We start from the raw sequence: 72,089 nt of genomic DNA on the forward strand, positions 1-72,089 counted from the left end.
TGATAGCCACTATATATTGTTTCGCTCTTGAAGAAGTGCGATGACACGCAAAACATGTCAAGCATCGAATATCTACATGACATGAATTAATCGATTGCGGACTTGCTATCTAGCCATCTTCTCGGACCCGATTGTTACTTGGGGTGGTTATCCAGATGTCTGAAGAACTATGTACTTAGATGGTGTTGTATAGCTATCGCTTTAATACATATATACATGAATTGTGGTTTTTAATCAATATTTTTTCTGTTATGTATTTTACTAATTAAATAAAATAACTTTTATAGACGATCTTTGTAGTTGTGCCTAAAAAGTCTAAAAGTCCCTCCTGCTTGCTTTTATGCCTGCCTGTAGCATGCTTCACCAATGTGACTGGCATGAATGTGTGTCAACATCTCCCATCTTAGAGATTTAGGAATGATAACTTTTACCCCTTGTAAAGTATGCCATCCTGAATGCCGATTTAATCTCTGAAAGTCCAATATTCTCTCACAAGTAATGGCACTTCCGCCTTTGAATCTGGCCAACCATTCAGAAGAACAGATTTAAGTGCTTGTAAACAATTTTTGTGTTCTGTTTTATCTGAAGCAAATGCTGGTCTGTGATGTTTAGATCTCTGAATGATTGATCTGTGACAGGACATCCAAGTCCCGTTGAACATTGCAGACTGTGTGTTGTGCACATTCAGGTGTCTACCTGCTGCTGTAGCTCTGCTAAGAGAGTCACTAAATGTACATTTCAGGTCCAGGTTTATAGACAACATTTAGGCAATAGTTTTGTAACATGAGCAAAATGCTCTGTAGGCGTTTGGGTGCACGCAAAAGTGGTTTCTTGAAAATAGATATCAGAGGCCTATGGTACATTTCTGCCATGATCTTGTCATGACCATAGAGATAATGATGAAAAAATTATTTAATTTTAAAGTGGCAAACTTTCTTTCCTCTGGATTGCACAGCGCCAATCAATTCATTGCTGTATATCACTTTAGCGTAGGGTTGCCACATCATCCCTTTAATCCAGGACACATATTACACAGGTTCTGAGGCTGATTTAATGCAGATAGGGTACCAAGTGAGTTTAATTACAACCTTAATCAGCCACAAAACCTGTGTAATTTAATGTGTGTCCTGGATTAATGGGATGATGTGGCAACCCAACCCTACCAGCGGTGTGTGGCACTTCCTCACATGTAGATGTGTCCTCCATGGTGTGTCATTTTCCCATTCACGGCTGTTTCTTACTTGACAAATGTTAGCAAAATGATTTGCTCTTCTACAAAACTTCCAATAAGCTGGGCACTGCTCTTTAGTTCTTTGTTGCACAGTCCCACAATATTTGCATGCTGTAGGTTTGGCAGCATTTGTGCTGGATGGGCAGTTTTGTTGGTGCCTTCTGCTCATGCGGTGTCGCTGCATTGCAAAGTTTATGCAGTCAGTCTGCTGTCTGTCCTGTTCCAAAACTTTCAGACGTCTGTCAGTGAGCTCTGCTGTATGGCACATTTCAATGGCTGTGTTTAAGGTTAAGTTTTGCTCTCTTAGAAGATGCCTGCATGTGCTCACAAGCTATACTGAGAACAATTTTGTTCCTTATTAATTCAGCTTTTAGAGTACCATATTCACAAGTTGCCACCTTTTCTCTCAAGCATATAACACAGTTATCAAGAGCTTCTCCCTCTTCTTGTTTGCAGCATCCAAACACATATGTTTAATAAATTACATTTTTAGTAGGCTTGAAATAAACTTCTAGTGCAAAATGGCTGTAACTTTCTCTTGCTGCTCTGCCGCGAGGTTCGCATTGTGCTTATACACAAGCCTGCATTCACTGCCCATGAGTTATCTCAAAGTTGCTGCCTGCACTGCTGCGGGTTTCTCATTCAACCCTGTAGCCAGGGAATAATCCTCAAATTCAGCCCTGAATGTTTCCCAGTTGCTGCTCCAATCCCCACTGATTCTCATCTCCTCCAGGGGAGGAATATAATTTACGGCAGCCATATTGTTGTTAATTTTTTGAGTTCTCAAATATCAGAAAATGCACGAAGAGCCGCCTTAAGCTTTGACTCACAAAACAGAGCTGTATCGCAATCATTTCTGACACCATGCTTCAAGCATAGAAATTAAGACACTGCAAGCTGTTATGCCCCGTACACACGGTCGGACATTGATCGGACATTCCGACAACAAAATCCTAGGATTTTTTCCGACGGATGTTGGCTCAAACTTGTTTTGCGTACACACGGTCGCACAAAGTTGTCGGAATTTCCGATCGCCAACCACGCGGTCACGTACACCACGTACGACAAGACTAGAAAAGGCCAGTTCAGAACCAAGCGCGGTACCCTTTGGGCTCCTTTTGCTAATCTTGTGTTAGTAAAAGTTTGGTGAGAGACGATTCGCGCTTTTTCAGACTCGTGGCTTTCAGATCGTTTTCTGTAGTTCAGTTTGTGTTTGTGGGTTTGTATCTGCTCTTCAGTGCGTGCAAGCAAGCTACGCGTGACTTGGATTAGTCATTGTGTTCTTGTTCGTTCGTTACTGTTTTTCAGGTCGCTCTTCACAGGCCTTGCTGTTCTTCAGTGCGTTCTGTTACTTCATTCTGAGCAGCCGACCGTTTTCTAGCCATGTTGCGTAAACGTACTCCTCGTAGAGTTCGTGCTGTGCGGGGGCTTGGTGTTGGGGTCCTGACCTTGACACAAGTCCAGTCCATGAACAGGGTGGGAAGGAGTTCATGGACCAAGAATTGGTTGCTTCAGCATGACCAGTTCTGTCATATGCCTTTGCTCCGTGAGAATAATCCTGATGATTTTAGGAACTTTCTCCGGATGACGGACCCCGTATTTCACCGTCTGCTGGCTTTGCTGACCCCCTATATCAGCAGGCAGGATACCTGCATGAGGCAAGCCATCACTCCGGAGCAGAGGCTCGTCGCTACCCTGCGGTACTTAGCGACGGGGAGAATCTGCATGACTTGAAGTTCTCGACAGGCATCTCCCCCCAGGCTCTGCGTATCATTATCCCAGAGACCTGTTCTGCCATCATCCAGGTCCTGCAGAAGGAGTATATGAAGGTAAGGTTTTTATCCTTTATTATCACATTTTATTGTATATAATGTTTGCTAATGTATTTTATTTCTTTCCTCATTCCCTAATTACCATGATTGGAATATGCTGTGAATGTCCCCTTTGTCCTCATGCATGCTGGAATTTTATGTAATTATTCTTTTGCTCCTTCATACATATTTGCCTTCACTAACCTCCCCAGCATGCTCTCCTGCCCCTATATTCACCTCATGTAGTCACTTAACAATGTATTTTATCAGCTCCATAGTAGTGCTTTACCCCAAACACCCCCTAAAATGTTTAGAAATGTGATTTGTGCTTTAAATTCAGGCAGAGTGCCAGAGGTTTTTTTTTGTGGTGGCGCCAAATCATTTTTATTAACTCTCCCTCCCCCCAACTGCTAAGTCAGCTGATCCCAATTCTCTATCTATCCTCAATCATCTATCTGCTGACTTTGCCAAACACGGACACACTATACCCATCTCTTTTGTGGTCAGATGTATGGATGAATTCCCCAAAGCATGTAGTGCAAGGGCCTGCCTGTATACTTTCAAATGGTACTGTTTCAAGTTTTTTTATCCTATTATTATCTTGATAGGTAATAGCAGAATGTCCAAATGTGCTCAAATGTGTACAGTGTGTATTTATATCTTTGTATTAGGACACTTCTTACCTGTCCAGTGGTCTGCCAATAGTGTAACTAAGGAGGGGCTGTTCCAAGTAATACCCTGTATTTAGGCATTCATCTCTCAATGAAGTGGAGAGGGTTACCTGTCCAAGATTCCCCCCCCCCCCCATAATGTTAGAAATGGCCCATGAGAGGGGGGGGAGGGGGAATATGATAGGTGTACCTTATACTTTGGTGTTGTAAAATTCCCCTTAATAAATGTTATCTGGAGGTTGGCCAAGAATTTTTGTGTCTAATCTGCTTGCCATGTTTATGTGCAAAAATAGTAATTTTTTTATGTTTTCCTCAACAGTTTCCTTCAACGCCACAGGAATGGCAGACTGTGGCCTCCCACTTTGCCCAGCGGTGGGACTTTCCTAACTGCGAAGGGGCAATTGATGGGAAACACGTCCACATCGTCCCACCATCCAACTCGGGGTCGTACTATTATAATTACAAGGGGTTCAATAGTATTGTGATGTTGGCGATGGTGTCGGCTAATTACGAGTTCCTGTATGTGGACGTGGGGAAGAATGGCCGGATATCCGATGGTGGAGTCATCACCCAGACAGAGTTTTACAGGCGTCTCCAGAATGGCAGCTTGGACTTGCCACCTCCAGAACACAATGTGGAAGGACACCCATTCGTCTTCATTGCAGATGAAGCCTTTGCGCTGGGGGACCATCTTATGCGGCCATTCCCGATGAGGACCCTCACCCCGGACCAGAGGGTTTTTAATTACCGGCTGGCCAGAGCCAGAAGAGTGGTTGAGAACACATTTGGAATCATGGCCAGCCGGTTCCGCCTATTTTTGACACCCATCCATATGGCGGAGTATAAACTTAATCATATAATCCTGGCATGCTGTGTTCTACATAACTTTTTACGCCAACATTCTGCCAACTATGCTGGCTCAGTTGGGCCTGAGGCCGGAATTCTAAATGAAACAACCCTGACGGCGCTTGAAAGTGTCCGTCCTGGCTTGCCCTCCCTGAGTGCCCGTGATGTCCGGTTAAGATACCTTGAGTTCTTTGCGGGTAGGGGGGCCATCAATATACCAGACATTTTGTGATGCCTTTATCAAATAAAACCAAAAAAAAGCTAATCTTTGGTGACATTTACTGCTTGTGTTTGTTTTAGCTGACCCTGACTGAAATGTGGGTAGTCCTGAAAATGGCGTGATTGTGTAACCTTATCCAAAGCACTGTTGGCTGTTATTTATTAAAGGCAAAGACACTTTGCACTACAAGTGCACTTGAAACTGCACTGAAACTGCACTTGTAGTGCAAAGAGGATTTGCCCTTAGGAAATAACCCCCATTTTCACAGAAAGCAGCAATTACATCACCACAAAAGTGTTGTAGCGTTGAGACAATAATCCACACATTCTTGATTCACAATCTTTTTAATACCTGCACAATCACATGTGCATTTAGAAAAGGTTTTTAAAACAAACCAACATGTTTGCTGTATAACCTTTTTTGGGGTGGCATTATCAAAAATAGAAATATCCATTTAAGATAAAACAGGCATGTGTAAAACCAACAAGTAAGACACAAATATTGAACTTAGAAAGTTCACATTTGGTAGAACTTGAAGGCAATATCATACATGAGTATTTAGGAACTGTGTTTGATATTGCGTTCAGATGGGGTGAAGTCACCCCAGGAAAAGCCAAATTTGCAAGATGCACACAATTTTGCCAATGTCAACATGTGCTAGCTGCCATCATGGGGGATCAAGGGACGTGTTTTGGGGGAGAAACCCCTTCCTCTCAGCTACTTTATTATTGAGGAAGGGGTTGCACCCCCAAAACGCGTCCATTGATCTCCCGTGATGGCAGATAGCACATGTTGACACACTGTGTGCATCCTCCAAATTTGGCTTTTCTAAAAATCGCTCAAACATTTTTAAGATTGTAGCACACAAAAAAACAAAGGGTTTTGGAGGGGTTTTAAACTCGCCCCAAAACATCAATGATGTTTTTAGTTTTTTGAATAACATCATTGATGTTTTTCTTGAGGTTTTCCAATTCTAAATTATACCCCATGATCTCCCCAATCAGGATCTGGGCACTTTCTGATGTGAAAGGATCTGGATCCACAACATCACGATCACCTAAAAAGAGAGAAACCAAACAAAAACAGGTATCAAAAATATGCCGGCATCCATCTCTTACCTGAGCGTGTGGTCGCAGACACTCACCTGTTGTGGTGACAATTTCAACCACATCTTCTTCCTCCTCCTGCTCTGCTTGGGTTGGGGGTATTTCCCCTTCTTCCTGGGGTGGGGGGTCTCTGTTCTCCTCGGATGAGGGGTGTCCTCCGAGTCTTTTTCTATGTAAAATAAAAATGGTATACTTAGCACACAGATATTTGATGGCAGAACTATAAATAGGAAACATTGCTTGGAAGTGGGGTACAATTGTCTATTTTGGCCGAGTTCCAAAATGTAGCATTTTCAGTGTCCTTTGTCAAGCTTCAATACTTTTTACCTGTTTTAAACAAGCTTCACAGATGGAGACACCCCTATAGTATACACTGGAGCACCTGTGTGGGCCCCCTAATAAAAAGGGTGTTCATGTGTCCCACACTAGTGCTCCAGTGTCCAGATGTGAAAACAGCTGCTGAGTTGAGTGTCCTCTCCTTACACAGAATCTAGTTTGCATTTCATTCTAGTAACAAACCCATCTACACAACCAAATTAGTTTCATACAAGTAGGGCTTCAAAAATGTTGCCAAATGCATATGGCCAAAACAATGGTGTTTTATAGTCCGAAATAAAAATGTTTGATACGAACAAATAATGTGCCCATGAACATGAAAGTTGCCATTTTAAAATGTACACTTTTAAGAAAAGCACATGGAGCAGCACGAACGTAATATACAGAAAAAGATTAGGAACACAGGACAACTACTTACTTTTTTGCAGCACTCTCCGGATCTTTCTGTACTGCTCGTGTTCTAGTAATTTCAGGTCCGACCACCGCTTCCTGAGCTGATCTTTCGATCGTCGTACCCCGAAATTCCGGTGCAGACTCTTGACCACTTTTGCCATGATCTTGGCCTTTCTGACATTGGGGTTGGGGTAAGGTCCATATTTCCCATCATAGTCGGACTTCTTCAGGATGTCGACCATCTCCAACATCTCCCAAAAGGACATATTTGAGGCCTTAAATCTCCTTCTGGATCGGGACGTTTCAGGCTCCGGGCTTTCCTTCTCCTCGTTGCTGTAATTAGCACGTACCTGCTGTGTATCCGCCATGTGCTCTTCCCCCACTGTGCAGAACGAAAAGGGGCGGGGAATAGACTAGAAAGAACGCCAGGGGCGGGCGGAGTTAGACGCATGCGCAGTGTGTATAAAGCGTAACACGCGTGCGTATTACGTACAATCTGTGAGCGGAGGAAGGAGCATTGGAGGCGCCGATCGTGATAACGAAGGTAAGATCTAAACTTGGGCCTATACTGCTTCGAAATTGAAGCCTATATTGTAACAAGATTAGGAGAGTTTGCCCTGACCTTAGGGTTTGTCTCGTGTTGTGTCTTGCAGAGAAAATGGATGGCTTCAATGACCACAACTTCCTCCCCCTGTTCATAGACAAATACAGGGAGCTGCCCTGTCTGTGGCAGGTGAGACATCCCCATTATAATCATAAACAAAAGAGGCAGGCAGCGCTGGAGAAACTGCTGGAGTTGGTGAAGCCGGTGGTCCCCACAGCAACCATCCCCTATTTAAAAACCAAAATTGGTGGCCTGAGGAGCACTTATCTTAGGGAGCGCAAGAAGGTCACGGATTCCCAGAGATCCGGAGCTGCAGCAGATGACATTTAGGTCCCCAGGCTCTGGTACTATGAGGGACTGCGATTTCTGTCAGACCAGACTGAAGTCAGGGAATCCCTCTCCACTCTTCCTTCCACCCCAGCTTAGGCTTCCGATGTCCAACCTGGACCTTCCAGCCAGGAAGAAATGGAGGAGCCCAGCTTGAGTCAGGTATAGCATTGTTCTACAGATTTCGGGTCAATAAATAAATGATGTTTAGTAGATGTTATTATTGATCACTAATTGATGATTGAAAAAAGTGTTTTACATATCAATAGACAGTAGTGGGCACCCAAAATTGGGACAAGAATGAAAAATGCTGGGCTCAGAAGGATAGTCTGTTATATTTGTTAACATTCAATTTGCAACAGTCAGGAGGTGAAAATTGTGTGTGATGAAAAAAATACTAAAACAATGTCCCTTTTTCATATACAGGAAGACCTCAGCCAGGAGGAGGCTGTGGAATGTGGCAGCCAGGAGGAGGCGGGGATTAGTGGCAGCCAGGAGGAGGCGGGGCTAAGTGTCAGCCAAGAGAAGCCTGGGACAAGTCGCAGCCTGACTGAATCGCAGGTTCCTCCCCTCCGCCTTCCATACAAAAGGGCGAGGAAGGTGACTCACATGCAGGATTCTGCACTCAGGCTGATTCAGGAGGCTTCTGCATCCCTCCAAGCCTTACCCACTCCTGAAGAGGCCTTTGCCTGCATGGCTGCCACAAAACTGCAGGGCATGCAGGAGGGTCAACGCAAGCTATGTGAGGACCTTCTTTATAAAGTCCTAAGTAAGGGGGTGAGTGGGGAACTAACACCCAAGACCGACGTGATTGAGTTGGACCATCCTCCTCCTCCTCCTCCTGCTACAACAACTCCACCACCAGAGCCACAGCGTGGAAGGAGGCGTGGAAAGAAGACCAGAGAGTAATGGCCCTGGGTTCAGTCTGGTCTGACAAAAGATGCAGTCTCTCGTATGACCACAGCCTGGGGACACAGATGTCATCTGCTGCTTTCTGGATCTCTGGGACTTCTGGACCAGACTGCACTCCCTTAGATAAGGACTCCTCAGGCCACCAATTTTGCTTCAAAATAGTTGATGTCTGCCCTGGGGGTCCAAGGCTTCACCCATATCAGCTGTTTCTCCAGTGTTGCCTCCCTCTTTGTTTAGTTGTGAGCCCTTAATAAATGTTTTTTTAAGGACAATTATACTTGCCTATGTGTGTTTTCATTCAAAAAGGACAGTTTGTTGGTGAGGATTCAGGTACATTTCTAAAGTACAATGTGAAATTAACAAGAGACAACAACACCAAACAATCTCCTACAGATTAAATAATATAAGATATCAATGGTGTTGTGGTAACTTGACACACAAAACACACACAAAAATATTCTGGAGTCCAAATAAAAATTGAATAAAACAAAGATCAGCCTTGAAAAAAATACAAACCAAAAATAACTAATCTGCCTTAAAACCAAAACAAAAAAAAATCCAACAACAAAATAATGTTGTCAGATGTGACAAATCAAAATATATTAAGGGAATCCCGCTAAATAATAAAGAAAGAAGTTTGTGAAGAAGTAGCAAAACTACTTAATTCTTCTCACATTATAAAGAAGAAGAGAGTGCGCTGTATTACACCATTTTTTACATTGCACCGTGACGAAAGTGCTGTATCCATTGCGAACGCTAAGTTTACCAGACCGAGCTGTTCCGTGTCGGAATTTCTTCTGAGCATGCGTGGCACTTTGTGCGTCGGAACAGGCCACACACGGCCGGAATTGACGCGATCGGATTTTGTTGTCGGAAAATTTTATAGCCTGCTCTCAAACTTTGTGTGTCGGAAAATCCGATGGAAAATGTCCGATGGAGCCCACACACAGTCGGAATTTCCGACAATACGCTCCGATCGGACATTTTCCATCGGAAAATCCGACCGTGTGTACGGGGCATTAGTCTGAGGCGTCATGTTGAACTATATAACTACAACCAGGTCAAAGGCAAGAACAGGAAGTACAAACAATGCAATATTACCATAAACAAACAGAGTCACTGTTTTTGTATAATAACTCCATGACACTAGCCTCCTTAAAGTGATTGTAAAGCTTTGTTTTTTTAAAATAACAAACATGTCATACTTACCTCCACTGTGCAAGGGTTTTGCACAGAGCGACCCTCCTTTTCTGGGGTCCCCCCGCGGTGCTCCTGGCTCCTGCTTTTCTCGAGTGCCCCCGCGGAGAGCCACTTTCCATAGGGGCACTCGTGCATCCATTGACACAGACAGCAGGACTTGGCCCCACCCCCCTTGTCACTGGATTTGATTGACAGCAGCGGAAGCCAATGGCTCCTGCTGCTATCAATCTATCCAATGAGGACCGAGACAGCGTCTGGAGCTGCTGGCTCCTGCTGCTATCAATCTATTCAATGAGAACCAAGACAGCGTCTGGAGCTGCTGTGCTCGTCCCCGTCGCTGGATCGATCAGGTTCAGGTAAGAAAAGGGGGGGGGGGTGCTGCAGCATGGAAGGTTTTTCATAGAATTCACAGAATGCATGAAGGTGAAAAACCGTGAGGGTTTACAATCCCTTTCCCCCAGGTGTTAGGGAGAGACTGGTCTCCTCAACAGAAGTAGCTGCTATGACGATATTAAACGTTTATTGATGAATTCAAACTTAATCTAAACCCAAGACATAAATGGAATATATTACAGCTCACCAGTCCCTATATCTGGGGTCTTCTGTTTTTTTTGTTTTTTTTTTTCAAACGTCTCTCGGTACCTGAAATAATGTTAGACAGTCAGGACTATGACATATTTCAGATACTTACACTAGCAGTATAAAAAAATAATATATATACACACACACACACACACACACATATGTATATTTGTCAAACTATAACTGCATTAGAGTGTGAGGCTTTCCTGGTAGTGCCAATGGAATTACATGTTCCCTAGCTTTAACTGGATTCTGAGCTGTATATCAAAAGAAAGCTTTTAACTCATGATAAAAACCACTAGGGAGTTTGTCATAACTGTCTGAGTATAGTTCATCTTTTTTCTCTTTTTTAAGATCAGATTTTATTTCAAGTTCTGTTGACCAGCCATGGCCTCACAAATCTCGGTCTAAAAGAGGAAGTTTTATCACATGACTGTACAAATGAAAACTACTTCTCTAAACTTCAGACTTGTGGGTATTAGTTTACCCACTAAAATCAAGTGCAGAAAAAAAAAAGTGACAGTGATGACACTACTTCTTCTTGTGGCTTTTTCCTATCAACTGGCAAAATTTGCACCCAGTGAAATAGTTTAAGAAAAAGCCATCTCCTTGTTATCTCCATAGTGTAAAAGTTCAGAAGTGTTGCTAAGACTATACAAGTTTGGGACACCTCTGGGCACATTTTCACTGTGTCAAATAGTGGATATGACCACCTTAAAGTGGAACTTTACCAACAACTTGATAAAAAGTAATGTTCTTTAGCAAGGAACATACATTCCACATTAATAATTATGCTACCAAAATTAGTGTGTGCTGTAAATTGCCTCCATCAGTGCTTCTGTTTCTTCTTAACGGAGGCTTCCATTTTGCTGAAGCCCAGAGCCCCTGAACAGCAGTAAATCATAAAGCAGAACTATATATTAACATATTATCATTTCTCATTCCCTCATCACTCACTCCCCCGCCCCCCATGCCAGAAACTTCCCACCTCCCTCTCATCTTCCCGAGCTCCTACATCCCCACGTAATTCTCCAAAGATTTATGCCGCGTACACACGGTCGGACTTTTTCGGCTACAAAAGTCCGACAGCCTGTCCGACAGACTTTCAACAGACTTTTGGCGGACTTGCGGCAGACTTTCTAACGAATGGACTTGCCTACATACGATCACACAAAAGTCCGACGGATTCATACGTGATGAGGTACACCGGACTAAAATAAGGAAGTTTATAGCCAGTAGCCAATAGCTGTCCTAGCGTGGGTTTTTGTCCGTCGGACTAGCATACAGACGAGCGGATTTCTGGGTCCGGCGTAGTTACGACGTAGAGATTTGAAGCATGTTTCAAATCTAAATTCCTTCAGATTTGCGGTTGATAAAGTCTGCTGAAAGTCCGGGGATGCCCACACACGATCGGATTGTCAGCCAGCTTTGGTCCGTCGGTGTCTGTCAGACTTTTGTAGACGAAAAGTTCGACCGTGTGTACGCGGCATTATTGTTTTTTTTTAAAGTCCAACCACTTTTCCCAGATTCCAAGAAACATTTCTATTCGATCTTCTTCTCTACTACTCAGATACTCCATATTATATATACAATCAATTCTTTTAAACCATTCTCTTATTGTAGGTCTTTCTGGGTCGAACCATTTTTTTGGAATCACTTCTTTAGCTGCGTTTAATAAGAATGGCACCAGTGTACTCTTATACTGTTTTTTTTGTTATATTTGTACTGTGGAATAGACAGCTCCACGAATCATATGGTAGCTCCATTGCCGTGATCTCTTCTATATATATATTGCCGTACCTCCCACCAGTATTCCCGTATCTTTGGGCATTCGTTTTACTGGAATTTAACCAGTTGCCGACTGCCCTATAGCACTTTTACTGCTACAGGGCGGCCGCACTGCGCAGGATCATGTGTATATATACGTGATCCTACACTACCGGATATCGGGTGCAAGTGCGCATCGCCGGCGGCTTGCTCCTGTTGTGATTTGACACAGCGGGAGCTCATAAGCAGGTCCAGCACTCGTTGATCATTCTGTACACAGGCAGATTGCCATTCTGTCAGTAAGGAAGGCATTGATCCTGCGTTCCTGCAAAGCAGGGACAGGAATCCATGCCTTCCTCTAGTCAAAGCACCTCCCCCACAGTAGTAAAACACCTGCTATGCGCACATTTAACCCTTTTATCGCCCCTGATCTTAACCCCTTCCCAGCCAGTGTCATTAGTACAGTGACAGTGCATATTTTTAGCACTGATCACTGTAATAATGTCACTGGTCGCCAAAAAAAGTGTCAGTTAGTGTCCAATATGACCGCCGCAATATTGCAGTCCCGCTATAAGTCACTGATCGCTGCCATTACTAGTAGAAGAAAAAAATAGTTTGTAGATGCTAGAACTTTTGTGCAAACCAATCAATATACGCTTATTGAGATTTTTTTTTTGCCTAAAATATGTAACAGAATACATATTGGCCTAAATTGATGAAGAAATTTGATTTTTAACATGTTTTCATTGGATGTTTTCAGTGTACTGGTGCTTTTCCTTCCCCTAGGTCGTATGCAGCTGAGAACAGAGGGGTTTTTTTTAAGATCTATACACAAATGTTTTGTCTTTCATCTCAATTTTAAACTGAATGGGTTGTTTTACAAGGTGGTCGTTTATAATCACTTTAATGCATCCTCTTTCCTGTTCTGCTCCCTCAGGGGCCCCCACTTATACTCAACAGAGTCCAATCTTGATCCAGCACTATGCCAGAGAGCAGAAGAGTTGCTCTCTCTCTCTCCTCCCAGGACCCAGAGGCAGCAGCAGGAGTCGCTGGCTCCTGCAGTTCTCATTCAAATCCTATGAGGAGAGAGGGGGTGGGGCCCAGCTGCCCTTTGTGTGTTAATAGACAGTACTCGGGATCGAGCCTGCAGGTTTGCCCAGATAGCAAGCCACACAACAAAGAAGAGGATGAGCCTAGATCACCGGCCCAGAAGAGGAGGCTCAGGGCTGCACTGTGCAAAACCATTGCACACAGTAGAGGAGTAGAACATGTTTGTTATTTAAAAAAAAAAATAACACGAGCCTTTACAATCACTTTAATGTAACTTAAAGAGAGCTCCAACCTCCCCACCAAAAAATTAAAAGTCAGCAGCTACAAATACTGTAACTGCTTACTTTTTCTATTAGGGCACTTACCTGTCCTGGAATCCCACAGTGTCGGTGCCCAAGCCAATTCTTGAATCGACTCTCGGGTGCTGGCACTGCCATCTTGGGTAAGGAAGATCGACAGTGAAGTCTTGTGGATTCACTTCCGGGTGAGTTCTCCAGGTACCTGCTCCACCTCACAAGGTGCCAAATGTGGCAGCGGAGGGGGGAAGGAGGCAGATAAGAGGAGCTTGTCCACCGACATCTGCCGATATCCGATCCATGAAATCCAGACGGATGGTGACCCTATTTTCTATCCGTCTGGAGGATCGGATCTGATGAAAACGGACAGGTGGTCCATTTTCATCCAATCTCTCCATAGAGGAGAGCAAGGCTCTGACAGGTCCGTCTCAGCACAGTGAGCGGAGATGGACCTGTCATCCACCTGCTCATCAGGGATCAGTGGATGTTTTTTTGTTTTCGCCAATGGAAAGCTAGTTACTAAAAGAAGAGGCAAGAAATCACCAGTGTTAATTTCGTCAAAACTTTTTCGTCAAAGATTTTGTCAGCAGCATTTTCACAGTGATGAAAACAAAACGAAAAGTAAAGCACATTTTCGTCCACTGACGAAAACTATGACGAAAATCACATCCGTTTTTGTTAACGAACGAATAGGGGACAAAAATGTGAGGCAGGAACGTTTACCCTCGTGAACTAATTTCCGTTTTTTCATGGAGCTCCACCTACTTCCACAATTTGTTCCGAGCAAGCAAGTGTACTGTGACGAGACGACTGCCAGTGCCAGAGACCTGAGAGTGAAAGCAGCACAGCACTATGCATTACAGGCCAAGCCAGGCTTCCCGAGTACTGACTCCTGAAAAGATGACCGAGCCGCCAGGGATTAGAGCAGAGCAGACTGAGTGTACAGTAATTGTGGTTACAATTACAGCAGGCCTGAGGCCTCCCATCCCCTCAGACCACTCTCCGTCCAGAGCACACTGAGCAACTGTGCATTACAGACCTCCGCTGACCACTGTCAGTTGCATCCAGAGCACCGGGCATTACAGGCCATCCTCTTCAGAGCCCGGTCCAGAGCACTGTGCAGCATTACTGGCCTCCTCCTCAGACCACCATCCAGAGCACTGGGCAGCATTACAGGCCTCCTCCACAGACAACCATCCAGAGCACTGTGCACCATTACAGGCCTCCTCCTCAAACCAACGTCCAGAGGACTGTGCAGCTTTACTGGCCTCATCCTCAGACCACCGTCCAGAGCATTGTTCAGCACTACTAGCCACCTCCTCAGACCACCGTGCAGCATTACTGGCCTCCTCCTCATACCACCATCCAGAGCACTGTGCAGCATTACTGGCCTCCTCAGATCATCATCCAGAGCACTGGGCAGCATTACTGGCCTCCTCAGACCATCGTCAAGAGCACTGGGCAGCATTACTGGCCTCCTCCTCAGACCACCATCCAGAGCACTGTGCAGCATTACAGGAGTCCTCAGACCACCGTCCAGAGCACTGTGCAGCATTACTGGCCTCCTCCTCGGACCACCGTCCAGAGCACTGGGCAGCATTACAGGAGTCCTCAGACCACCATCCAGAGCACTGGGCAGCATTACAGGCCTCCTCCTCAGACCAATGTCCAGAGCACTGTGCAGCATTACTGGTGGCCTCCTCAGACCATCGCCCAGAACACTGTGCAACACTACTGTACTGGCCCCCTCCTCAGACTACCGTCCAAAGCACTGTGCAGTATTACAGGCCTCCTCCTCAGATCACCATCCAGAGCACTGGGTAGCATTACAGGCCTCCTCCTCAGACCACCGTCCAGAGCACTGGGCAGCATTACTGGCCTCCTCCTCAGACCACCGTTCAGATCACTGGGCAGCATCACAGGAGTCCTCAGACCACCATCCAGAGCACTGGGCAGCATTACTGGCCTCCTCCTCAGACCACCATCCAGAGCACTGGGCAGCATTACAGGCCTCCTCCACAGGCAACCATCCAGAGCACTGTGCACCATTACAGGCCTCCTCCTCAGACCAACGTCCAGAGGACTGTGCAGCTTTACTGGCCTCATCCTCAGACCACCGTCCAGAGCATTGTTCAGCACTACTAGCCACCTCCTCAGACCACCGTGCAGCATTACTGGCCTCCTCCTCAGACCACCATCCAGAGCACTGTGCAGCATTACTGGCCTCCTCAGATCATCCAGAGCACTGGGCAGCATTACTGGCCTCCTCAGACCATCGTCAAGAGCACTGGGCAGCATTACTGGCCTCCTCCTCAGACCACCATCCAGAGCACTGTGCAGCACTACTGGCCTACCCCTCAGACCACCATCCAGAGCACTGGGCAGCATTACAGGCCTCCTCCACAGACAACCATCCAGAGCACTGTGCACCATTACAGGCCTCCTCCTCAAACCAACGTCCAGAGGACTGTGCAGCTTTACTGGCCTCATCCTCAGACCACCGTCCAGAGCATTGTTCAGCACTACTAGCCACCTCCTCAGACCACCGTGCAGCATTACTGGCCTCCTCCTCATACCACCATCCAGAGCACTGTGCAGCATTACTGGCCTCCTCAGATCATCATCCAGAGCACTGGGCAGCATTACTGGCCTCCTCAGACCATCGTCAAGAGCACTGGGCAGCATTACTGGCCTCCTCCTCAGACCACCATCCAGAGCACTGTGCAGCATTACAGGAGTCCTCAGACCACCGTCCAGAGCACTGTGCAGCATTACTGGCCTCCTCCTCGGACCACCGTCCAGAGCACTGGGCAGCATTACAGGAGTCCTCAGACCACCATCCAGAGCACTGGGCAGCATTACAGGCCTCCTCCTCAGACCAATGTCCAGAGCACTGTGCAGCATTACTGGTGGCCTCCTCAGACCATCGCCCAGAACACTGTGCAACACTACTGTACTGGCCCCCTCCTCAGACTACCGTCCAAAGCACTGTGCAGTATTACAGGCCTCCTCCTCAGATCACCATCCAGAGCACTGGGTAGCATTACAGGCCTCCTCCTCAGACCACCGTCCAGAGCACTGGGCAGCATTACTGGCCTCCTCCTCAGACCACCGTTCAGATCACTGGGCAGCATCACAGGAGTCCTCAGACCACCATCCAGAGCACTGGGCAGCATTACTGGCCTCCTCCTCAGACCACCATCCAGAGCACTGGGCAGCATTACAGGCCTCCTCCACAGGCAACCATCCAGAGCACTGTGCACCATTACAGGCCTCCTCCTCAGACCAACGTCCAGAGGACTGTGCAGCTTTACTGGCCTCATCCTCAGACCACCGTCCAGAGCATTGTTCAGCACTACTAGCCACCTCCTCAGACCACCGTGCAGCATTACTGGCCTCCTCCTCAGACCACCATCCAGAGCACTGTGCAGCATTACTGGCCTCCTCAGATCATCCAGAGCACTGGGCAGCATTACTGGCCTCCTCAGACCATCGTCAAGAGCACTGGGCAGCATTACTGGCCTCCTCCTCAGACCACCATCCAGAGCACTGTGCAGCACTACTGGCCTACCCCTCAGACCACCGTCCAGAGCACTGGGCAGCATTACAGGAGTCCTCAGACCATCGCCCAGAACACTGTGCAGCATTACTGGCCTCCTCCTCAGACCACCGTCCAGAGCACTGTGCAGCATTACAGGTCTCCTCCTCAGATCACCATCCAGAGCACTGGGTAGCATTACAGGCTTCCTCCTCAGACCACCGTCCAGGGAACTGTGCAGCATTACAGGCCTCCTCCTCAGACCACCATCCACAGCACTGTGCAGTATTACTGGCCTCCTCCTCCTCAGACCCGCATCCACATCCAGAGCACTGTGCAGCATTATTGGCCTCCTCAGACTGTGCAGAGCACTGGGCAGCATTACAGGATTCCTCAGACCGTCTAAAACTGTATCTGTGAGTTTGTTCAAATCTTAATACCATAAATAACATGATATTATATTTTATTTTTACTCCAGGAGTATATAATAAGTTTGGAAATTCTACAGAAATGCTTTAATAATGCATTACAATTTGACTAAACACATTTTAGTTTAGGGCTGCAACTAACAATTATTTTCATAATTTAGTTAATATGTAAAGTTTTAAAAAAGGCAATTTATTCCTAAATATCTCTATGCAGTGGTAAAATATAAATAACCAACTATATGGTTAGAGAGCAAAATATCTAATCCACTCTGAGAATAACAGACAGAAGAGATATACTGTATATACTATTAGAGGAGATATACTGTATAAAGGGTGAATCTGGTAAATATCATCAGACTCAGAGATCAAATGTCTTCCTTCAAAAAAAAAAGTTATTTTAAGAACGTTTGTTCGATTTTCTAATCGTTAGTGGGGTCAAAACGACCTTCATTTTCAACCACAGTGATGGGAAAGTTTGGAAATAATAGAAAACTTCTTGGTCAAAGGAATTTTCAGACAATGTATGAGGTTTTCGTTCAGAAATTACATTCATTTTAAAAAACAATGTTAAAAACAAATTTCAAACAACATTCTTTCATTCAGCGAATGTACAAAGATTTTTCGTCTGAATATTCTTGTCTGAAAATTGATCTGCGTGGCCAGTATAAGGCTCGGTATACACCTATGCAGTTTGCTTTTGATCTGTTTCTGCAGTGCTTTTTGTTGTGCGTTTTGATTTTTGCGCACGTGATTTTGCAGCGATTTGCGTTTTTGCATTTTTTTTTGGCCAATTTGTTGTTGGGCAGATTAAAAAACACATTGCTGCAAAAACGCACTACATGCTTTTCTGCAGCTTCTCCATTGAAGTATACTGAACCAAAAAAGCACCACTTTGCGTTAAAAAATAAAAAAAGTCCCTGACCCTTTCCAAATACGCAGTGGCTGAAAAAAGCATAGATGTGAACGTGTCCCATAGGAAACCATGTAAATGAACTGTAGTGTGTTTCTGCAAAAAGCACCAAAAAACACATAGATGTGAACCAGGTCTAAGACGTTTAGTAACATAATAGGGTTAAAGAAATTAAAATTAGCCCTTTATAGTACAAAAAAAGCCAATAATCTCTCATTTTTTTTACTGTAGGACTGTGAAAAAAAAAACGAACCCCTTACAGTAGTGATTATTTGCTTTTTTTTGTACTATAAAGGGCTCACTTTATTTTTATTTTTTTAAACCCATTATGTTACTGGCCAATTAATCGATTATGAAAATTGTAATCGATTCATTTCATAATCGATTGTTGATTAATCGATTTGTTGTTTCAGCCCTATTTTAGTTGACTAAAATGATTTTATTAGATTAAATTGTACTGGAGATTTTAGTCGACTAAAATTAAAATGGTATTTTAGTCAAAGACTATGACTAAAACTAAAAACACTTGCATTAGACTAAAATGGGGCTAAAACTAAAATGTTTTTTAGTCCTAAGACTACATTGAAATTTGCTGCCAAAATTAACACTGGATATCACGTGAAAAAGAAAAAAAAAAAACACATTTTCAGGCGATCCCATTGAAATCTATAGGGACCAAAAAACGAACAACCATTATTAAGACTGCATTCACACCTGACCGTAGCGTATTCAGGTGATTTTGCTGGCTTTTTTTGTAGGTTTCTCCACGCATTTTATGACAATGCCATAGAGGAGCTTTGGCGCAGAATTGTGCACCGTTGGCCCCATGTACTATCAGAACATGTTTTTCCCAAAATGTTCTATCCAAACTAAAAAAAAAAATAAAAGGTTTTAGCTTTAGTTTTATTTATTTTATGCATCTGTTCAGTTAATAAAAAATCATTAATAATAACAGTAATCTTCATAAATATAATCATTAATACAGTGCAGATAACATGTTAGGCGCTAGATGGCGCTCTTCGCTATCAACGATGACATTACTAACACATGGCTTGCAGCTGTAGTATACCGAGTGGGGCAGCAGGTGGCGCTAAGCTCTGACCGTCCTGCACACAATGGAACATAGTAACACAATGGCGGAGAAGGGAGAGAAGAGGAAGCGGGATGATGAAGCCGACAACAACGGCCCCGGAAAGAAGGAGACCTCAGCGGGGGGAGAACACCCTCTTCCCGGTTTCCGCCTGAGTGCCGTCCTAAGGGAGTCCGCGCGAGACAAAACCATTTTTCTTCACGGAAAGGTACCAGGGCAGGAAAACCTCACCTACGGGGGACCGTACCACTGCTGCGGAAAGCACAGGGGGCGCTGGAACTGTACCATTGCTCCACTTTGCAGGGGGAGGAAGAAAAGATTGATTACTGTTTTTTTTCAGAATTTTAGAGTTAGAACAATAATACACTTTTAGTAGGTAGAGGAAAAGCCCATGAAGGTTGTGTTAGATTTCCTTCATATTAGTGCACTGAAAACCAGTTTAATAGCAGGGAAGTGCATTTAACCACTTCCTGCCCAGTGCACATGTAAAAATCTGCTTTTTTTTTTTTTTTTTGCTATTAAATACTCTCAAACATTATACATTTTCTAAAAGCAATGGCCTTGGAAAATAAATTAGTGGTTGATATAATTTTTTTATGCTGCACGATATTTGTGCAGCCATTAATCAAATGTTCAGGAAAAACACACTTTCATTTTAGTGCACACAAACACAATATAATACCCAATTATTTGGTAAAATGTAAAAGTTGATGTTACACCGAGTAAAAAGATGCTAAACACATCAAGATTTAACCACTTCCGGTCCGGAACGGCGATATACATCCTAACTTTGAAGAGGGGTATCTTTGTTATGGCAGCAGCTAGCTACCATAGCCCCAGTATCCTCTTCTTCAGCGGGCGGTCTGGTTTGCGATAAGAGTGGTCTCTGTGGCGCATTCGCTGCAAGATCACTTTTATCGGCGGTGGGAAAGGGGCCCCTCCCGCCGCGCTCCGGAGCCGTCGGCGGAGGCGATCGGATCCTTCTTCCTGCTAGACATGGAGACGAGTGAGGGGAAGATATGGCCCCCATCCGTCTCCATACCATTGCAGAGCGGAAGCAAAGTCAAAATGTCACTTACGCCCATAGCTCTTTAGGCCTTATGCCCACGGACTCCCAGATTTCGATAAGCCCCCCCGCCCACAGACCCCGACAACCAACGGCCAGGGTTGTCAGAAATAGGCCCTTGTCCTCATCAACATGGGGACAAGGTGCTTTGGGGTGGGGGGTGCAGGGCCCCGCTGCCCCAAAGCACCAACCCCCCCCCCCCCCCATGTTGAGGGAATGTGGCTTGGTATGGTCCAGGAGGGGGGGCGCTCGCCCACCCCCTTTCCTGACCTGACGGCTGCGTGCTCGGATAAGGGTCTGGTATCGTCCGGGGGAGGGGGGGGGCCTCACGCAATTTTTTTTTATTTTTTTTATAATTTTCGTGTCCCCCCCCCTCAAGATTCTCAGCACACAAGTCGCACCGCAAGTTGGATCCTCCGGATCCGATTTCTGGTGCGACCTCCATTAAAATCAATGGGCTCCCATAGGGAACCATTGATTTTGAATAGAGACGAAGAAACGCGGCTGAAAGCCAGCGCGGAGTAACGTGTATTGAATTCAATGCAAAACGCGGATAAAATCGCGTTTTTAACGCCGCTTTTTCCTGGCATCTGTACTGGCCCGTTTTTTAAAACGTCCGTGGGCATGTAGCCTAAAGGGCCATATATTTTTTTTTTTTTTCAAATGACAATTTTTTTTTTTTTTTTAATTGCATTTTAGTGTAAATATGAGATCTGAGGTCTTTTTGACCCCAGATCTCATATTTAAGAGGTACTATCATGCTTTTTTTTCTATTACAGGGGACATTTACATTCCTTGTAATAGGAATAAAAGTGACACTTTTTTTTTTTTTAAAGAACAGTGTAAAAATATAAAATTAAAAGTAAAATAAATAAGGAAAAAAAAAAATTTTTTAAACACGCCCCCGTCCCGCCAAGCTCGTGTTCAGAAGCGAATGCATACGTGAGTAGCGCCCGCATATGGAAACGGTGTTAAAACCACACATGTAAGGGTAAAAATTTGTCACCATTCCATGAGCGGGCGCAATTTTGAAGCGTGACATGTTGGGTATCAATTTACTCGGCTTAACATCATCTTTCACAATATAAAAAAAAAATGGGCTTGCTTTACTGTTGTCTTATTTTTTAATTAAAAAAGTCTATTTTCTCAAAAAAAATGTGCGATTGTAAGACTGCTGCGCAAATACGGTGTGACAGAAAGTAATGCTATGACCGTCCTTTTTATTCTCTAGGGTGTTAGAAAAAAAATGTATAATGTTTGGGGGTTCTAAGTAATTTTCCTGCAAGAAAAACTGTTTTTAACTTGTAAACAACAAATCTCAGAAAGAGGCTCGGTCCTTAAGTGGTTAAAATTGTGCACACCTGTGAAATGGTGACAAACTACAGTACCCAAAAAAAATGTATTTAACCACTTGCTTACTGGGCACTTAAACCCCCCTCCTGCCCAGACCAATTTTTAGCTTTCAGCGCTGTCACACTTTGAATGACAATTGCGCGGTCATGCTACACTGTACGCAAATTAAATTTTTATCGTTTTTTTTTTTTGCACACAAATAGAGCTTTCTTTTGGTGGTATTTAATCACCACTTGGGTTTTTATTTTTTGCTAAACAAACAAATAGAAGACAGAAATTTTTGAAAAAAAAAAACATGTTTCATAGTTTGTTATAAAATTTTGAAAACTGGGAATTTTTCTCCTTCATTGATATAGACTGATGAGGCTGCACAGATAAGGTGACACTGATAGGCGCTGATAAGACGCCACTGATGAGTGGCACTAGTAGGGGGCACTGGCAGGTGGTATTGATAGGCAGCACTGGTGATGAGGCACTGATTGGTGACATTTATAGGTGGCACTGATGGGTGATACTGTGGGCACTGATGGGTGGCACTGGTAGGCGGCGCTGTTGTGCACTGGTAGGTGGCACAGAAGCCTCTGCAGAGGCTCTCCGCGATTAGGACTGATGTCCCTCTCACAGCCGCACGTGATCGTTTTTTTTTTTTTTTCTTCTCAGCGTGAGGAGAAACTATTGTCACATTTTTGGGACCATTGGCATTTATACAGCGATCGGTGCTAAAAAAATTCACTGATTACTGTGTAAATGTCACTGGCAAGGAAGGGGTTAACATTAAGGGGCGATCAAGGGGTTAAATGTGTTACCTTGGAAGTGATTCTAACTGTGGGGGGATGGGACTGCCTGGGTGAGGAGACCAATCGTTGTTCATACTTAGTATAAACAACAGGTCGCTCTCCTCACCCCTGACAGTACGGAGATCTGTCTGTTTACATTGACAGATCTCTGTTCTGTCTCTGTGTGGAGCGATCACTGTGACTGCTGGGCACATGCATTGGTTCTGGCGCGGCGCCGCGGGCGCCCCCTAGTGGTCAAAAGGTGAGCCGACGTATAGCTATGATGGCTCACCCAGGGGAGGCAACCTGCCGCAGTCTAACTGCGGCGGCTGGTCGGGAAGGGGTTAAAGCGGACCGCCCACCGTTTCAGAAAATAGCAGGGTTATGGCAGCTGACGTCAAAGTACCGACGTATAACGACGGCGGTTGGTCCAGAAGTGGTTAAAAACCTTTACAGGTTACCAGTTTAGAGTTAAATGTGCTAGAATTATTGCTTTTCCTTTGACATTCGTGGTGATAAATCACGGTTTGCATATGCATGCTGAACCTACACGCATGTTTGCATTTGCATGTGAGCACGGGGTGCTTTAACTGCTTGCCAACCATATACTGTATATATACGGTGGTAAAGTGGCTCTGCTGCGCAGGATCATGTACATGGTACGTGATCCTGCACTTCTGGGCCTCGCGCCGTCGATGGCCCGCTCCCGCTGTAATTAGACACAGCAGGAGCTGATCTGCGGGTACAGCAGACTCGATGTCCGTCGGCACCCGCCGATGCTCCAGTACAGAGGGAGAACAGCAATCTGCCTATGTAAACAAGGCAGATCGCTGTTCTGTCACTACAGAAGACATGGATCCTATGTCTCTGCTAAGCAGGGTAACCAATCCATGCTTTCCCCTAGTACAAATACCTCCCCCACAGTAGTAAAGCACTGGTCAGGCACACATTTACCCTAGCTTTACATCCATGTGTTTTTTCTAGTGTGTTTGCAGAAACGCACTACAGCCCATTTACCATGGTTTGTCAAGCTACATGTTCACATCTAAGCCTTTTTTTTGGCCAGTGCGTTTTTGGAAAGGGTTGGGGACTTTTTTTCCCGTGTTTTGCATGTAATAGACTTCAATGGAATCATTAGAGCTCCCCGCCTCAAAGTGAGAGAAGAGAAGATCTATGGATGTACTTTACATTTGATGCTAAGGACAGCAAGACCCTTTGCAAACCATGTGGAGCGACACTCGCTGGTAAAAATAAACAAACTTGAAGCGTCATTTGCAGACAATTCATACAAAGGTATGCACAGCACACCTAAAGGAGAAGTATAGCCAAAGCCTGTTTTAAGTGCTTCAAAATACAAAATTGACTCTAAGGAGCGACAGGCCACTGAGGCCAGGGAGGAGGCCATAGCAAAATGGATTGTGTGCAGTGGATTACCGGCCAGACTGATCTGCTGCTCTATGCTCCCTGTGGGGGAGATGCTCTGGCTGCGGATGGTAATTCTTCCACTTCCTGTGATTTTTCAACATTCTTCTCTTACATATCACCTTCAGAGTCGCAGATCCTCATCCTGTAAATGGGGCAATGTAGATTTTCTTATGGCACAGGCATACTCCTCTGCCTTCTTAAGCAGTTCCTGAATATTATCATCCGCCACATCAACACAGACCGCAGGGTTGACAAAACAAACAGCTGCTTGCAAGAAAATTTCATTAGTTACTTGGATCTAAGAATGAATGAAGCAAATTCTCTTTCACTTTCTGTGCAATTTTGGCATGGTCTTGGTAGCTCGTGTTCTGTTAAGTCATCAAAGTAGCTGAGTAGATCAAAGAGGACAGGGACATGGTCATGGTGTCACTCTGGAGGGTTTTAGTATCTTTCACTCCTCAAAAGGCAGCAGTAGGTCATGCAATGATGTGAGCTTTTGCCATTTCACTAGGAAGCAAGCTGTCCTATCCCATGTTGTTTGCGATTTGGCAGACCGACTCTTTCAGTTTGAGAAGTCTTGCGATCATGTTGAATGTACTACTAGTAGTACATGACCAGCGTGTGGGGCAGTCATTTAAAAGAGTAAGGCCACACTGCTCCAATATCTTCAGTGTTGCAATGAAAGACTTGAAGACGTTCACTATTGAACTTGCTTTATCAAAGATTCGCTTAAAGTGGTTGTAAACCCTTTACAACCACTTTTTACTTTAGGTAAGCCTATATTAAGGTTTACCTATAGCTACTCCGGATATCTACTAAACCTGCACGGTTTAGGAGATACCCCCCTGTATCTGCATGTGCCGACTTCATCGGCATCGGCACATGCGCATTGAAGCAACGGCACGTACGTGTCGTTTCAGTTAGTGTGCCGTTACTGGCAGCTCCCGCACACATGCTCGGGAGTAACGTCATTGCGGCTCTGGCCAAACACAGCACCAGAGCCCACGATACCCAGAAGTAGCTCCGGGAGCGATGTCGCCGTCCGGAGCGGTGTACGAGGACCGCTGTGGGGGCTTTGATCTAAGATAAATAATTCATAATGCGCTAGTGTGCTATGCATACTAGCTCATTATGCCTTTGTTTTGCAGGTGTTTTTATTTTATTTTTTTTGGTAAGTGGGTTTACAACCACTTTGACACTTGCCTCCTTCTGCTGCATCATGTTGACCACAAGGTATACACCAGACGAGACCACGCGTTTTGCGGTCCAACATCTTGTAGGAATAGTTTTACATGAGCTACAAATAAAGTGGAAAAATAACAAAGATAAAACAGTAGAGCAGCCCCAATATCAATCATCTCATAGCCATTTGATAATTGACTGTCATCATGTAAAAGAATAATAAAAATGGCTCACCGCAGATCATTCATTTTGGACTCAGTCTCACAGTCACTTTCCGTCATGGGGGAATTTTCCTCACTGGAGCTGGATGGTTCTGCTGCTGCGGTTGGTTTAAATGCTCCATATTACTCCTATTGTCTATTTTAACTCTTAGGATCTTCCTCTTTAGTATGTCCCACTCGTGCAAGCATTTATCCACACAGTGATTTAATTGACTGTGCAGTGTGCGGGTGGGTTTTGGGCCACTTGTTCAAGGGCCAACAATATATATGTATTCAGGTTTATATTGTTCAAACAACAACCGAAAAGTAGCATGCCCTTATACCAAGGAGTGAAGCTGTGACACAAAAAAGCAATATTTCTCCAAGCGTCTTCCAGGACAGCCCATGAGACCTTGGGCTCCTCCTACCAGGACAGGAAACAGGTCCTCCAGGCCCATGTCAGTTATTTGTGTTTCCTCCGGACGGGGGGTAACATGTTCCTGGAACCTGGTCCCTAGGTCTCATGAGCAGGGGCTCTATAGGGCTATTTGGGGCATTTCACTAACCTCTCCTATGCCAGTAGCAGCACTCCGCTGGAGAGGTTGGCTGTGCTGCGGTCTCCTGTGTCTCAGTGCCTGTAGAGGGCCAGGACCGGCATGGTGTCAGCTCCCATAAGCGCTTTTCTTATAAAAGCAGCGGTATCCTCTCCTCACAGGCAGTGTGGCTAGTAAGGATGAGCTCCGGCGTGTTCGCATGGCGCACGTGCCGAGCCTGTAAGGAAGTCGGCAAAGCGCAGCGCTAATCACAGGCAGTGAGACATTTCCTGATCTCTGCAGCCGCACATCGGAAATGTCTCACTGCTTGTGATTAGTGCTGCACCGTGCCGACTTCCTGGCGGGCTTGGCACGTGCGCCATGCGAACACGCCGGAGCTCATCCTTCGTGGCTAGTTGTGTGAGGAGAAGCAGGAAGCTGCGGCGCTCGAGTAGGGGGTGGGGCTTCTGCGCTCCAAGCTGGCCCACAGGAAGTACTGAGAGCAGGTCACTTCCGGGGCATATGACGTCATCGCCGGGCGCTGGAGACGCTGGTTCCAGTCTCCTTAAACGGTGCGAACAGGAGACACTGGCCGCTGGTGTCTTCTGGTAAAAGCAGCCAGGCTGTGGAAAGCCAGAAAGGGGCAAGATGGATCAATCTGCAGTTTCTACACAGGCAGTCGATGCGCCCAACACCAGCACCTCACAGGTAAGCCTGAAGTGTTATGTCACTATCTTGCTCTCCTTGTGAGTGTTCCCTCCCCCTCCCCTCTCTGTAGTAGTGGCTTAAGGGGACACATTTCCTCCCTGCTGCACATGGTGGTTCGGAGTGGAGAGGTGGCTTTGAGTCTCATTATGGGTCACTTATCTTTTTGTCTTACAGACCAAGACAAGACTCAAGCGCAGCCACCTAAAAAGAAATGTGCAGTGTGCGCAAACAAATTGAGCTCCTCGTGGAGCAAAGCCATTGGTCGCAGCTGTATAGATGGCCTTGTAAAGGATGACCCGGTTGCCTCTTGTCAGAAAATTCTAACCTCTGTTAGGGACGAGCTTGCGTCCACCTTTAGTTCTTTTAGAACACTTATTGACAAGCTCCAGACCCCAGCTGAGGGTCCGTCCACACAGAGAGCTTCAGTCAGCACTCCACAGCAGGCAGAGAGTGAAGACTCTGAGGCTGAGGTCAGATCTACCCGTTCTTCCCCTGAAGAATCAGGGTCAGATATAGAGCCCAGGGATAGAGAATCCACTCGAGGCTCGAGATTTAAGTTATCTGTAGAGGATGTGGATGACTTGTTAAAGGCTATCTATACCACCCTTGAATTGAAAGAGGAGGAGGTTCAGTTATCCAAACACGATTATACGATGTATAAGGGATTGCATAAGAAAAAAAAAACCTATAGTTTTTCCAGTCCATAGTTCATTGGTTGATACTGTTAAACTGGAATAGGATAACCCGGAGAGAAAACCATTCTTCTCTAGTAACCTAAAAAGAAGGTTCCCTTTTGATGAGGACACTGCGCAGCCGTGGAATAAAAAACTGAAGCTGGACGCACCTCTTTCAAAGGTTTCAAAAAATTCGGACCTAGCGTTCGATGATATGGGCACGCTTAAGGATCCCATGGACAAGAGGGGGGATATCCTTCTCCACAGAGCCTGGGACTCAGTGGTTGGGAACCTGAAACCAGCTCTAGCCTCCACTAGGGTGGCCAGAAATCTGGAGATTTGGTTGACTCAGATTCAGTCACACCTGTCAGCGGGTATCTCGAGAGAGCAGATTTTGAAGTCCTTTCCTCTCCTCTTTCAGGCTGTAGGTTTTTTGGCAGATTCTTCCACAGAGTCGGTAAGAATGTCGGCCAGGACTTCGGATTTAGTGAACTCGGCCAGGAGAAGCATCTGGCTTAAAACCTGGTCAGGGGACCCAGCCTCCAAATTACGCCTTTGTGGGCTTCCATTAACAGGCGATCATTTATTTGGCCCAGGACTGCAGGAGGCTCTGGAACGCACGGCTGATAAGAAAAAGGCGTTTCCAGAGAAAAAGAGAATCCCAACAGCCAGAAAATTTTTTCGTGGCCAAGGCAAGCAACAGAGTCCTAGAGAAAAGGACAGCAGGCTGAAAAAACACTGGACTGGGCACAAAGGCAGAGGCAAAGGGGGAGTGCTGTTTAACCCTCCTCAACAGCCCGCCAAGCCACAGTGACTTTTGTTCCCCGGTGGGAGGAAGATTGAGGGCCTTCATCCCACAGTGGGCAGCAGTCACTTCGAGCCCCTTTATCCTGGACCTAGTAACCAACGGGTACAGGCTGGAGTTTGTTCACCAACCATCAGAACGATTGTTGGTCACCTTTCCTCCACAAGATCGAGAGAAAGCGAGGGCTCTGGGTCTCCTGATCGGAGACTTATTGGATCAAAAAGTCCTGATTCCTGTTCCACAGTCACAACGGAGCAAGGGATTCTGTTCCCATGTATTTGTGGTCAAAAAGCCATCGGGAAAGTTTCGACCTGAATCTTCGGACCTTAAACAAGTCCATCAGATACAAGCATTTCCGTATGGAGACGGTTTTTACAATCAAAAACCTACTATACCCAAACTGCTTTATGGCCACGTTGGACTTAAGGGATGCCTATCTTCACATCCCTATCCATCCAGCCTTCCAAAAATTTTTGAGATTGGCAGTGAAGACGAGTATGGGTACCCGACATTTTCAATTTCAAGCCCTCCCTTTCGGTCTTTCCTCAGCCCCACGCATCTTTACGAAGGTGTTGGGGGAAGCGCTGGCTCCACTAAGGTTAAAGGCGATAACTGTTATCCCTTACTTGGACGACCTCCTGATAGTGGCAAAATCATACCAGAGGCTGTTGGAGGATCTCCAGGCTGTACAGGACTTCTTACAGTCCCTAGGCTGGCTGATAAACAAAGAAAAATCGTCCTTGATCCCGGCCCAGAAAGTAACTTATCTGGGTTACGATTTTTGCTCAGCGAACCAGAGTTTTTCTTCCTCAGGAGAAGATTACCAAAGTGTTCCAGACTATGTCAGCATTGCAGACCAACCAGTCGGTCTCTCTGAGACAGGTGTCGAGGGCAGTGGGTCTTATGACCTCATGTTTTCCCGCGGTACCATGGGCGAGACTCCGTCAGCGTCCGTTACAAAGGTTTCTATTAAGAAACTGGGACGGGGACGTAAGGTCCCTGGAGTCAAGGATCCGGCTTCCCGCCAGGATAAAAAGAAGCCTGTGGTGGTGGATAGCTGGCCAGCACCTAGCAGGAGGTCTCCCATGGTCCATTCCCATATAGAGAAGAATTACCACGTATACGAGTTCCTGGGGATGGGGGGCCCACCTCAGCAATTCAGTAGCACAGGGAGAGTGGTCCTCGAGGGAGGCAAGGGCCTCATCCAATCAAAGAGAGCTACTTGCAGTCCAGGGAGCCCTGCAGTCTTTTTTCAGATGGATATCAAAGGTCACAACCTCCAAATTCTCAGACAATATCGCGACAGTCGCGTATATCAACAAGCAGGGAGGCACGAGAAGCCGGATGCTTCAGTCCATTGCCCAGGAGATCCTTTCATGGGTAGAGGGGAATCTAGCTTCTATTTCGGCTGTACACCTGAAGGGGACAAACAGTTGCCTGGCAGATTATCTCAGCCGTCACAGGATAGACCAAGACAACTGGTCCCTTCATCCCGAAGTCCTTGCAGACCTCACCAGGAGATGGGGTTACCCCGTAGCGGATTTGTTCGCAAACAGAAACAACTGCAAGACGGAGATATTCTTTTTCCATGAACCCGGCAGACCAAGCCTTGGGGGATCGATGCTCTGGCAAACCCGTGACCTCCATGCCTTCCCGCCAATCAGACTGATTCCAGAAGTCCTCCGGAAGTTTTTGCTAGAAGAGACGGATCTAATTCTAATTGCCTCATTTTGGCCCAAGAGGCCATGGTTTTCCCTGCTACAATCTCTGGTTTCGGAGACTCCGTGGAGTCTTCTGAAAAGAGAAGACTTATTATTGCAGGGTCCAGTATCACACCCGCAGGTGGTTTCCCTAAACTTGACGGCCTGGTGTCTGAAGAAAAGATACTGAGCGCCCAGGAGTTCTCTGACAAGGTAGTCAAGACTCTTGTTAATTGTAGGAAGCCTATTACTAGAGCCATATATTCCAAAGTTTGGAAAAAGTTTAACTCATGGTTATCTGAAAATGAAAGATGAACTCATGATATTCCATCTATTTTGGAATTTTTCCAAGAGGGTGTCAACAAAGGTCTTTCTGTTGGTACCTTAAAGGTACAGGTGGCAGCTATTAGTGTGTTCCTCCAGTTTTCTCTCCAGGAAAACCCACTATAGCTGGATTTTTCAAATCTATCTCTAGGGCCAGACCAGTAGTGGTGAGAAGTTGTCCAACTTGGGATCTGTCCCTAGTACTTCAAACTCTGGTAGAATTTCCATTTGAGCCTCTGGGAAGTATTTCAGTTAAGTTACTTACATTAAAGACTGTGTTCCTTATAGCTGTTACCTCAGCTCGTAGGGTAAGTGAGTTGCAGGCCCTATCAGTAAGGGAGACCTTCCTCACGATTTTTGAGGATCGAGTTTTTTTGCGAACCAGTTTTTTGCCCAAGGTGGCAAGTACATTCCACCGATCTCAGGACATTGTACTGCCAACCTTTTGTAGTTCGCCACAGGGCGACCTAGAAAGAAAATTTAGTTTTCTCTTTCAATGTTTTTATTGAAATCAAGTTTTAACAGATAACAAGGTTCACCTTGATACAAGTTTTTTGTCAACAGTAATGTTACAATAGTGAATCTCAAATTAGCGTAAATTTCTCATTATATAACTGTACTAGAACTAAGGTCCCCACCCTATCTATTCCTATCCATAAACAAACTGATGGTTGATGAGGCGCCTAACACATCTAGAAGATATTACAGTGAAATTCCCTGTAGAGGGACTATCATGTGATGTAATTCAGTTTCCCAACTTGGAGTTATAGAAAACCTAGGTATTAAGTATACTCTAGGTTTAATATACTGTAGAGCCTGCTGTCAGGCGTGTGGGAACCCAACTATGGGGACAAAGTAAAAGTTTGTATGTAGAAAGAAAAGAAAAGGAAAGGGGGGAAGAAAGAAAAGGAAGAAAAGAAAAGGAGAAGTAGAATGTGCAAACGATCTCCACGCTCCAGGCCACTGACCCCCCCCCCTCGCTCCTCACGGTGACTGAAGATATTTAATCCAAGGGTTCCAAACCCTTTCAAATCTTTCTTTGTTTTTTTGCGAAGAATACTAGTTAATTTTTCATTTATCACGATCCAAGAAATTTTGTTTTTAACTAATGCCAAATTTATCAGGGGGGTTTTCCATGATCGCGCTATAGTTATCTTAGCTGCTAGGAGGATAAAAAAGATAAGGGATCTGAGGTGCCTGGGTAGTTCGCTCAAAAGGTCAGAAAATAAGGCTGTCTTAACATTTTTAGGTATGTTCACTCCAGTCACCGAATAAACCAAGTTAAAAATTCTTATCCAAAATCTCTTGACTTTCGGACATGTCCACCAGGTGTGGAGCATTGTGCCCTCTTGACCACACCTCCTGAAACAGAGAGGCGATGCATCTGGGTGGATTTTGGCTATCCGTGTCGGAACTAGGTACCATCGTGACAATACCTTATAGTTCGCCTCTACTAGGGAAGTGTTCAAAATTCCCCTGTGCACCATGGTTGACCACTTGGACCAAACGTCCTCATCAATCGCCTCCCCAGGTCCGCCTCCCAAGCTAATTGGTAGGAAAGTTTAGAGCCCTGGTCTGTTAGTAAAACACACAACTCTGAAATACTACCTCGTGTTTCAGGCCCTCTTAAGCATTTATTTTCGTAGAGCGTTCTAGTGGTGATGTCCCCCTGGTCTCTACATATTGAACGTAAATAATGAGTAATTTGGGAGAGTCGGAAGGTCTCAGCTGGGGGCATGTCTAGAGTGTTTCGATAGTAGGAGGGTTTTCTGATGCCCCTATGATCTATGAAATGTGCTATCTTGTACAATCCTTTATTGATCCACCAAGCAAACTGTTGTGGATGTTGACCTGGGGGAAAGTGCGGGTTCCCAAAAATGGGGGCTACTGGAGTATGTGGTGACCTAAGAGAGTATACTTTGCACATCCTATCCCAAAGGCTCAGTGAGTGAGCTAGAGAGGGGCTCAGAATGGCTCTGCGTTCCGATACTCTTCCAAAGTCAGAAAGAAGTGAAGCCAAGTTAGGCAGGGACGTGATAGGGTCTGTGATGAATAATAAAAGATCATCTGCAAATAATGCGCATTTATGATCTCTGCCTCGCTGAACACTCCGTGTATATTAGGATTAGATCTGATGGCAATCGCCAATGTTTCTATAGCTACTATGAATAAGAGTGGCAAAAGGGGACAGCCTTGTCTGGTTCCTGTTCTAATTTGTGGCCAAAAGCTACAATGTTAGCTGAGGGGGTAGAGTACAGTACAGATAATAGAGAGAGGAATTTAGATCCAAAATTCCATTTGCTCAAAATATGGAATAAAAAAGGCCAAGAAAGGGAGTCAAAGGCCTTATGAAGGTCCAGTGACAACAACATTCCCCGTCTGGTTCCTAGGCCATCCCAATCAGAGTGTAGCAAAGATATAATGTCCACGGCCCTGCGGATTTGATCTGCCACCTGTCGTCCCGGGACGAAGCCCACCTGATCCATATAAACATATTTTGCTTAATTTCAAATTCGTTAATTTCAAATCCACATTAATAAGTGATATAGGGCGGTAATTTGTCACCTCACTGTGGTCTTTGTCAGGCTTTGGTATTAGGCAGATGTTAGCTCTATGTAGGTCTCCCCCCAAGTGAGCCCCATCACGCAGGGCCATGAAAAATTCCAATAAATGGGGCGCTAATATTTGGGCAAATTTCTTATAATAAGAGGCGGAGAACCCGTCTGGACCCGGAGTTTTTGAAGGATGAGCTTGTTTTAGTGCCGACATTACCTCTTCTAAAGTGATAGCCTCATCCATTATCTCCTTATGGGAGTCAGAGAGGGATGGGAGAGGTAGGTCTTTGATGAAATCATCTATAGCACCAGGTTATAGAGTCTCCGGCTCTTTATATAAGGAGGTAAAATAAGAATGGAAAAGATTTAGTATCTTTTGCGGGTTTTGTGTAAAGGACCCGTTAGGCTGTCTAATCTTTGGGACTGTCCTGCGACGAGGCCTGGGAGTCAGTCTGCGTGCTAGCAATGTTCCCGGCTTATCTATTTGGGTATAAAATTTTGCCTGTGCCCATCTAAGGTTTTTTTCTGCTCTGGTTGTTAAAGGTTTAGTTCCAGTCTAGCCGAGTCAAACTGAGTCCTCAGATCTAGATCAGGATTGTCTTTGTGTCGGGTTACCAGGTTGGACAGCTCGCAATCCTTTTGGATAATTATTGAATCAGAGGTTTTCTTCAGCCTTGAGGCAGTCTGAATGAAATATCCCCTGATAGTTGCTTTATGTGCCGCCCAAGTATTTACCACAGAAGTGTCCGAAGGGTCATTCTGAGCAAAATACTCTGTGATCTTTTGTTCGATGTCAAAGCAGATCGAGGGATTGCTGAGTAAAGAGTCATTCAATCTCCAAGGGGCCGGGCCTGAATAACATTGTAAGGAGTCACACGCTGTCCAAACTGATTGATCAGACCACGTCACATATATTATTTTACTAGTGTGGAATACGGAGACTGCCTATGGAACAGTGAAAAAATGATCTATTCTAGAATAGGTGTTATGTACATGTGGGTAAAAGGTATAGTCTTTCTTGGATGGATTAAGTTCCCGCCATAGATCAATTAAATTATGATAGTGTAACATTTTAGCCAGCTTAAAGCCGATTTTTGGGAAATGGCTCTGGGGAGTTGAGAGCCGCCTCGTCTTATCAAATATGGAGTCCAGGGCCACATTGGAGTCACCCCCAAACAGGATAGCACCCTGTAGTTCCGGGGTCATTTTGTGCAAAAGTTTCCAAAAGAAGGGCAATTGCCCTGCGTTCGGAGCATGATATGAGATTAAAGAAACTAAATTGCCCTCCAGATGACCCACCACCATTCGGTAGCGGCCCTCTGGGTCAGCCACGAGCTTCTCCAGTGTGAAGGTCACTTGCTTAGAAAAGCAAATGGCCACCCCTCCAGTTTTCCCAGGTCCGCTCGCTAAGTAGAATTGGGGGTAATAATGGTCTAAAAAGGTAGGGTTACAGGTTGGAGAGAAGTGCGTTTCTTGGAGAAATAGCACATCGGCCCTAAGTGATTTATAATATTGGAAGGCCATTCTACGCTTAACTGGTGAATTCAGGCCCTGTACATTATGGGAAATAAATCCAAAGGGGTGATTCTGATTAGTGGTCGCCATGGTGCACAAGGGAAAGAAAGTTATCAGTTCCCAGAAAGTCATGAGGCACCTTTTCTCGAAAGACGGAGTCAACGGGGCGGGCAGAGCCCGGAGCCGTGGGATCACAGCGAAGTGGAAAAGAAATACAGAAAAATTAGTGAAAAAGTTAGTAGAGAGAAGAAATGAGAGTGAGTGACCCAAGGGAGAGTCACCCAGCAAGATGGAGAGAAATAATATACAATTGTACCAGTCTTAATCGTAGAAACATAATAAATGAATGGGAAAAATTCCCCTATTCCTTTTGGAAGTAGTACAGGGTCGATGGACCCTGTACCCAGTTTGGTTTCGGCCCCGCCACACAGTGGGAGGACCGGAAGCAAACAAGGCGAATGACCGCCACTACTGGCCACCGCCAAACCCTGCAATACACATATAAATGACCATAACACATAATAATAGCACGTTAAGGGAGTCCCAAGGGTCAAATTAGTAAATTAGAAGGTGAAGTGCAGTGGAGAGTCAACTTGTCACTATTATTGGTAAAGTAATAACTTAGTACTGGGGTATTCCCATAAAGTTGGCCTCCAACTTAACCAAGGGAGTTCTGTAACTGTAGAATAAAATGTTATATAAAAGATCATCAAAAGGATTCAACTTTGATCCTGCCCACGGATCAACATAGAAAGTAAAGTGATGACAAGTGTCACAAAGGTAGATTTATGAAGCAGAGAAGTATCCATCATTCTCAGGGGGGTTTAGCTTTCAGCTTGGCCTTGCTTCTAGTTGAGCGCCAGATTGGTGAGAGGGGCATTGGGGTAACCTGTCCTGGGGAGTACGAGGTTGTGATGGACGCGGGGATTCCTTATGCTCCACGGAAATCAGGCCCAGCTTCTTCAACACCGCTTCGCCCTCTTGAAAAGTGGAAAATGAGTGTTTCTTACGTTGGTAGGTGAATGCCAGGCGAAAAGGAAAGGCTCAATGGTATTTAATGCCATTTGTTAAAAGAGGCTGTAGTAGCGGTTTGAGTGCCCTGCGTTTTTGGACGGTAGCGGGAGAGATGTCCGCAAAGATTTGGATAGGGTGTTCACGAAGGTGGAGATCCGTTATTTCTCTGGCTTTGAACATCACCTGTTCTTTGACTGAATAATAATGTGGCTTCACAATGATATCACGTGGTAAACCATCAGTGCGGGGCTCAGCCAAAGCCCTGTGAGCCCTATCCAGCTCTAATTTATGGGAAGGGAGATCTGGTAACAAGTGGGAGATCAGTTCTTTGCTCACCGCCATTGAGTCAGCGAAAGACTCAGGGATCCCGCGTACTCTAAAATTGTAACAGGGTGAGTGATTTTCCAAATCGTCAATTTTATTAAGGGCTTCTTCCAATCGTTGTTGTATAACTTCAATGCAGTCGGTATTCTGGTTGTTTCTGGTGATGGTCTCATCTAGCTTGGACTCTATGGTCCCTATGCGTGTTCCCAGCTCCTGGAATTCACCCTTTAGATTAGCTGTAATGCGTTTAGTCGCTCTCTCTAGCCCCTGGTCCAACAATGCAGAAAAGCGTGCTATTATGGTTGGGTCCCCTGGATAATCCAGTGGTGAGGCAGTAGAAAGATGGGGTGTGGGAGGAGGGCTATCTTCCATGTTCCCCTGGCTGAGCATTGCCTCGCAGAAGGCTTTGTCCATTTCAGAGCTCTGGGAGGAAAATAGGTCCCCTGCAGGGGATGGTACAGTGTGTTGGGTGGGGTAATCGACCAACTCACCTGTCCCAGCTGTTAGCAGCGCTTCTCCAGGCTGGATGTGTGAGGTATCCTGTGTGAGCCGTTGTGCACGCTGTGTCAGCGGTGGCGCCGGCTCCATCTTGGCCGTCTGGGAGCCCTCCAGGGATTACCTCCTGTGGCGGCTTTTAGAACAGGATACTGTCCATTTCTGGGCATGTACCGGGCCCCGACCGTATGGGGAGCCGGACCGGGTCTGTAGCAAGTGCGGGCGGGACCGCTGTGAGCAGGGATCGGCAGAGTTATGCCAGCGTGGAGCGGAGCTGGAGATTCAAGCGTCTGCCATCTCCAGCCGCGCACATGCGCCCTGAAAATTTCGTTTTCTAGATGTAAGAAGGATTCTCTTAGTCTATCTTGAAGTCACCAAGAGCTTTAGAAAAACTGATGCCTTATTTGTCCTCTTTTCTGGAGTTCACATGGGGAATAGTGCATCTAAAGCCACATTGGCTAGATGGATAAAGCAAGCCATCTCTGAAGCTTACAAAATTGGGGAGGTTCCTACACCTTTTGTTACTGCGCACTCAACTAGAGCCTTGTCTACGTCTTGGGCTGAGAGGGCTGGTGCCTCACCGGAACAAATTTGCAGGGCCGCCACATAGTCCAGTTACTCGACCTTCATTAAACATTATCGCCTGGATCTCCTATCAGCTCAGGGGCAGGCGTTTGGTCGTAAGGTCCTTCAGGCAGTTGTCCCTCCCTAGACTGGTAAGTTCTGGCTCATCGTCTCATGGGCTGTCCTGGAAGACGCTTGGAGAAAAGCTGAGTTAGACTTACCGGTAACTCCTTTTCTGAGAGTCTTCCAGGACAGCCGGATTCCCACCCGGTTCTGTCTGAAGTTATGTGTATTATGCATATGTTTTGCAGGGTCCTACGGTTCTTGAGAAGACTGACATGGGCCTGGAGGACCACCCTTTTATCTGGTGGGGGTAACGTGTTTCCTGTCCGGGTAGGAGGAGCCCAAGGTCTCATGGGCTGTCCTGGAAGACTCTCAGAAAAGGAGTTACCGGTAAGTCTAACTCAGCTTTTTTGTAACAAAACTGTAAACAGCTAAATCTGTCTCTGTGTAGTTTGTTCAAACCTTACCATAAATAACATGTTATTTTTTTACTCCAGGAGTGTATAATGAGTTTTGAAATTCTAGAGAAATGTTAAAATAAATACATTACAATTTTAAATAAACACATTTGATTTTAGTTGACTAAAATGTACTGGAGATTTTAGTCGACTAAATATGACTAAAACTAAAACAATTGCAGATGACTAAAATGGGACTAAAATAGCATTTTAATCAAAAGACTAAGGGCCCTTTCACACTGGGGCGGTTTGCAGGCGCTATTGCGCTAATAATAGCGCCTGCAAACCGACCTGAAAGTGCCGCTGCTTTGTCACTGGAGCGGTGCGCTAGCAGGACGGGAAAAAAAGTCCTGCTAGCAGCATCTTCGGAGCGGTGAGGGAGCAGAGTATATACCGCTCCTTCACCGCTCCTGCCCATTGAAAACAGTGGGACAGCGCAGCTTTACCGCCGGCAAAGCGCCTCTGCAGAGGCGCTTTGTGGTGGTTTTTAACCATTTCTCGACCGCTAGCGGGGGGTAAAACCGCTGAACACCGACGGTAAAGAGCCGCTTACAATAGCGGCGCTTTACCGCCAACGCCGCCCCCGCCCCAGTGTGAAAGGGCCCTAAGACTTAGACCCGGTTCGCACAGGGGCGACTTGTCAGGCGACTTAGCTGCCTGACAAGTCCAAAAAGTTTGGGGAAAATATACTAAAGTTCAATCAACCCTATAGGGTGGTAAATATACCAGTTACCTATGTCTACCCTGGACATGTATGATGCCATATGTGGCCAAAGATCTTAGATATGCAGATGGGCGGTAAAAGTTGGAGAAAATATATTGAAATCCCATCAACCCTATAAAAGTTGCATATGATGACATATTAAGCCACGTGGCAACCCTGGACATGTATACAATCACACATGGCCAGAAGTATCACGTGGGCTGTAAAAATTGGGGAAAAATATACTAAAACCCCTATAGACCTTATAGGGTGGTAAATGTATCAGTTGCCTACGTCCACCCTGGAAATGTATGCAATGAAATGTATGCAATCATATGTGGCCAAAAATCCCACATCCACAAATGTGCGGTAAAAGTTGGGGAAAATATACTAAAATCCCATCCACCCTGTAAATATTGCATGTGATCACATTCAGTATCTCACAAAAGTGAGTACACCCCTCACATTTTTGTAAATATTTTATTCTATCTTTTCATGTGGCAGCAACACTGAAGAAATGTTAAAAATCTATATGAACTAATGTGCAACACCACAAAATAAATGATAGAAAAAAGAGAGATAACTAATGCGCAAAAACCACAATGGACAAGGAGCCGCCAACATAAATGGTATACTCACATAACCTTAAGAATTATATGTGGCGCTGCCTCAGTCACAACGTGAAGGAATGATGATAAATACGTCGCAGACAGAAATATACACACAACAGATAGAGCTCGGAACAATAGTGTGTACGTGTAAATTACAAAAGTGAAACAAAATTTCAATCTCACAACTAATATAATGAAGAAAACCAACCTCATGTGGCAAAGTGGATCATGAATAATATCTCCAAAAATTAACCAATCAGTGATGAGCCTCTACCATGAATATAACAACCGGAGGCTAGACAATAATAATATTCATAATCACAGGTGTACAGTTCGCAGATGCAATAGAGTAATATGACTTCCCACAATTTGACAAAGTGCAATGTGCGTGATCACAAAAAAATTAACTAAAGAACCCCATAAACGAAATACCTCACAATAGTAACTTCCTAATAAAGATTATCAATTACAGCATATAATAAGTGTATAACTAAAAATATTTGATTTCACAACCATGCAATTCACATATGCGATATTCCATATAACTAAGAAAATACCATTTCTAACAAGGTGCAATGTGCATATATAAATATTGAAATTCATACAAAGTGATGGGCAAAAAAGTTCCCATAAGTATGCAATTCGCATATATATAATTAGATACAGCAAAGTATAAATAATAATTACTCCCAAAGTGCGATGTGCATGATAAATCAATATATAATCAGTGAATAAAAGCATTAACCAATTAATTGTGAGCTCATATCGCAAAATAAAGTGGTATAAAATAGTAATTATTATTTATACTTTGCTGTATCTGTAATTTACACGTACACACTATTGTACCGAGCTCTATCTGTTGTGTGTATATTTCTGTCTGGGACGTATTTATCATCATTCCTTCACATTGTGACTGAGGTAGCGCCACATATAATTCTTATCAAACACTGAAGAAATTACACTTTGCTACATAAAGTAGTGAGTGTACAGCTTGTATAACATTGTAAATTTGCTGTCCCCTCAAAATAACTCAACACACAGTAAAAAGTGAAAAAGTTTTATCCCTATTGTGGGGTCACCAGTACGGTATTTATAAATTGAAATCCTATCCCCTCTCAAGCGTCTCTTCTCCTCAGAGAGAATAAGTTCAGTGCTCACAACCTTTCCTCATAAGTAACCACTTGCCGATTGCTGCACGCCGAAATACGGCACAATGGCAGCGGTGGGCAAATGGGCGTACCTGTACGTCCCCTTTAAATGGCGGGGCTAGTGTGCGCGTACAGCGTGACCGTGCCCGCTAACTTGATGTCTGCCGGTGTCCCGGCGATCATGTCACGGAGCCGCAGAAGTGCCTATGTAAACAAGGCATTTCCCCGTTCTGCCTTGTGACATGACAGAGATCACTGCTCCCTGTCATGTGTGTGGAAGCCCATCCTCCCCACAGTTAAAATCACTCCCTGGGACACACTTAACCCCTTCATCGCCCCCTTGTGGTTAACACCTTCCCTGCTAGTGTTATTTACACAGTAATCAGTGCATTTTTATAGCACTGATCGCTGTATAAATGATAATGGTCCCAAAATAGTGTCAAAAGTGTCCAATGTGTCCGCCATAATGTTGCAGTCCCGATGGAAATTGCAGATCGCCGCCATTACTAGTAAAAAAAAATAATAATAATAAAAATGCCATAAATCTATCCCCTATTTTGTAGACGCTATAACTTTTGTGCAAACCAATCAATATACGCTTATTGCGATTTTGGTAAAAAAAAAAAAAAAAACTATGTAGAAGAATACATATCGGCCTAAACTGAGGAAAAAATTTTAGATTTTTATATATTTTTGGGGGATATTTATTATAGCAAAAAGTAAAAAATTATTATAAAAAAAAAAAAAATTGCTTTTTTTTTTTTTTCAATATTGTTGCTCTTTTTTGTTTATAGTGAAAAAAATAAAAACCGCAGAGGTTATCCAATACCATCAAAAGAAAGCTCTATTTGTGGGGAAAAAGACATCAATTTTGTTTGGGTGCAACGTCGCATGACCAGACCAGAGTCTTGTAGAGCGGGAGAATTATCGTTTTATCCCTAGAGTTGATCCTCTTTTTAATGCATGCCAATATTCTGTTTGCTTTGTTAGCAGCAGCTTGGCATTGCATGCCATTGCTGAGCCTATCATCTACTAGGACCCCCAGGTCCTTTTCCATCCTAGATTCCCCCAGAGGTTCTCCCCCCAGTGTATAGATTGCATTCATGTTTTTACCACCCCAAATGCATTATTTTACATTTTTCTACATTAAAGGGGTTGTAAACCCTTGTGTTTTTTCACCTTAATGCATCCTATGCATTAAGGTGAAAAAACTTCTGGCGGTGACTGGCCCCCCAGCCCTCCCATTTTACCTACCTGAGCCCCGTATTTCCCTTGGCAGGGACGCGCTGTCCCTCTCTGCACAGGGTCCAGGCTCCTGATTGGATAGATTGCAGCGCAGCCATTGGCTCCCGCTGCTGTCAATCAAATCCAATGACGTGGGGGTGGGGCCAAATCCGGAATTCGTGTCTCAGGACCCCAAATGCTTGACTCGGGAGTGCATCCGCAAGGTAACCCCCCGGGAGAGCGCTTCTCCTAGGGGGTTATCTGATGCGGGGAGGAGCCGCCGAGGGACCCTAGAAGACGATGATTGGAGCCACTCTGTGCAAAACGAGCTGCACAGCGGAGGTAAGTATGACATGTTTGTTATTTTAAATAAATAAAAAAAAACAAAGGCTTACAATCACTTTGAACCTCATTTGCCATGTAGTTGCCCACTCCATTCATTTGTTCAGATCTTTTTGCAAGGTTTCCACATCCTGCAGAGAAGTTATTGCCCTGCTTAGCTTAGTATCGACCGCAAATACAGAGATTGAACTGTTTACTCCATCCTCCAGGTCGTTTATGAGCAAATTAAATAGGATTGGTCCCCTCACAGAACCCTGGGGGAGCCCACTACCCACCCCTGAACATTCCAAGTACTCCCCATTTATCACCACCCTCTGAACTCACCCCCCTCTGAACTCACCCTTGTAGACAGTTTACAATCCATGTACTCACCCTATGGTCCGTGCCAAGGAACCTTATTTTGTACAGTAAACGTTTATGGGGAACTTTGTCAAATGCTTTTGCAAAATCCAGATACGCCACGTCTACAGGCCTTCCTTTATCTAGATGGCAACTCACCTCCTCATAGAAGGTTGTTAATAGATTGGTTTGCAAAGAACGATTCTTCGTGAATCCATGCTGATTACTGGTAATAATACCGTTCTCATTACTAAAATGTTGTATATAGTCCCTTATCATCCCCTCCAGGAGCTTGCATACTATTGATGTTAGGCTAACTGGTCTGTAATTCCCAGAGATGTATTTTGGGCCCTTTTTAAATATTGGTGCTACATTGGCTTTTCTTCCTCAGCAAATTTACACTGTTATACAAGCTGGTACCATTCCAGTCAGTAGACTGTCAGTAAAAATTAGGAATAATGGTCTGGCAATTACTCGAGTGAGTTCCCTAAGTACCCTCGGGTGCAAGCCATCTGGTCCCGGTGATTTTTTAATGCTAGGTTTCCCAAGTCTAATTTTAATTCTGTCCTCTGTTAACCATGGAGGGTGCTTTCTGAGATGTGTCATGTGGATAAACACTGCAGTTTTGTTTACTGAAGCCCCCTGATTCCCTCGTGAAGACTGAGGAGAAGAATAAATTCAATACCTTTACCATCTCTCCATCCTTTGACTCATTAGTGTTACAAGGTCTCGGGTGTGAATGAGGGGCAGGTGTGTTAAATTTGGTGTTATCGCTCTCACTCTCTTATACTGGTCACTGGAAGTTCAACGTGGCACCTCATGGCAAAGAACTCTCTGAGGATCTGAAAAAAAGAATTGTTGCTCTACATAAAGATGGCCTAGGCTATAAGAAGATTGCCAAGAGCCTGAAACTGAGCTGCAGCACGGTGGCCAAGACCTATACAGCAGTTTAACAGGACAGGTTCCACTTAGAACAGGCCTCGCTATGATCGACCAAAGAAGTTGAGTGCACATGCTCAGCGTCATATCCAGAGGTTGACTTTGGGAAATAGACGTATGAGTGCTGCCAGCATTGCTGCAGAGGTTGAAGGGGTGGGGGGTCAGTCTGTCAGTGCTCCGACCATACGCCACAGACTGCATCAAACTGGTCTGCATGGCTGTCGTCCCAGAAGGAAGCCTCTTCTAAAGATAATGCACAAGAAAACCTGCCAACAGTTTGCTGAAGACAAGCAGACTAAGGACACATATTACTGGAATCACGTCCTGTGGTCTGATGAGACCAAGATAAACTTATTTGGTTCAGATGGTGTCAAGCGTGTGTGGCGGCAACCAGCTGAGGAGTACAAAGACAGGTGTGTCTTGCCTACAATCAAGCATGGTGGTGGGAGTGTCATGGTCTGGGGCTGCATGAGTGCTGCCAGCACTAGTGAGCTACAGTTCTTTGAGAGAACCATGAATGCCAACATGTACTGTGACATACTGAAGCAGAGCATCCAGACCTAAACCCTATTGAGCATCTGTGGGGCATCCTCAAACGGAAGGTGGAGGAGTGCAAGGTCTCTAACATCCACCAACTCTGTGATGTCATCATGGAGGAGTGGAAGAGGACTTCAGTGGCAACCTGTGAAGCGCTGGTGAACTCCATGCCCGAGATGGTTAAGGCAGTGCTGGAAAATAATGGTGGCCACACAAAATATTGACACTTTGGGCCCAATTTGGACATTTTCACTTAGGGGTGTACTCACTTTTGTTGCCATTAGACATTAATGGCTGTGTGTTGAGTTAATTTGAGGGGTCAGCAAATTTACACTGTTATACAAGCTGTACACTCACTAATTTACATTGTAGCAAAGTGTCATTTCTTCAGTGTTCTCACATATAAAATCGCACATGGCCAGAAGTGTCACATCCATAAGTGGGCGGTAAAAATTGGGGAAAATATAATGGAGTCCCATCAACCCTATAGGGTGGTAAATATATCAGTTACCTGTACCCACCCTGGGCATGTATAAAGCCACATACGGCCAAAAAAGTTCACATCCACAGATGGGTGGTAAAAGTTGTAGGAAAGTATGCTAAAATCCCAACAACCCTATAAAAGGGTGAAAGTACCAGTTACCTGTACCCACCCATTGCATGTAGGACAGGGATGTGGGACCAAAGTAAAAGAGATGTGGTTGGAAACAAATACTGATCCAGGAAACCAAGAGCCGGCAATGGATATAAAAACAGAAAAACCAGAGCAGGGAAGAGGAGCAAAAAAGAACAGCCGGATTTGGACAACGATTGGCTTTGGGGCCGAAAGGACAGGTCAGAGTCCAGGATTACACCTAGTACGCTGGCATGAGGGGAGGGACTGATAGTTGTAATATTGATCTTGACAGAGAAGTCAGGGGACGTGGGCTCGGGTTGGGGGAATAGTAGGAATTTGGTTTGAGAAAGATTGGGTTTGAGGCATCTAAACTGCAGCCTGCAGAAGCTTGGAGGTGCACCATCTAAACAGAACACCTAGATCTAAATTAGGTCCTTGTTCCTGAACCGTGCCATTTCTGCTTCCAGGTGAATGGTGATGGTGAAGCCACAGAAGATGCCGTGGTCATCATGGAGAGGGCGCCCTTCCAGGCTGAATCTGTGTCTAATCTTCTTGGCAACAACCCGGCAATGACAGTGCAGCTGAAGAATGACATCTATGGAGTTTACCACCTTAGTCCTCCTGCAGAGCTAAACGGTGAGTGGAGACTTCCCCTCATAAAACAGTGACCGGTTCTCATAGACAAATCTGTTGTAAAAGTAAGGATGCATGCATGAGAAGCCTCAGATGGAAGCTGCTCTCTTCCAGGGTGTACATTGTTTCTGGGAGCAGAGACTTCGCTCACAGCATCAGCTTCACTCCCCAAACACAGCCAGTTACCTGGTTCCACTTCCTGACTGTTGTGCCCCTGCTATGTTTTGTAGTGATGTAGGGGCTGGCACTGCAGAAGAAATAACATTTCATGGTTGTAACTCTTCAAGAGTGTAACCCTACCACATATTTATTACCAATGTCTTCATCCACTTTTTTGTTTCCATAAGAACGGTGCCATCCTTGTTCTGGCATCATCCAGGATCACTATCTACTTCCTGGACTGATTCCAGCTCAGAGATGACACAGTCATGTAAATCCTTATGCCTGTGCAATTCTTCACTGCGTCTGACTGACGGTCACAGCTCTCTGCTCACTGAAGACAGAGAACCAAGCGATCAGCGGTCATGTGATCGCTCAGTTTTCGGTCTAATGCCTCGTACACACGAGCGGACTTTCCAGCAGACTTGGTCCGACGGTCTTTCCGCCGGACTTGCGCCGGAGTTACGGCGGACTTTCAGAATGAACGGACTTGCCCACACACGGACAAGTCCGTTCATTTTGAACGTGACTCGGGTACGACGGGACTAAAAAAGGAAGTCAATCTCGCCGCTTTTATCAGCGAGATTAACACCTTGTGAGCCCCGTCGCGGGGCATACCAGGCCCTTAAGTCTGGTATGGATTATAAAGGGAACCCCCTACGCCGAAAAAACGGCGTGGGGTCCCCCCTAAAATCCATACCAGACCCCGATCCAAGCATGCAGCCCGGCCGGTCAGGAAAGGGGGTGGGGACGAGCAAGCGCCCCCCCCCCCCCCGAACCGTAACAGGCCGCATGCCCTCAACATGGGGGATGGGTGCTTTGGGGAGGGGGGCCCTGAGGGGCCCCCCCCACCCCAAAGCACCTTGTCCCCATGTTGATGAGGACAAGGGCCTCTTCCCGACAACCCTGGCCGTTGGTTGTTGGGGGGGGGGGGCTTATCAGAATCCGGTAGCCCCCTATAATAAGAGGGCCCCCAGATACATGGTACCCCTACCCATTTACCTAGGGAAAAAGAGTCAATAATAAAACACACTACACAGGTTTTTAAAATAATTTATTAGACAGCTCTGGGGGGGGGGGGGGGTCTTCTTCCGGCTTCGGGGGTCCCTCCGGTTCCTCTTCTCCCGGCGTCCGGTTGGTTCTTCTCCGCTCTCTCTGGCCTCTTCTCCTGGTGTTCCAGTTCTTCTGCCGGCTCCTCCGCTGTCTTCATGCCGCTCTTTTGCCAGCGGAGGCCTGGACTTCTGGCTTCTTGTCTTCTTGGCTTCTTCCCTCTTCTCTTCTCCAGATGTTGACACAACGGTCTCTCCGGCTGGACTGCTCTCTGAGCGCTCCGCTGTGACTTATATAGGCGGAGACCCCGCCCTCTTATGCCGTCACAGTCCCTGGGCATGCTGGGACTGTGACGTTTTAGGGGGCGTGGTCAACATCACCCTTAAATGCCCCGCAGGGTGCCCCCCTCCCCCAAAGCACACACCCCCCATGTTGAGGGCATGCGGCCTGGTACGGTTTAGGAGGGGGGGGGGCGCTCCCTCGTCCCCACCCCCTTTCCTGACCAGCCGGGCTGCGTGCTCGGATCGGGGTCTGGTATGGATTTTAGCGGGGACCCCACGCCGTTTTTTCGGTGTATGGGGGTTCCCTTTAAAATCCACAGCAGACCTAAGGGCCTGTTATGCCCTGCGCTCGCCGCAATAGGAAAATTTGTTTTTCCTATTGCACCGAGCGTGAGATGCAATACCCTGCCCTTGCGTCGTATCTGGTCTGTCGGACCAGCATACAGATAAGCGGGCTTTCCTGTCGGACCAGCATACAGACGAACAGACTTTCCGTCAGGAACTGAGTCCGACGGAAAGATTTAAAACATGTTTCAAATCTAGGTTCGGTGGACTTTTGGGGAAAAAAAGTCAGCCGAAGCCTACACACGATCGGATTGTCCGGCGGACCAAGTATGCCGGAAAGTCCGCTCGTGTGTACGCGGCATTAGAGGCAGCTGGGGACAGCTGCAGCATTGGATTGATGCTGCATCCACGTAGGTGAGTATGAGTTTATAGGGGGGGATTGGGGAGGAAATAACCAGGACTCCAATTAAGTCCTACCTCACCATGAAGAGCAGCCTGGACTATTGCGATACCTCATGAAAGTATACAATATGAGTAAAATATCAATTTATTCAAAAATATACATTAAAAAATCTACATATACGAAGAGTAGATTCACACAAATATCGTTAAGACATATTACAATATAGTATTTGTTCAAATAACAACTTTAAACGCCCGCATAGGTGGATGAAGGCAGGTTTGGAATACTAAAGGACATGAGCCTCGACAGTTTCGCGGTCAAGCCGCTTCCTCCGGAGGCGTCCAAGTAAACTATCTACAAAGTAAAACAGTTAAAATTACATATACATAGTAGTGAACAATAATATAGGGTAAGTAGCATGATATTGGAGTAGTTACTTAATTTTTGAAAGTACACTCACCAACCACTGCCCCTTCGGGCTTAGATGGCACTTGTGAGATGCCCACTTCGGGTGTTCCCCCGGGGGCGAGCAAGGGGGGTTTTTTGGCAAGGTAAGCTATTGTGTAAAAAGCATAAAATATAATGAGTGTTGGTGTGGGGTAGCGACCAGTGATGAACTGAGTGCCACCTGAGTGAATAGGATGAAACGACAGTGGGGGGGAGGGGAAGAGAAGGGGAAGGTAAGGAAGATTGGGAAGTGAAGGGGGGGGGAGTTTATAGGGGGGAATTGGGAAAAAGGGGGGGGAAATAAGGGGGGGATGGGGGGAAGGGAAGGGCTGGGAGGGAAGAAAGGAGGAACTGGGAACGAGGGGGGGAAGGGGGAAGAAAGGGGGGAGGGGAAAGGAAGAGGGATAGCGACCAGGAGGGGAGAGAAAGAGGAATGGAGGTATCCCACCACACTTGCGAACCTAGCAATTACTCATGTATAAGAGAAACATAACCCACCAACATTGGAATAAAGAAGATAAAACTGTTGTTGCTGGCACCTGGGGATAGAAGTTGATTCCCAGCGACCACTTGGAGAGACACTTCTGCATACAAGGGCAGGAGAGGTCCTTAAAATAAAAGTGTGGTATTAAAGGCAGTTTGTTGCTGGAGGGTGATGTAGTCACAGGGTCTTCCAAGGGAGGGATCCACCATGGTCACTGCATCATCAATCCAGAGTGATGGAAAAGAAAGATAGAGAGGCTGCCAAATGGCTTAGCCACTTACTGTGGGTCTGCTGGTTGTTCAATAGCCTCCGGGTGTTCGACGTCCATACAAGGCAGCCATGGCGGCCGCCTTATGTACCCCCAACCCGGAAGACGTACGGCGCTGTGAGCGTCAGGCGTCGTCGTCACCAGGTCCGACTTTCCTCTATTGCGCATGCGCGGAAAATAGTTCCGCGCATGCGCATAGCCCTATTATTGGTGATGCGGTGAGTAAGAGTCTTTTACTTTTTTTTATTCCCATACTTCTCTTTTAAAGGACTCTGCTGTCCTCCTTTCCTTTGTGTCTTCTCACTGTGAACCATTTTATGAGCAGCAAATGTTAAAGCTGAACTCAAGGCAAACAGCTAAATACACAGATGAAATACATAGTGTATATAAAGGCTGTTGTACCTACTGATGGATTTGTGTTTCTATCCATGAAGTCCTGAGATTTACACAGTTCTGCTACACAGCACAACTCTGGCAGGATAGGATACCTGATATACGGTGCCTTGAAAAAGTATTCATCCAGAAAAGGGTCATGCTTCTCCAGATTGCGAAGGAATTCAGGGATTACTACTGGTCCTTATACAATATCTCAACGCGATTATCCAACAAAGCAGTAATGGAGGACTATATTACTTCATCCCAACTCCCCCAGTTCTCTGCTGAGGTGGGTGTGGAGTTAGATTCCCTCATCACCCTAGACGAATTGCAAAGAGTGGTGGGAGGGATGAAACCGGGCAAAGCCCCAGGCCCTGATGGTTTCACTTTACAGTATTAACAATCCCTTCTACCACTTCTAGGCCCTTACATGGTGAAGCTATTCAACGCACTCAGTGAGGGGGTGCATTTTCCCAGAGATACACTGAAGGCCCACATATCCCTTATACATAAGGACGGTAAAGATCCATCTCCCTTCTGAATATAGACCTCAAGCTTTTTACAAAGATACTAGCCAACAGATTAACCCAACACGTACAGGATATAGTTCATCTAGACCAGGTGGTTTTATCCCCACACGAGAGGCTAGAGATAATACCACAAAAGTGCTCAACCTCATTCATATAGCCTCTGTGGCTAAAACGCTGTGCATCTTCCTCAGCACAGATGCTGAAAAAGCGTTTGACCGCGTCAACTGGACGTTCATGTCCTGTCTTTAAACACATTGGATTGGGACATCCAATGCTGCATTGGATTTCAAATATCTATTCCACACCAGCTCAGGTTAAAGCCAATGGTGTCCTCTCGGATACTTTCCCCATCACAAATGGCACCAGACAGGGGTGTCCACTCTCTCCCCTGCTCTTTGCTCTATCCCTGGAACCCTTTTTGTGCACCATACGCTCCAACCCAGACATATCAGGAATAACATTAGGTAACGCCCAATACAAAAGATCGGACTACTCTGATGACCTCCTCTTTTCAATAACTAACCCCGTATTGTCCCCACCCCCCACCCTCCTCAGAGAGTTCGATAGATATGGTACCTTGTCTGATCAAAAAATGAACTTCGATAAGTCCGCAGCAATGGGGATTAATGTAGCACAAATTAGACTTAAATCCTTACAAACCCAATTCAACTTCAAATGGTCAGACTGCGCCCTCCGATATCTGGGAAGCCTCATTCCTAATGATTTGACACTCTTTTTTTAACTTAACTTTCCGCCTCTGCTAACCAAGACCCGCTTGTTGTTAGAGGAGTGGAACAAAGGCCTACACTTTGGCAGATACAACCTCCTCAAGATGTGTATACTCCCGAAGTTTCTTCTTCTATTTCAAGCACTACCGATCAAGATTGCGCCACATTATTTCAAACAGTTACACTCACTTTTTATTAAATTTGTCTGGGCACACTCGAAACCTCGCTTACGCAGACGCTACCTTACTCTAACCCAAGCAATACAGAGGTCTAGCTCTCCCTGACATACAAAATTACTATTTGGTGGTACACCTAGGGAGAATTATTGACTGGAACCGACACTGTAAGACCAAACGGACGCAACTGGAACAAGCCCAGACTGAGATTCCATCGAAAGGGGCTGTGTGGTGTTTTGACCGTTCCCTTCTGCTCTGAAATCCCACCTGATAATAGGCACTACCCTCCACGTAGGCTCAACAATTATATTTTTCCAATACTGGGCAACCCAGCATTCCCCCCCCCCCCCTGGACTTGCACAATCAGAATATGAGTCGCTCCTATCGGTGGGTCGGATCGGGCCTCACATTTCTTAGATGGCAATCAGTGGCCTTCCATTCAATCGCTGATAAGTAGGGATGAGCCGAACACCCCCCTGTTCGGTTCGCACCAGAACATGCGAACAGGAAAAAAGTTTGTTCGAACAGGCGAACACCGTTAAAGTCTATGGGACACGAACATGAATAATCAAAAGTGCTAATTTTAAAGGCTTATATGCAAGTTATTGTCATAAAAAGTGTTTGGGGACCTGGGTCCTGCCCCAGCGGACATGGATCAATGCAAAAAAAAGTTTTAAAAAACGCAGTTTTTTCAGGAGCAGTAATTTTAATAATGCTTAAAGTCAAACAATAAAAGTGTAATATCCCTTTAAATTTCGTAGCTGGGGGGTGTCTATAGTATGCCTGTAAAGGGGCGCATGTTTCCTGTGTTTAGAACAGTCTGACAGCAAAGGAAAAAAGCCATTTAAAACTACACGCGGCTATTGCATTGCCGGTCCGACAATACACATAGAAGTTCATTGATAAAAACGGCATGGGAATTCCCCACAGGGGAACCCCGAACCAAAATTTAAAAAAAAAATGACGTGGTGGTCCCGCTAAATTTCATACCAGGCCCTTCAGGTCTGGTACGGATTTTAAGGGGAACCCCGCGCCAAAAAAAAAAAAAAAAAACGGCGTGGGGTCCCCCCAAAAATCCATACCAGACCCTTATCCGAGCACGCAACCTGGCAGGCCGCAGGAAAAGAGGGGGGATGAGAGAGCGGCCCCCCCTCCTCAACCGTACCAGGCCACATGCCCTCAACATTGGGAGGGTGCTTTGGGGTAGCCCCCCAAAACACCTTGTCCCCATGTTGATGAGAACAAGGGCCTCATCCCCACAACCCTGGCCGGTGGTTGTGGGGGTCTGCGGGCGGGGGGCTCATCGGAATCTGGAAGCCCCCTTTAACAAGGGGACCCCCAGATCCCGGCCCCCCCCTGTGTGAAATGGTAAGGGTACCCCTACCATTTCACTAAAAAACTGTCAAAAATGTTAAAAATGACAAGAGACAGTTTTTGACAATTCCTTTATTTAAATGCTTCTTCTTTCTTCTTTCTTCTATCTTCCTTCATCTTCTTCTGGTTCTTCCTCTGGCGTTCTCGTCCAGCATCTCCTTCGCGGCATCTTCTATCTTCTTCTCCTCGGGCCGCTCCGCACCCATGGCATGGGGGGAGGCTCCCGCTCTTCTCTTTATCTTCTTCTCTTCTTCATCTTCTTCTTTTCTTCTCTTCTTCATTTTCTTCTCCGGGCCGCTCCGCATCCATGCTGGCATGGAGGGAGGCTCCCGCTGTGTGACGGCGTCTCCTCGTCTGACGGTTCTTAAATAGCGGGGGCGGGGCCACACGGTGACCCCATCCCCCTCTGACGCACGGTGACTTGACGGGACTTCCCTGTGACGTCACTGGGAATACCACAGGGATGTCCCGTGCGTCAGAGGGGGGGTGGGGTCACCGGGTGGCCCCGCCCCCGTTATTTAAGAACCGTCAGACGAGGAGACGCCGTCACACAGTGGGAGCCTCCCTCCATGCCAGCATGGATGCGGAGCTGCCCGGAGAAGAAGATGAAGAAGAGAAGAAAAGATGAAGAGCGGGAGCCTCCCCCCATGCCATGGGTGCGGAGCGGCCCGAGGAGAAGAAGATAGAAGACGCCGCGGAGGAGATGCTGGACGAGAACGCCGAAGGAAGAACCAGAAGAAGATGAAGGAAGAAGGAAGAAAGAAGAAGCATTTAAATAAAGGAATTGTCAAAAACTGTCTCTTGTCATTTTTAACATTTTTGGCAGTTTTTTAGTGAAATGGTAGGGGTATTTTGTACCCCCTTACCATTTCACACAGGGTGGGGGCGGGATCTGGGGGTCCCCTTGTTAAAAGGGGCTTCCAGATTCCGATAAACCCCCTGCCCGCAGACCCCCACAACCACCGGCCAGGGTTGTGGGGATGAGGCCCTTGTCCTCATCAACATGGGGACAAGGTGTTTTGGGGGGCTACCCCAAAGCACCCTCCCAATGTTGAGGGCATGTGGCCTGGTATGGTTCAGGAGGGGGGCACTCTCTCGTCCCCCCCTCTTTTCCTGCGGCCTGCCAGGTTGCGTGCTCGGATAAGGGTCTGGTATGGATTTTTGGGGGGACCCCACGCCGTTTTTTTTTTTTTTTTTTTTTTTTTTTTTTGGCGCGGGGTTCCCCTTAAAATCTGTACCAGACCTGAAGGGCCTGGTATGGAATTTAGGGGGACCACCACGTCTTTTTTTTTTTAATGGGTTCGGGGTTCCCCTGTGGGGAATTCCCATGCCGTTTTTATCAATGAACTTCTATGTGTATTGTCTGACCGGCAATGCAATAGCCGCGAGTAGTTTTAAATGGCTTTTTTCCTTCGAAATGTCATTTTGCTGTCAGACTGTTCTAAACACGGGAAACATGCACCCCTTTACAGGCATACTATAGACACCCCCCAGCTACAAAATTTAAAGGGATATTACACTTTTATTGTTTGACTTTAAGCATTATTAAAATCACTGCTCCTGAAAAAACGGCCGTTTTAAAAACTTTTTTTTGCATTGATCCATGTCCCCTGGGGCAGGACCCAGGTCCCCAAACACTTATATGCAATAACTTGCATATAAGCCTTTAAAATTAGCACTTTTGATTTCTCCCATAGACTTTTAAAGGGCGTTCCGTGGCATTCGAATTTGCCGCGAACACCCCAAATTGTTCGCTGTTCGGCGAACTTGCGAACAGCCAATGTTCGAGTCGAACATGAGTTCGACTCAAACTCGAAGCTCATCCCTACTGATAAGTGACACCTGCCACTTTCCATTCTGGAAAGCAATACGACTACACCACTTCCTGCATTCGATGGCCAATCTGGCTCGACTCAATCGGACCCTGACGACCTTTGACGATTACTGTAGGGACAAAGGGGCTCTACTCTAAAACCTATGCTTTACTTAACTCCCAATTACAACAACCTGACTTGTTTTTCCTACAGAAGTGGGAGCTTGACTTAGAACGCTCCTTCACAGACGCCCAAAAACAAACTGGGGATCTGGTAGTGACATCCCCAAAAAGACTTGCAGCTGTAATTGCAGTGAAAGGTGGTTCTACAAAGTATTGACTGGGGGGGCTGAATACAAATGCACGCCACACTTTTCATATATTTTTTTTTTTTTTAAGTTTGAAAACCATTTATCATTTTTCTTTCACTTCACACTTATGTACCACTTTGTGTCGGTCTATCACATAAAATTCCAATAAAATACATTAACGTTTTTGGTTGTAACATGACAAAATGTGGACAATTTCAAGGGGTATGAATACTTTTTCAAGGCACTGTATCTCTGCTTCAATTAAAGGATAAGTACACTTTAAGGTGACCTAACCTATCCTACTCCTCCTCCAAAGATGCATGCTTACCTCGATCAGACAGCTGCAGCCATAGGGGATTTTCTATATCCTGTACTGCAAGTCCTCTGTCTACTGGCTGCAACTGTGCAGTAAAGCCCCATAGATATCTATGATGCCCCTCTAAGTCTGCAGAGAGGGGATGGGATTGGTTAGATTACCTTAAAGGGGCAAACAGTGACTCTTACAGGTCTTGTCCCTCACCCATCCTGTGACTGGATAGTAAAGCAGCAGACTGATCTCATCTCTCCTCCTCCTTTCAGCATCCTCCTTGCATGTCAGCAAAACTGATTGGCTTTTTGTGCTGTTTCTCCCTTTTCAAAGTCTTAGCTCTGCTGTACAGATGGCTGATACCATATCAAAGCCATGTACTTACACTATTATTAAATACAGAGCTCACATCTCTGCAAATCGTCTCTACTGACATTTAAAGTTGTTTTTTTTTGTTTGTTTTTTTTGTGACTTTTGTTTTAGTGACTGGTCAATGTGTAACGTTTTGTTTATTGTAAATTCTGCTTTTTATTTCTTTTATCCAGATATAAAAACCACAGTTATCAGACCGGCCACAGAAAAGCACATCAAGAAATACCTCCACCAGGAGGTCTACTTGATCCAGGAAAAGGGGGAGGATTATAAGAACATCACATTACCATTCATAGAGTCTCAGAGCTTTAGCATCCAGGTGAGTAGAGGCTGAAGTCAGCATCTGTATAGTACTGCAATGTATGTGGGGTCTGGGAATTCACTAACAGCTGCTTGGGCATATATAGGCTAGGACAAAAAGGGAAGATTTTGGATATAATAGAATATTAAAGTGTATGTACAGTATAGTAATACAGTGGAGTGGGGAAGGATTAGGTCAGGTTTTTTGCTGTCTGTGTCTGTTTATCCTGGTGACCATTATTACCGGGGCAGAAAGTGATGGGAAGTCTAACATTTTACAGTTGTCACCAGAACAGTAAAGCTAGCCATAGGTCAGGGCTCCCCAAACTTTCTAAACAAAGGGCCATTTTACTGAACTTCAGACTTTAAAGGGGGCTGGACTGTGCAAAGTGGGAGTAAACAATCCCCATCATTGATATTAGCGGGATAAATAGTTGGGAGGAATAGTGCCCCATTGTTGGCATCAGTGGGAAGAATAGTGCCACATTGTTGGTGTCATTGGGAGGAATAGTGCTTCATCATTGGTGTTAGTGGGAGGAAAAGTGCCCCATCGTTGGTATCAGGGGGAGAAATAATGCCCCAAGATTGGTGTCAGTAGGAGGAATAGTGCCCCATTGTTGGTGTCAGTGGAAGCTATAGTGCCCTGTCATTGGAGTCAGTGGGAGGAAAAGCGACTGTACCCAGAAGAGAGACCAGGAGAAGATGGAAGCTTTCCTGACAGTGCATCAGTGGAGGGCATCATTTGCAATGCACACTAGAATATTATGACATAAAGCTCCTGGGAGCCTATTTAATTTTTTTTTTCTTTTTTTTTTAAATGGCAGAGTTTAATTTCGCCAGCTTGGAACGATGTAAATATATATACCATACCTGGCCAATCCTTGTGGAAATTAGAAATCACTATTTAGGCGTTGTGACAACAGTGATTGCTGCTAGCTTTCAGGTCCTGTACCAAGCGACTGCCCTGCTGCTTGGTGAACACAGGAGTTCGCTTATTTTTCTTAATGAATGCAAAGTCTTGTCTGATTAGACCAGGTCATAGCCCAAAATCTCTACGTCATTCAATCAGAGAACGTTTTAAGAAAATGCTAAGTATTGGGATAGGCTGATTTTCATTCAACATATTTCTTGAAACAAGTAATAGATCATAGTATGTTGTGTTAAGATAAATGTCTTTAGTTACTCACATGCAGAGTCCACAGATTACTCTTCAGAAGGTCCCCAGTATGTCGGAACAGTTCTGACATGTGAGAGTCCATGCTGATCCTCAGATTGAATTGGTTTCCCCTAAGGACCCGTCTTATCTGTTGCCAGTAATGATGCAATCTTGTACTGGTGACCATTGTCACCAAGACAGAAAGTGATGGGGAAATGCAACATTTTAGCTTTGTTACCAGAACAGGAATACGTGGTAAATCATCCAACGGGGATAAATGTTTGGGTGACAGCTGTCTGTGATGGAAATTACCATAATTTTGGGGAGATCCCCCTCTCACTTTTTGAGGGGGGTTTCACTAATAGTTTAATATAACTGGTTCTCCTTTCTGGCCTTTGTCTTACAGTGGGTCTATAACATTCTGGAGAAGAAGGCAGAGGCTGACCGCATTGTATATGAGAACTCGGATCCAGAGAACGGCTTCCTCCTCCTCCCTGATTTCAAGTGGAATCAGAAGCAGGTATGTGAACTTAATAGGGTGATCTGCTTGCAGTGTGTCTTTTCATTTCAGCAGATGTTATTATACAAGTGTGACATGTAACCAGCCAAGTGGAAGAGGCTTATATGTGACTGCTGGATTCCTGTGGCAAGAATTGTCGGATTCTTCTTGCTGGAATGACTGGTTCATGCGATCAGCAGCGGCTGCTCAGCCCATTTAAACAAATGGCGGGCTGACAGCGGCCACTGCTGTTTGCATGTAGCCACACACAGAGTGGTTAGCTGTGGTTAGGGACAGATGTCCGAGCCTGGACGCAATCGGGTGTACCCAGCCTATTAATACCTGTAGACCTTTTTTTTTTTTTTTTTTTTTTTTTAAATGAAGCCTGCTCCAAGAACCTCTGATATTTTTCACATCTCTGTTTTTTCCTCTTCCTTAAGATAGACTAACATTTAGGCCAAGAGCCTCCTAGCAGTACAAGAGAGAACACTGTCCTTTTGAGCCCTACATGTGCACATTGTGCACTCTGCTAAGCAGATGAGTCAGTGGCTGTGACAGGAGAGAGCTTTGCAGCTGCTGAGATCTTCTATGGTGAAAAGAAATATCACTGCACATGTGCGAGGCTCAGATGGATGGTGCTCGATTCTGTACCACTGGGGCAGGCTTCACCCTGTTCACAAAAGGCCTACAGGTATGAGAGGAGCATACATCAATAATTAGGTTAAAATTATGGAATAGTGTTGGAAAAATGGAAAAGGTGAACAATCGACCTCGCTACAACCAGTTTATCCGGTTTTGTTCGCATGATCACTGCCGCCGGCTATAGCGGCAGCAGTGATCATTGTATTCTGAAGGCTGGGAAACCTCCAGCTGTCAGGATACAATAGAGAAGCGGGAGGAATTCCCCCATCAACGCTGACTGTTTTGAATAATTTTTTTTCCTTCAACATGGATTGAAAGAAAGACAATTGCATAAAGTATGGCCAGTCTTAGAAATAAGAGCTTTGAAAAATATCACAGGTATATAAGACTTAAATGTGCTATTTTTCCAGGTTGAAGATTTGTATCTTATTGCTATTTCTCAGAAGAGAGGGATCAAGTCTTTGCGGGATCTCACCGCTGACCATCTGCCATTGCTCAGGAACATCTTGCAGGAAGGAACGGTAAGGAAAAGAATGAGACTCTTATTTATCAAATAAAGGATCTGTTGTCTGACTTTCAGGGTGCTGTGGCCAGTGATGTCACTTAAATGATGTCACCAAAAGTGGAACTTCCATTTGTCTGATTCCTACCCCCCCCCCCCCCCCCCCCACTACCACACTTGGCAGCTTTTTTTTGGGGGGGGGAGGGGCAGCAGGTACCTGCTTTTTACAGGTACCCTGTCCCCACTTCTGGGAGATCGGGTCATGGCATATTACATCAGCAGCTGGGCCCCAGGCCAGTGAGAGAGCGCAGCGGGCATGCGCAGTCGGGACCCGGCCGTGAAGCCAAAAGGCAACACTGCCAGGTTCCCTTACCCCCAATGGTCGGCAGCAGCACCCGACCAGCTGATGGAAACATCAGCTGCGGTGCCGACATCGCTGAAATCCAGGACAGGTCAGTGTCCTAATGTTAAAAGTCAGCAGGGACCAGACAAATTTTGATTCTTGTGTGGGCTAGCTGGTTGTACACAAGTCGATTTATCGATCAATTTGTGTGTAACCAGCTTGTTGGGTGTTTCCCAAAAAAACAGTGCTGGCAGATTATAATGGCTCAGCATCGATCTACATTGAATGTGTGGATGGGAGAATCGAATCGATTTTTTTTTTTTCAACCTGTTAATTCAATGAAAAAAAAAAGATTAATGTATGGCCTGCCTTACAATGAGGTTTAATAGGTTGTGTTTCACTTCCTAAGAAATAGTATGTGAGTCTGAGCAATGCCATTTTGGAAGATTCTTACTGTGATCATTGACTGTTACAGAATAGCCTGGTTTTGTGTGGTAACAATAATAAGTATATACGTTAAAGCAAATTTAAACCCAATCATTAAAATCTCAATTTAGCTTTACCATGTTATTTCAAAGGTGATATTCAATACTTTAAAATGTGCAGCTTTTAAAAAATTAATGCCTGGTGATCTTTTCATGAAGTTCCTTGTTTAGGCATTTCCTGTCATAGGGGGACATGTTCTGTCCTTTTCTCCCAGTTGTTTTCCTGTCACATGAGCTTCCAGTGGAGATTACAAGTGGAAACACGCTTCATGTAGGCATGGACCACTGTCGATCATTATCGACCCCCCCCCCCCCCCCCCAAAGAAATGCCATTACTGCAATGCATGTATCCTGTAAGAGACTGCAAAGCGGCAGTAAGAGATCAGCAGCCCTGAGGTATATTATGGAGGAGCTAGTGCTGCATATAGTTTATACAGTACACCCAGAAGTCGCATCTATTACTGAAGGTAATAGTTTATTTGGGCTATCTTAGCCTAAAGTAAGTATTTAAAGGCTCAGTAAACATCGAGTTAACCTTAAAAAGATAAAAAAATGGATTTAAAAATTACATAAACATGTTAAATCTTATATGAGAATTTAGTGATTGGATTTACTGTACAATAGCCTTAAGAACTTTAACCACTTCACGCAAAATCACATACCTATACGTCATTTTGCTGAAGTGGTTGTACCGGGGTGATGCCTGTAGCTGCCAATGGTCGGCTTTCTTATAATAACAACCGATGCGGCTAAGCAGCCGCGCGACTGTCATTACAAGAAGAGACCCGAGCCGCCAGCTGACAGGCCAGAGACCCGAACAAAGCCGGATTCGGAGTTACAATGTCACTTCTGGTTTACTCGGCAGCCATCGGCACCATTTTTAAAAGAATCTTAGCGTTTTGAATACTTTGATGTTCAGAGGAGGGGGTTTGGGGTCTTTTTTTGTTTACATCCCTTGTGACAGCTATAAAAGTGATATATATATATATATATATATATATATATATTTTTTTTTTTTTTTTTTTAAAGGGACAGTGTAAATAAAAATAAAATAATTTTTTAATCACTTAAAGACTGCCAACCGCATATATACTGTGGCAGGGCAGCTGTATTGCGTGAAACGACATACCTGCAATAGATAGAGTGGGTTCGCGCTCAGGGAGGAGAAGCCGATGCACGTGCCCGGCAAACCCGATGTTTGCCGGCGACCGCGGTACAGAGAGGCAGAACGGGGATCTGCCTATGTAAACAAGGCAGATCCCCGTTCTGACGGGACAACATGAGGATCTGCTGTTCCTAGTGATCAGGAACAGCAATCTCTTTGTTGCTCCTGTCAGCACTGCCCCCACACAGTTAGAAACACACTGAGGAAACGCAGTTAACCCTTTGATCACCCCTTTTCTGCCAGTGTCATTTATACAGTGTCGCTGTTCCAGAAAAAGCGTCACTTAGGGTCAGATTTGTCCACTGCAGTGTCGCAGCCCTGCTAAAATCGCTGCCATTACCAGTAAAAACAATTAAAAGTCCATAAATCTATGCCCTATTTTGTAGACGCTATAACTTTTGTGCAAACCAATCAATATACGCTTATTGCGATTTTTTTTTTTTTTTTTTTTTTTTTTAATCAAAAATATGTAGCAGAATACATATCGGCCTAAACTGATGAATAAACATTGTTTTTTTTTTTTTTTCAAATCTGACGGTCTTTTTCTGTTTATAGCGCATGGATCAAAGTTTAGCAGGGACCATCCAAATTTCAGTTTATGTGTGACAACCGTCTTGTGATCAAATACCACCAAAAAAAGTGGGGTTTATTTGGGTACAGCAACGCACGATGAGTTAAAGTCGCAGTGCCATGTCACAAAAATTGGCCTGGTCATTAAGGGAGTAAATCCTTCCGGGGCTGTAGTGGCTAAAGTGCCCCATCTCTTCGTGCTCGTACGCCAAAGAAAACGCATACATAAGTCGCTCCCGCAAATGTAAACAGTGTTCAAATCACACGTCACCATTCCACACATTATACAAAAAATTGGGCTAACTTTACTGTTTAGGGTCTTTGTAATTCATTGAAGTGTATTGTTTTCTCCAAAAATTCCATTTGAAAGGCCGCTGCGTAAATACAGTGTGACATAAACGTTTGCAACGACCGCCATTTTATTTTGTAGGGTCACTGCTTAAAAAAAAAAAAAAAAAAAAACTGTTTGGTGGTTCTAAGTAATTTTTCTAGCAAAAAATACTGATTTTAACTTGTAAGAAACAAATATCATAAATAGGCCTGGTCTTGAAGTGGTTAAGGTAAAATCATCAGAAAAAGTTTTTGTGTGTTAAAAACAATTATATTTGATAATTTAAAAAGAAAACTGATCAAAGATGTTGGTGATTTTCCCACTTGCGTATACCTGTGGAAGGGTTGATCTGAATTTCAGGGATGCCTCTATATTTTCAGGAAGCTATTCTGAAGCGTTATAAACTCCAGGCAAACCAGCTCAGGATATTTCTGCACTACCAGCCGTCATACTACCACCTGCATGTACATTTCACTGCGTTGGGACATGACGCACCTGGGATTACTGTGGAACGGGCCCACTTACTTTCCGATGTTATCCAGAACTTAGAGATGAACTCTCGATATTATGAGACCCGAACACTAACCTACGCACTACGGGAAGATGATGCATTGCTGAAGTGTTTTAAAGATTCTGGAAAATGCTAAATGAATGTGTACCAACAACGTTCAATATGTTTTTATTAAAAAAAATTCTGTTCTCTTATCCATGGGAGTAGAAGATGATTCCCCCCTTCAGTTTTCTATTTCAATACATTTTTATTAAATATATTTTGTAAAGTCCAATGATGATCATTTTGTTTCACTTTTTTTCTTGTTCAATGTTTTTATTAATAACGATTGCCTCCAAGGAAACGAGATCAGAATATGATTATATTACAGTCTGTCAGACTGCCACCTGCACACATTTTACCACATTGGGATCCTATGTTGATATGCAGTTCTTATAAAAATTTAATTTATAAATGTTTTCCTTTGTTTATGAACCTATGTATGTTTGTATATAGTGCAATTTTCTTTGCACACAAAAAGACAATTATATACTTTTAAGCACGATCACTAAATCTCATTTAACTGTTTCCCACCTGACCACTATATATAAATGGCCGAGCAGGACAAGTACTGCTTAACGGGACGTACCCATATGTCCTCCCGCTTGCACACACTTGGGGGTGCACAGCTGCATAATCTGGATGATGTGATCACAATATTAGTAGTAAATAAAGGCTTTCATTCATGAAGCTTTTGTTTACTATTGTTGGTCGCAGCGACCGCATCATCCTGGTCACGGATCGTGCCGCTGTGTATCAAAATAAAGTGGCTATAAGTTATGGGGTATTAAAATAGTGTTCAAAGATTGGAGGGGTGGGCTACTTCAAAAGTGCCCTCTGTAAAGCAGCCCATAGATAATTCTTATTTTTCCTCAACCAGCAGGTTAAATGAGAAAAAAATGACCCGTTTCCCCTATCCACACATTTGAGGTGGATTGAGGACCCATCCCACTGTGGCTTTGTATTCTGACAGCCAGGAGATGTACCCGCCATCAAAATACACTGATCAGCACTGCCATGCCAGCTATAGACTTCTTGACTTCTCTACAACCACCCTGCCCATACATGGATCAAAGTTTAGCAGGGACCATCCAAATTTCAGTTTATGTGTGACAACCGTCTTGTGTTCAAGCGCCCTGTTGGAAGATTTCCGCTTGATCAGCCCTGAAGTCTATAGACTGCGGCACTGATTTGTGTATTCCGAAGGGGGGGGTGGAGTCTCCCTGCTGTTGGCATACAAAGAAAATTTTAGGCGTCAGCACAGGAGATGACCAAATATATATGTAGCTACACACAACAACTGGGACCAGACCATTATCTATCTATCTCTTTAAAGTGAGATTTATTTACAGTGAAAGAAAAATAACTATGCATGAGCAAGCAATAAACATGAGAGTGAATAAAAATCAGAACTGAATAACAAAATACAGCAACCTAAACAACTAACTAAATATACACAAATGTGAAATGTGCAAGGCAGGGGGAAACTGGAGGAGCAGATGGGAAGGAGGGAAGAAATGAGAAAAGAACAGGGAACAATGTAGCAGGATACAGGGCAGGAGCAAGTTTAAGAGTTAATGGCAACAGAGTCAAGCAGCAGCACGGCGAACAGGATACAAGGCAGGAGCAGCCAAAACACTGACGCAAGGAGCAATAGCAAAGGTGGAACTTGAGTACCCTCCCACATATACACTACTGGTCAAACGTTTTAGAACACCCCCATATTTGATTTTTTTAATTTAAGCAGCTTAATATCTCAATGTACTCCCATAGAATAAATAAATAATTGGACAAAGAAATTATGGAATCGTTTCTTTTAACAAAATGTAATCTAAATGTTTGACTCCTCAAAGTAGCTACATCTTTTGCAGATATAACAGCCGAACACACTTGAGGCATTCCTTTTACAACAGAAATCAAATATTGTTCAGAAAGTTCTTCCCAACAATGTTGCAGAAGTTCCCACAAATGTGTTGCACTTGTAGGTTGTTTTGCTTTCACCCTGCTGTCCAGTTCATTCCAACACCGCTTGATGGGGTTTAAGTCTGGAGACTGTGCTGGTCCTTCCATTATTTGAAGCCTACATACTTATTCTTTTCTATTAAGGTAGTTGTGACACACCCTAGAGATGTTTTGGGCCATTCTCTTGTTGTAGGATGAACCCCCTAACCAACCAGGTGTATTTCAGAGAGTATTACATGTCAACATGCAATCAACAAAAGTTGAGACACCTGTGGGAATTATTAGCATAAACTTTGAAGGCTTAACCACTTGACCTTCAAAGAGTTTTAGCCCCTTCATGAACAGGCCTTTTTTTGCTATTCAGCGCTGTGTTTAACTGCCAATTGCATGGTCATGCAACACTGTACCCTGTCATGAATCTGCAGTAATACTTTCACGTCCTGTCTGTCTGCTTACCTCTGGTCTGTGTATCAGCCTTAGGGCCTGCACTCTCACACCTGCATGGTTAAGTAATCTTCCCTCAGCATGGCTCCACCCTCCAACAGGAACCACTATTTAACACCGTGTTCTCCAAGCCTACCTTGTCGAGCAATATTGTGTGTTTGGTTTCCTGTGTGCTTCTTGCCGTGTGCTCTACATCTGTTTCTGTTTACTGATCTTGGCTTGTTTGTTGACTATCCCTGCCTGCTTGATACCCTGACCTTTGGTGTGTTCTCTGTCTATCCTTGATCTTGGCTTATCTCCTGACTATCCCTTGTTGTCCTGGATTGCTGCTTCCTCTCTATTCTCCAGTAGCCTGCCGTAGGGAGACCCTGGGAGCCGTAATCTGGAGCCAGTTGCAGCGCAGTCCATCCTCACCATTAGAGGCTCTGGTGAACACCTGCTGGCTCTTGGACTCCGTGCCCTGGGGAATCTTATGCTGTAGCTCCCAGTGGGATCCTTGTTGCCCCAGTGGACCTGCCTTCCTGAACCACCCAGAGTTCCATCCGCAGCAGTCAGCCGTAGGATCCACTACCTTAGCGGTGCACTCATGACTCCAACGGTGTGCATCTGTCACCTGGCCTCAGGTGACCTGACATACCCAAATAAATGTATTCATTTTTTTTCACACAAATCAAGCTTTCTTTTGGTGGTTTTATAACATCCAATAAAATCTAATTTCTTAATAAACTTAGGCTAAAATGTATTTTGCTACATGTCTATGGTTAAAAAATCCCAATAAATGTACTGTATTTATTGGCGTATAACACTCACTTTTTTACCCTAAAAATTGGGTGCAAATAGCACGTGCGTGTTATACGCCAATACTTCAGTTTTAGATGCCTCGGAGGGGACAGGGAGGGGGGCGGGATGAGCGCTGTCAGATTACATACAGTGAGAATCTCCTGTTTACTTGGCGGCCTCTGTAATAGGAAGTCCCGTCTCCTGGGCTGCCATTGGACCACTGTTCTGTCTATCATAGGAGATTCTCACTGTATATAATCTTTCCTCCCTGCCCCCCTCCCTGTCCCCTCTAGTCTGCAAATGGGCATCGATCAGGCTGCACTGATGGCAATGGTGAGGCTGCTGCATTGATGGCAATGGTGAGGCTTCTGCATTGATGTGGACTGATGAGGTCGCATTGATGGCACTTGTGAGACTGCAGATGGGCATTGATGGGGCTGCATTGGTGGCAATGGTGAGACTGCAGATGGGCACTGACCCTTATTTTGCTTCAAAGTTCCTTATTTAAATTTTTTTTTTTCCCCTGAAACTTCCCTCTTAAAATTAATGTGCGTGTTATACACCTGTGCGTGTTATACGCCGATAAATACGGTATATTAATTGGTTTGTGTGAAAGTTTTAGCATCTACAAACTATGGCGTGTATATATATTTTTGAAAATGTATCAATCTTGATGTTCTGACGGCCTACAGTATCTCATTTCTTGAGGCCCTTAAAATGCCAGGACAGTACAAATATTTTTCAAATTACCCCTTTTTTGGAAAATAAAAAGTCTGAGGTATTTAGTAAGAGGCACGGTGTTTTGAAGTTTTAATTTTTTTTTTCATAATTTTGGGGAAAATTTAATGAAATCAAATTTATTTTATTTTTTGTTCCATACTGTCACCAGTGCAGTACAGCATCAAATGATTGGTGTGGCAGTGATCAGGAATACTGACTGGTGAGAGTATGTTAAAAATAAACAAATAAATAAAAATAGTTTTTATTCAATTTTTTTACAAGAAGTATGAGTTATTAAAAAAAACCCCTTATACTCACCTAGGTGGATGCAGTATCAATCCGATGCTGCATCTGTCCCCCATCGCCTCTGCACTGAGAACTAAGCGATCAAATACCAGAGAGGGGGGACTGTTAGTCGAGATCTTTCCCCAGCCTGGACCAACTGAGTGAAACAATATAGAGAAAGGGGAGCTAGTTAGGAAGCTAGTCCTGAGGGTCTCTGCCACATCCCAAAGCCTAATGTGAAGAGAGAGAAATGCCCCAAAATGGATACTATGGGCAGAAAACCAACACAGGATCAAAGTATGGTAAATAGAAAAACAGATAAAAAATATATAATTTTTATTCAAAAATAGTACAAAAATGACAAATACCATTACTAAAAGCATTGAATAGCAAATGAAGAACAGGAGTATTGCACAGTATTACACGCTGCAGCAAAAAACACTTCTGAAAACTGTGAAACAGAGACCAGAAATGGCTGCATAAGGACCCAACATGTATCGGAGAGCATAAAAAGATAAATTTCCTTTCATGACACTATATTTTCTTCTTCAGGCGTTTAAATAAAGCATGCTGCTGTGTTTCTAACAGAAAAAGAAAACATATATGCATATAATAGGTATTGATTCCATACTTGTAATAATTAATCTGGCATTATCCAGAAAGACAGACATAAAAAGCATGTATCATTTACAATGGTACTCACAATAAACACATGTTCCTCTGCGATGACAATGACAAGATACACAGCAATATTGATGATAGATGAACTCCCACATCCAAAAGTCCACTAGGTTGATTTATCAAGTTGGAATAACCCAAATAGGATTAACTTTTTACTGCCCGCTTGGGTACAAAATGAGTGGGACGTGCGTCAAAACATAACTTGGAGAGACAGGTGAGCTGGACCCCGAGAGAGTGGAGCGGTAAGTCAGAGCTCACAGGAACCGCCAAGAAGATAAGGAGGGTGTGAATCTAGCTAACAAAAAAAATATATACATGAGTGTCATCAGTATATGTGTATATTCCTGCCAAATGAAAATATAGTATAGGTGCAGAGATAGGCTTGTTAACAGTACCCAGAGTAGGAGTGAATATGTCATTTCAATGTGGATGGTAAAATACCAAAACACATAGTAATAGGTAAGAAACAAAAAAAGGAAAAGAGGGGAAAGAAAAGGGAGAGACATAGAACAAAAGAAAAAGAAAAGGAAAGAAAAAAGGGAAAGAAAAATAGTGCTTTTTCAACCTCTGAATAAACTAGCCTCTCATGTTCCTGCAGGAGTGATGTTCATCTGGGCTGTGTAGCAGTGCTGTGCTGTGCTCACTTGAATTTAAATAGCTCCCAGAGTGGGGGTGGTGGTATGGCAGCAGCCAATTGACTGAGTGTTGACCAAATATGGACCATAGGTAAAGCATGGCCTAGCAATTAGGCCTATTGATCGCACAGGTATCTGTGCAACCACCACACCTGTGTGTGGGACACCCTCCAGCTGCGGCCCCTCGGCCGTCACGGCGTCCAGAGTCTCCGCGCCAGACGAAACAATGACGTCAGACGCCGACGCAGGCCGCTGGCACGGAGGAAGGGCGGCAACTGAAGGCAAGAATGAAAAAAAGCACTCATGCGCCGGCGTGAAGCACAGAAAGCTCAGTGCATGCGCATATTAGCCACTAAACTGCCTCCACCCCTAGAGAAACAGGGAGTGGAGCCCCCCCCCCCGTGCTAGGGAGCGCCGGCGAACCACGCCACCAGCACAGGACAAATGGGAAAATCGGAGCTAAAAACTGTTCCAAATCTGTCCAAGGACGAATGTCAACCTCATAATAAAGAATGTATATAACAAATATATGTAAAAATTACATCTATAAGAAAAAAGAAAAGGAAAAAATGTTTTCAAGAAAAAATATTAGATACAGTGGGGCAAAAAAGTATTTAGTCAGCCACCAATTGTGCAAGTTCTCCTACTTAAAAAGATGAGAGAGGCCTGTAATTGTCATCATAGGTATACCTCAACTATGAGAGACAAAATGTGGAAACAAATCCAGACAATCACATTGTCTGATTTTTGAAAGAATTTATTTGCAAATTATGGTGGAAAATAAGTATTTGGTCACCTACAAACAAGCAAGATTTCTGGCTCTCACAGATCTGTATCGTCTTCTTTAAGAGGCTCCTCTGTCCTCCACTCATTACCTGTATTAATGGCACCTGTTTGAACTTGTTATCAGTATAAAAGACACCTGTCCACAACCTCAAACAGTCACACTCCAAACTCCACTATGGTATAGACCAAAGAGCTGTCGAAGGACACCACAAACAAAATTGTAGACCTGCACCAGGCTGGGAAGACTGAACCTGCAATAGGCAAGCAGCTTGGTGTGAATAAATCAACTGTGGGAGCAATAATTAGAAAATGGAAGACATACAAGACCACTGATAATCTCCCTCGATCTGGGGCTCCACACAAGATCTCACCCCGTGGGGTCAAAATGATCACAAGAACGGTGAGCAAAAATCCCAGAACCACACGGGGGGACCTAGTGAATGACCTGCAGAGAGCTGGGACCAACGTAACAAAGGCTACCATCAGTAACACACTTCGCCGCCAGGGGCACAGATCCTGCAGTGCCAGACGTGCCCCCCTGCTTAAGCCAGTACATGTCCGAGCCCATCTGAGGTTTGCTAGAGAGCATTTGGATGATCCAGAAGAGGATTGGGAGAATGTCATATGGTCAGATGAAACTAAAGTAGAACTGTTTGGTAGAAACACAACTCGTCGTGTTTGGAGTAGAGAGAATGCTGAGTTGCAACCAAAGAACACCATACCTACTGTGAAGCATAGGGGTGGCAACATCATGCTTTGGGGCTGTTTCTCTGCAAAGGGAAGAGGACGACTGATCCGTGTACATGAAAGAATGAATGGGGCCAGGTATCATGAGATTTTGAGTGCAAACCTCCTCCCATCAGCAAGGGCATTGAAGATGAAACGTGGCTGGGTATTTCAGCTTGACAATGATCCCAAACACACTGCCTGGGCAACGTAGGAGTGGCTTCGTAAGAAGCATTTCGAGGTCCTGGAGTGGCCTAGCCAGTCTCCAGATCTCAACCCCATAGAAAACCTTTGGAGGGAGTTGAAAGTCTGTGTTGCCCAGCGACAGCCCCAAAACATCACTGCTCTAGAGGAGATTTCCATGAAGGAATGGGCCAACATACCAGCAACAGTGTGTGACAACCCTGTGAAGACTTACAGAAAACGTTTGACCTCTGTCATTGCCAACAAAGGATATATAACAAAGTATTAAGATGAACTTTTGATATTGACCGAATACTTATTTTCCACCATAATTTTCAAATAAATTCTTTCAAAAATCAGAGGAATATTTTTAGGAATATTTCCCATTTTGTATTATTCATGTTTGATTATTTGTTTTTTTTGTTCTTTTGTTTTGCTTTGGCTCAGTCACCTTGTCATTAATATCAATCCATTTATCCTTGTCACCTATTTTACATGCTTAATATGGCTGTCATTAGTATGTATTGCATTTACGGTTCTTGTCATGTCAATAAGTATGCCTGCTCCTCTTTTTTGCAGATGATAATATAATTTATTTTTTCCTTTGAATAAAATATTACCAACATGTACAGATAATGATCCCATGTCTTTCCAGTCCATACCCAGTTGATATTTTAACCATATATATCAAATCATGTATCTAATATTTTTTCTTAAAAACATTTTTTCTTTTCTTTTTTCTTATAGATGTAATTTTTACATATATTTGTTATATACATTCTTTATTACGAGGTTGACATGCGTCCTTACAGGGGGCCGCAGATGGAGGGTGTCCCACACACGGGTGTGGTGATTGCACAGATACCTGTGCGATCAATAGGCCTAATTGCTAGGCCATGCTTTACCTATGGCCCTTATTTGGCAACACTCAGTCGATTGGCTGTTGCCATACCACCACCCCCACTTTGGGAGCTATTTAAATTCAGGTGAGCGCAGCACAGCCCAGATGAACATCACTCCTGCAGGAGCATGAGAGGCTAGTTTATTCAGAGGTAGAAACAACACTGTATTTTTCTTTCCCTTTTTTCTTTCCTTTTCTTTCTTTCTCTTCTTTTTCTTTTGTTCTATGTCTCTCCCTTTTCTTTCTCCTCTTTTCCTTTTTTTTGTTTCTTACCTATTACTACGTGTTTTGGTATTTTACCATCCATATTGAAATTACATATTCACTCCTACTCTGGGTACTATTTGTTAACAAGCCTATCTCTGCACCTATACTCAGGCATGGACTGGCCCCATTGAGAACGTCAGCCTATGACGAAACGCGTCTGGGAGGGATGTACTGACGTCACCACGTCGCCCTGCTGTGGACGGGAGCTGTTTGTTTGAGTGCCGGCCGGCATCGCTGTATTCTTTTGCTTTTATTGTAAGTGCAATTCTTTTAATAAATTTCTAGTTTTTACGGTATCACACTATTGGCTGTTCCTTCTACATATATGCACATTGAGCCCGTGACGGGATCGCCAGGACGTACCTATGCCATTTTTCATCAGGATTTCGGCTTGTGTTCTTTTATTTTGGCCGTCTGGTAAGCAGGAACCCAAGAGGTTCGCCTTAGATCTTCTGTCACGCTTATGATGTCAAGCCTCTAACTGTGTGGAGTTTGCGCACACCGGTTTGCCATCTGGTAAGCTGCTGTATGTGTCTGTGCACTTGGTGGAATTTTCTCCTTGTTCCCTCTTTGGATGACAGGTGTATGCTCACCTATCCTTGCTGTCTGATAAGCTGATTCATTTGAAGGTTCACCTATCTATCCTAAGAGCACTATTTATTGCATGTTGCATGTCACTCACCTCACCTTCCTGTGTATGTTGCAGACACAGGATGCTTTATGATTATATATGATTTGGGTTGGTTGAGTGTTGCACCCCCTTTTTTGTTTTTATGTTCATTATCGTAGCAGTATTACGCTATGTTTTTTGCCATTTATTTTTTGGATAATCCTATGCGGACTTGAATTTGCCATATGAGTACGAGTGATCCTGCCATATTGGAATCGCCCTTTAAAGGCCCATCATTGGACTCTTTTGTAGTGGACTTTACACTTTAATATTGTTTATTATTTTCTAGCGCGGTTTTTGTTTTTATATACTTCTGATGGGGACTCTGATGTGAAGGGACATCTGATGGGGACTCTGATGTGAAGGGACTTCTGATGGGGACTCTCTGATGTGAAGGGGACTGCTGATGGGGACTCTCTGATGTGAAGGGGACTGCTGGTGGGGACTCTCTGATGTTAAGGGGACTGCTGGTGGGGACTCTGATGTGAAGGGAACTTCTGATGGGGACTCTGATGTGAAGGGGACTGCTGGTGGGGACTCTGATGTGAAGGGGACTGCTGGTGGGGACTCTGATGTGAAGGGGACTCTGATGTGAAGGGGACTTCTGATGGGGACTCTCTGATGTGAAGGGGACTGCTGGTGGGGACTTTGATGTAAAGGGGACTTCTGATGGGTACTCTCTGATGTGAAGGGACTTCTTATGGGGACTCTGATATGAAGGGGACTTCTTATGGGGACTCTGATGTGAAGGGGACTTCTTATGGGGACTCTGATGTGAAGGGGACTTCTGATGGGGACTCTCTGATGTAAGGGGGTCGCTGTTGGGGGCATTCACAATTAAAGTGGGCCGGTCATGATGAAGTTCAGGGCCAAATTTTTGTCCCAGTCCAGCTCTGCCTATACTATATTTTCATTTGGCAGGAATATATACATATACTGATGACATGCATGTATATATTTTTGTATTTGCTAGATTCACACCCTCCTTATCTTCTTGGCGGTTCCTGTGAGCTCTGACTTACCGCTCCACTCTCTCGGGGTCCAGCTCACCTGTCTCTCCAAGTTATGTTTTGACGCATGTCCCACTCATTTTGCACCCAAGCGGGCAGTAAAAAGTTAATCCTATTTGGGTTATTCCAACTTGATAAATCAACCTAGTGGACTTTTGGATGTGGGAGTTCATCTATCATCAATATTGCTGTGTATCTTGTCATTGTCATTGCAGAGGAACATGCGTTTATTGTGAGTACCACTGTAAATGATACATGCTTTTTATGTTTGTCTTTCTGGAAAATGCCAGATCAATTATTACAAGTATGGAATCAATACCTATTATATGCATATATATGTTTTCTTTTTCTGTTAGAAACACAACAGCACGCTTTATTTGAACCCCTGAAGAAGGAAATATAGTGTCATGAAAGGAAATTTATCTTTTTATGCTCTCCAAAACATGTTGGGTCCTTATGCAGCCATTTCTGGTCTCTGTTTCCCAGTTTTCAGAAGTGTTTTTTGCTGCAGCGTGTAATACTGTGCAATACTCCTGTTCATTTGCTATTCAATGCTTTTAGTAATGGTATTTGTCATTTTTGTACTATTTTTGTATATTGAATAAAATTTATATATTTTTATCTGTTTTTCTATTTACCATACTTTGATCCTGTGTTGGTTTTCTGCCCATAGTATCCCTTTTGGGGCATTTCTCTCTCTTCACATTGGACCAACTGAGTGATGTCAGCCGACAGCAGGCTTAGCCTGCTGTTGACTGAAAACAGGTCACAGGAGTGCAAAACGAACTGCACTCCTGTGATCCATAGGAGAGGTAGGGCAAAAAAAGCTTTGGCCTTATTTCTCCCTTAAACATTGTTTTAGATACTTTCATCAGAGTGGTTCAGTGTCACCACAGTCGGTTGCTATGGGTGTTGATCTCTCATGTCATGTCAGGCTTCTTCCTACGCGTTTTGGCACACAGTAACATAATCGTTGCATGGAATAGTGATGACCATCAGGGAATAAAAATACAGATGACCAAGAAGAGGAATTCCCACTACACTGTACTCGATCAAAGAAGAGCAATGCCCAGAAATACTCAACAACAAACCTTGTGCATAAAAAGTATAATGCAGGTCGTTGTTCAATAATAAAAACCAAATAATCCAACTTGGATATCCATTGTCTAATAAGTTTACCCCCAACTGGAGGTAAAGTCATATCAATGCTCATGAAATATATGTGTCCTCAGCAGGGGCGGACTGACCATTCGGGCACTGCCCGAGGGCCCCATGCCACTAAGGGGCCCCATCAGGGTTGCCAGCCTCAATAAAACCAGGGACAGTATGTAAAAAAATCTGTTTTTTTTTAAAAATCCCAAGATTATAGCTGCCCCGCCTCTCCAGTACCTTTTCAGTGTGTGTATTCTGTGTGTGTATACTGTATGTGTGTGTGTGTATACTGTGTGGCCCCTATAATCTATTGCCTGGGGGCCCCATAATCTCCTATTGCCCGGGGGCCCCATAATCTCCCATTGCCTGGGGGCCCCATAATCTTCTCCTATTGCCCGGGGGCCCCATAATCTCCTATTGCCCGGGGGCCCCATGAGTTGTCAGTCCGCCCCTGGTCCTCAGGGTTCTTCCTATGATGGGTGGGATAGTGCTTAGACACATTATGCCCAAAAAACAGGTTTACTGTTCCCTACATGCTCTCTTTGGCATGTTTGTAAAGTGCATGTAGTGCAGACCACATATTGCAGGCCTCTTGGGCATTGGAGCATATAGACAACATTTTTAGACGAGCAATAAAAGAACTAATATCATAAACTTTGGAGGTGTATTGTGATTGAAAGCTCATAAGCATCTTAGCCTTATGCCGCGTACACACGGTCAGATTTTCCGACAGGAAATGTTCGATGTGAGCTTGTTGTCGGAAAGTCCAACTGTTTGTATGCTCCATCGAACATTTGCTGTCTGAATTTCCACCCACAAATGTTTGAGAGCAGGTTT

The 72,089-nt window shown here is 44.7% G+C and overlaps 1 protein-coding gene across 1 annotated transcript; it reads left to right on the forward strand.

The window, feature by feature from the left end:
* Nucleotides 1–19,283: 19,283 nt before the first annotated feature.
* On the forward strand, nt 19,284–60,285 carry DCPS (decapping enzyme, scavenger). Its single transcript, XM_073603268.1, has 6 exons — nt 19,284–19,526; nt 43,979–44,147; nt 53,681–53,826; nt 55,370–55,483; nt 56,515–56,625; nt 59,881–60,285. Exons 1-6 carry the CDS (start codon nt 19,344–19,346, stop codon nt 60,145–60,147), a joined length of 990 nt encoding a protein of 329 aa, XP_073459369.1. The 5' UTR covers nt 19,284–19,343; the 3' UTR covers nt 60,148–60,285.
* The last annotated feature ends 11,804 nt before the right edge of the window (nt 60,286–72,089 follow it).

Source organism: Aquarana catesbeiana, linkage group LG10 (genome assembly GCF_042186555.1).
Source record: "Aquarana catesbeiana isolate 2022-GZ linkage group LG10, ASM4218655v1, whole genome shotgun sequence".
Lineage (NCBI taxonomy): Eukaryota > Metazoa > Chordata > Amphibia > Anura > Ranidae > Aquarana > Aquarana catesbeiana.

Coding starts and splice junctions, on each gene's coding strand:
- DCPS (XM_073603268.1), top strand. CDS start 19,344: ATGGAACATAGTAACACAATGGCGGAGAAGGGAGAGAAGAGGAAGCGG. Junction 44,148..53,680: donor TCCTCCTGCAGAGCTAAACG/GTGAGTGGAGAC, acceptor TCTTTTATCCAG/ATATAAAAACCACAGTTATC. Junction 55,484..56,514: donor TCAAGTGGAATCAGAAGCAG/GTATGTGAACTT, acceptor CTATTTTTCCAG/GTTGAAGATTTGTATCTTAT.